Genomic DNA, 72,089 nt, shown 5'->3' on the forward strand with positions numbered 1-72,089 from the left:
AAGGCTCAGTGGAAGCACTAGGAGACATTTCCCGGTAAGAGAGGCTACCAAGGATAAACAACTAGATAGTCAGATCCCACACATACCAAGCATTTCAATAACATACACACAATATGCTCGATATGTGCAAATACAACATGGCATCACAACATGACTCTACAACTCAAGTATTTATTTATTAGGCTCCAAGGAACGAGATATTACAAACATGGGTCTGAAGACACAACATTCAGAGCATACAAGTCAAAGCACAAGGAAGCTTAACATGTCTGAGGACAGACATCTACAAATGAAAAAGGCTGAGAAGCCTGACTATCTACAAGATCATGCCGAGGGCACAAGATCATAGCTGGGGTAACAAACTAAACGTCGAAGTCCACGTGGAACTACTAGTGAGACAGAAGTCTCTCTGTAAAACATAAAATAGGCAAATGTGAGTACAAATGTACCCAGCAAGACTTTCATCAGAATTATCTACATATGCATCGTTATCAACAAAGGGGGTGGTAGGGTTTAACTGCAGCAAGCCATCTTTGACTCAATGGCTATCCTAAACTACGACTGCAAGTAACTCTTTTGAGGTGGCACACACGAGTCCACATATTCACCATATCAATACACCACTATGGATCCGCTCCCGTCTCCCTATGAGAACGCCATCCATAGCACTCACGCTTATCTTGCGTATTTTAGAGTATCCACTTTCACTTGTCTATGAACTGTATAGGCAACCCAGAGGTCCTTTACCATGGACGCGGCTATTCGAATAGATGATGTTAACCCTATAGGGGTGTACTTCTTCATACATGTTTCCACCACTTAGCGTCTGCACGCGACATGTGCTCGGCAGACTTCAAGCGAAAGCCGACGTGAGTGTAGACCATGACCTACCTAAACACTCAAGTCTCTAGTCCAGGTATATTGCCTATTCAGGTTCCATCCGCAGGGAGTCCGGCCGAGGTTTCCACATACGGCCCCGAACAATGTGTAAAGGGTTCCGCGACACCGAACGGGCGCCCGGCATACCCGGCCACGTGCCTACCGCATCACAGCCCACCCCTCGGGTCAGCGCTGCCCACGGCCTCCAGCATACTACAAACACCAGAAACTACTTGCAACTCCTGGACAGAGGACAAGGGTGATTAAGAAGTCGAGCACGGTCATATTTCAGGGCCCAATGCATGGTAGTAGCTGTTTCATGGATCACAAACACAGAACTCTTCCTCAGGACGGCTTCAATGAGACAACCCACCATGTACTCCTACATGGCCTCTCACCGCTACCTTTACCAAATCGTGTTCACACACTTAGCTCACACACAGTAGGACATGTTCACAACCTTCCAATTCATCCTCGATGAATCAGACCAGACTCAACTCTAAGCAGTGGCAGGCATGACAAACAAGCATGAATGAGTAGGCACATCAGGGCTCAAACAACTCCGACTCATGCTAGTGGGTTTCATCTATTTACTATGGCAATGACAGGTCATGCAGAGGAAAAGGGGTTCAGCTACCGCAGCAAGTAACAGATGAATCGTTGTTGTCCTAATGTAGTAAAAGAGAGCAGGAGCGAGAGAGTGGGATTTTATCGGAATGAACAAGGCGGTTTTTGCTTGCCTGGCACTTCTGAAGATAGTATAGTTCTTCATCGGTGTCATCGAACTCGTCGTCAAAACATCGTCTAGTGAGAGGGGACAAATACCGACAAATAAGGAAGAACACAATCAATGCAATGCACAATATGATGCATGATCATGATATGGCAATATGTTGTGGTTTGAGCTAATGCAACTAGCAGCAAGTTAAATGGAGTTAGTTTGAATATAAGATTCAAATTCAGACTCCATATATGACATTTCAAATGCCATTAATTCAAATTGTTGTATACAGCAGCTTTAAGTTGTTCAAACATGCATGATAATGCCGTAAACAGACTCTTTGGATTTATTCTAATCATTTTTCATATATAAATTATTTCATTTGGAGTTACGGTTGAATTTATATGATTTTTTGAAGATTTAAATATTTTCTGAAATTTTCTGGATTTAATACCAAAGCTGTCAGGACCCTGACTCAATGCCACACCGATCTAGCATGTAACACCTCATATCACTTTGCGGCCTCACGCACGGTATTCCCACGGGTGTCGCCTTACTAGGCCCGGGACCGTTTGCGCCTTTTGGCACACGTATATGATAGTGTCGCTAGCATCCGTATGACAAGGAGCCCGGGCTGACATGGCTAGTCGTGAACCCAAAGTGGCACTAACTTATAGGGACAGGCATACATGACCCAGCAATGAACGTGTCGGTCATCAGTGAGTGAATCCGGGCTATAGCAACTGGGCTAGCAGGACTCCGGTAAACCGGGCTGTAGGAGGCTAACAAGACTCCGGTAGACACCGCGTGACATTTCCCCGAAGGGACACACATAGGAACGAAGAAGGACACATGCCGGCCAGCCTAAGTGTTCTGGAGCAGTAGGAAGCTACCAAGGCTCACTAGAAGCACTAGGAGACATTTCCCGGAAAGAGAGGCTACCAAGGATAAACAACTAGATAGTTAGATCCCACACATACCAAGCATTTCAATAACATACACACAATATGCTCGATATGTGCAAATACAACATGGTATCACAACATGACTCTACAACTCAAGTATTTATTCATTAGGCTCTAAGGAGTGAGATATTACAAACATGGGTCTGAAGACCCAACATTCAGAGCATACAAGTCAAAGCAAAAGGGGAAGCATAACATGTCTGAGTACAGACATCTACAAATGAAAAAGGCTGAGAAGCCTGACTATCCACAAGATCCTGCCGAGGGCACAAGATCGTAGTTGAGGTAACAAACTAAACGTCGAAGTCCACGCGGAACTATTAGTGAGATGGAAGTCTCTCTGTAAAACATAAAATAGGCAAACGTGAGTACAAATGTACCCAACAAGACTTACATCAGAACTATCTACATATGCATCATTATCAACAAAGGGGATGGTGGGGTTTAACTGCAGCAAGCTAGCTTTGACTCAGTGGCTATCCTAAACTACGACTGCAAGTAACTCTTTTGAGGTGGCGCACACGAGTCCACATATTCACCATATCAATACACCACTATGGATCCGCTCCCGTCTCCCTATGAGAATGCCATCCATAGCACTCAGGCTTATCTTGCGTATTTTAGAGTATCCACTTTCACTTGTCTATGAACTGTATAGGCAACCCAGAGGTCCTTTACCGTGGACGCGGCTATTCGAATAGATGATGTTAACCCTGCAGGGGTGTACTTCTTCATACATGTTTCCACCACTTAGCGTCTGCACACGACATGTGCTCGACAGACTTCAAGCGAAAACCGACGTGGGTGTAGACCACGACCTACCTAAACACTCAAGTCTCTAGTCCAGGTTTATCGCCTATTCAGGTTCCATCCGCGGGGAGTCCGGTCGAGGTTTCCACATACGGCCCCGAACGATGTGTACAGGGTTCCGCGACACCAAACGGGCGCCCGGCATACCCGGCCACGTGCCTACCGCATCACAGCCCACCCCTAGGGTCAGCGCTGCCCACGGCCTCCAGCATACTACAAACACCAGAAACTACTTGCAACTCCTCGACAGAGGACAAGGGTGATTAAGAAGTCGAGCGGGGTCATATTTCAGGGCCCAATGCATGGTAGTAGCTGTTTCATGGATCACAAACACAAAACTTAGTTCCTGAGAATGGCTTCAATGAGACAACCCACCATGTACTCCTACATGGCCTCTTACCGCTACCTTTACCAAATTGTGTGCACACACTTAGCTCACACACAGTAGGACATGTTCACAACCTTCCAATTCATCCCTGATGAATTAGACCAGACTCAACTCTAAGCAGTAGCAGGCATGACAAACAAGCATGAATGAGTAGGCACATCAGGGCTCAAACAACTCCTACTCATGCTAGTGGGTTTCATCTATTTACTGTGGCAATGACAGGTCATGCAGAGGAAAAGGGGTTCAGCTACCGCAACAAGTAACAAATGAATCGTTGTTGTCCTAATGCAGTAAAAGAGCGCAGGAGCGAGAGAGTGGGATTTTATCGGAATGAACAAGGGGTTTTTGCTTGCCTGGCACTTCTGGAGATAGTATAGTTCTTCATCGCTCTCATCGAACTCATCGTCGAAACATCGTCTAGTGAGAGGGGACAAATACCGGCAAATAAGGAAGAACACAATCAATGCAATGCACAATATGATGCATGATCATGATATGGCAATATGTTGTGGTTTGAGCTAATGCAGCTAGCAGCAAGTTAAATGGAGTTGGTTTGTATCTAAGATTCAAATTCAAACTCCATATATAACATTTCAAATGCCATTAATTCAAATTGTTGTATACAACAGCTTCAAGTTGTTCAAACATGCATGATAATTCCATAAACAGATTCTTTGGGTTTTTCTGATTATTTTTCATATATAAATTATTTCATTTGGAGTTACGGTTGAATTTATATGATTTTTTGAAGATTTAAACATTTTCTGAAATTTCCTGGATTTATTTTAAATCCAGGAAATTGTTAACTGCGTTAGCATTGCGTCAGGGTGACATCAGCAGAGTCAATAGGGCTGCCCCGGGTCAAACCTGACCAGTGGGGTCCACTGGTCAGTGACCCCAGTGTTGCTTAGTGTCACTGACAAGTGGGGTCGGGTCAACACGTGATGTGGCCAGGTCAAACTGACCTGTGGGACCAGCGGGGTTAGTTTAATCTAAACAAAAACTAAACCATGTTTAGTCAGACGGTGGGGCCCGGCTGTCAGTGGCACGGGGTGGTGATTAGTGGCTAATTAAGCCAGCCACGTCAGCGCGGCCGTGGAATAGCCGCCAGCGACCTCAACAAACAGCGGAGGCACGCCGGAATCGCTACTCCGGCGACGGTTTGGTGCCCGGTAGGGCTCTACGGTTTCCTAGCGTTGTGGCGCTTCTAGTGGTGGTGCCGGGTGGTGACGTGGTGGCCGGAAAGTGGCCGGCGATGAGCTTTAGCGGCGGTGGGGCTCGGTGAGGTGCGGCGTTGCGGTTAGAGCTCACGGGCGAGGGGTCTGAGCAAGGCAGCGACGAGGGGAGGCGCTCTGGAGCACGCCTGTTTCACGGGGGCAACGAGCGGGGCTCAGGGAGCGCGGGGGCTGCGGCCATGGCGGAGTAGAGCTTCGGCCGGAGGTGGAGCCGCGGCTAGGGAGCGTGGAGAGGCCGGGGAAGAGGGGTAGTCGATGGAGGAGCTCACATTGAACATGAGGAGGGGCTCAGCTTGCTCGTGGACGACCTGAGACAGACGAATCAGCCGGCGGCATCTCGGATGCCTGAGGTTGAAGAAGATGGCAGTGACGGCGGAGCAGGCCTCCCGGCGAAGTGTAGCTCGATGGATAGGGCGAGGGCATCGAGGCGGAGCCTTTGGTCACTCTGGTGGGGCGGAACAACGCTGGTGACTACGACTGCGACGAGCGGCGGCGACGGCGGTTCTCGTGTGTGCTGCAGGGAGGGAGCTAGAGGAGAGGGAGAGAGCCCTAGAGTAAGGGGAGAGGCAGCGAGGGTCAAGGGGGAAGTGCGTGGCGCGTGCAGGGCTTTGAGGGCGCACGCAGGCAGCCAAGGAGCAGGTGGTGGCACGGCTGCGGCATGCCGGGCACGCAGTTGCTTTGGGGCAAAGGGGAGAAGACGACAGAGGAGGCTAGTGGGCTAGGCTGCTGCTGGGCTGGCTCTGGTGGCCGCATAGGTAAGTCGGCCCAGGTGAGTTTCCTTTCTTTTATTTCCTGTTTTCTATTTTTCTGCAACTTTGTGGCTTTATTTAAAATACCTAGACATGCTCAAAAATCATGAAACTGCTCATGCCCACTGTTTGAAATATATCCAACAGTAAACATTTCAGCTTATGATTATTTGGACATTTTAAATATTTTATAGCATTTAAATGTCCAAATTCAAATAACATATGATTTAATTCAAAAATCCAGAATGGCCTAGAAAAATGTGCACCATTTTTGGGAGAGGTTCTAAACCAATTAAAAAATGATGAAATTTTGTGAAGGGCATTTTGGGTTCATTGAAATGTTTTTCAGTTGAACCTGGTATTTTCAAGGGGGGTGCTGGGGTTTGTTGATCCCCATTTCAGGTTTAAGAGAAATTTAAACATGATGCAACACCAGATACTAGCACTAGACATTACCAGAACTAGGGATGTGACATGAGGAGTCTCGAAATGGTCGAGAGGTAAAGATTGATATATTGGAAGGTTATATACGGACACCGGGATGGTTCCGAAGAGGTTCAGGGATTTTCTGGAGTACCGGGAGGTTACCGAAACCCCCCAGGAAATAAATACACAACAACCTGCAACACAGAGTATGCTGTGCCAACGTGTAGTGCAGTGTTTTCTAAAGATATGTCTACATCATATTAGTTATTTTAGGATTAAAGTTGGAATTATTAACCGGTATATATGCACTATTCATCTACCGGAAACAGGCTAAAAGTTCTGCGTTCACCTACGTAGAGGGTTCTGACATGGAAACAGACGACACAATCAGATTCGTCTCGTCGTTCTAAGCAACTTTCATGTACAAAGTTTTTTGATCCGAGCTACGGTTTAATTTCTACGGATTTTCAAAGATTTAAAGATTTTTCAGAATTTTATTTATTTAATAGAAAAAGGATTATGACGTCAGCACTACATGGATATGACGTCAGCAGTCAACCGGTCGGTTGACCAGGTCAAACCTGACCTGTGGGGCTAGTGGGACCCACATGTCAGTGACAGAGGTTAAATTTGGATTAATTCCTACAAAACAAAGTTATTTAACAACTGGGCCCCAATGGCTAACTAGTTTAACTAATTAGTTTTATTTATTAAAATGTTTAGTTAGTCTAATTAACAGCGGGGCCCACACGTCATGCACAGCGGGTGAACAATGATCCATGTTGACCATGTCAACATGATCAACCGGGGCGCTGGGGCCTACTGTAAGCCTCACAAGGTGGGCCCCATGCACTGCCAGGTCAGCACGGACGCCGGAGTTGCGCCGACGACCTCATTTGCGGCTGCAGTTCGTTGGAGTGCGTTAGAAAAGCACCTTAGAGGGCCGTTTGGCGCGCGGCTGCCTGCGTTCAAACGGGCACACGCTCGCACATTGAATGGTGAGATCGGAATGGGCAGGGGAGGCTGGTAGGGCCACCGGCATCGAGCTGTGGTGGCGGTGCGGCTCGGATTCGAGCGAATTCGCGGCTACGGAGCATCTCGCGCATGCAAACTAGCTAGGGGGGAGCTGCGGCTCACCATGAGTGCGTTGGCGCCGCTGGTTCGAGCTGCAGGAGCTCGGGAGCACGGTAATGACAGATACAGCGTCGGGCGGAGCACGGCCACAGCGGCAGCTCAATGGAGGCACGCAAGCGAGCAGAGAAAGAAGCAGGGGAAAGCGGAGCTCACCTAGCGGCACGCTGAAGGCCCTTGGTAGCTTAGGAGCAGCAGAGTCGACGACGTTTGTCGGAGATGTGCCGGCAATCCGAGGAAGAAGAAGGGCTCGATCCCGATGTTGCAGTACCCCCTGCTCGCGCTCGTGGTCATGGACGGGGTAGTTGAGGCTAGCGGAGACGATGAACACGTCGGTGAGGGCAATGTGGTGGCTGTGACTGCGGGGACGAGTGAGGCATGACGGCGGCCGCGTCGATCACCGATGGAAACAAGAGGAGGAGAGTGGGGGGAGAGGGAAGGAGAGGGGAACTGGTGGGCACTAGGGTTGCAGGAGAGGGAGAGTGGGCTCGGGCAGGTCTTAACCGCGGCGGGGAACTGTCGGATGGCCGACAATGAGGTGGCTGCCGCCGTGTCGGCACGTGCGCGGGAGGTGGGGGATGACCGCCAGACGAGCTGGGCCCAGACCTGTAGATGCCAGGCCTAAGTGCAAAGTATGCACTAGGTCCTCTTCCATTTTCTCTTTTTCTGTTTTTCCAATTTTTGTCTCTGTTTTGCATTTTCTTTTAGTACCCAATGAGTTTTGTTTTGAACAAAACTTGGCACATAAATCTAACACAATACCTTGAGATGGAACAAAAAAGATTGGGGTCAAAAGGAGTTGTCTAATCAATTTTAGAAATTGAAAAGGCCAATTTAAATGCTGCTGGACCACTAAATTAATTTCCATGGGCATTTTGGGAATTCAGAAGAGGTTGGTTTAAACATTATAGTGATCGGGGAAATTTATAGGATAATATGAACATTTTAGTTTTACTGCTCGAAGAAATAATTTATTTGACTTATTTTAAATTTGAAAAATGCTTTAATTTTTGGACAAGTGGGAAGCTGCATAGTGATGAGGACATCAATACCATTGTTACACCCACAGCCCCTGCTGCTATACATACTAGACCAATTACTAGAGCTCACGCACGCCAATTAAATTACCAGGTACTTTTGTTTCTTGGTAATGATTCTAATGTTCATGAGAATATGATGTTGCCTAAATTGGATACATTTGTTTTGCTTACAAATGAAGAGCCTAGCTTGGAGAAGGATGAACATTGGAGCAAGAACAAGCATGGAGATGATGGCATGCGCAAGGAGAACAAGAATAGAGTTACAAGTGATGATTTCAGGATGTTGAAGCCACCATAATGAGTGGATGAAGCCTTGGACGAAATATACAAGATGCTACTTCATAACTTTCGTCTAGAGGCTATTCTAGGTGCCGCGTCACCTTATTATTGGGCCAGGCCCATGTATTTTCGAAATACTTGAGTATATGCTATTTTTAGCGTCCGTATGTGTGGGGAAACAAGAGATAGGGTTGGTTTCGGACCCCTTCCCCAAGGGCCACGAAATTCCCCCCTCTTCCTCCATATATACAGCCCTTAGGGCGTCGTTTAGGCTTTGGGTTTTGTTTAGATTAAAGTTCGCCATAGCTGCAACTTCACGTACTTCGTTTGTGTTCAACGACCAAACAAAGACGTCTTAGAACCCCACCTTGATCAATAAAGCTTTCATCTTATATTCGCAATATCCAGATTGCAATCTTAGTTTCTTGCTTGTTCTTCGTTTGCTCGCAGGAAACAGACCCTCGTGGTCAGGTTGATCGTGCTCCGGCATGGTCAATAACCTCTTGAAGTTGGTTTAGCAATTGCTAAGGTGCGACGTCCTCGCACGTTCGTAGTCGGATCGTCAAAGTCGACTTCCACCAAAGCGATATCCATCATCTCATCGAAAGACGGGATACCTTTGCCTCTATCAAGTGGTATCAGATTTCCAGGTTGCTCGATGAGATTTTACAGTTTTTCGTAGTTTAGATCGAGTCTGTTCTTCATACCTATAGTCCATGAAAAAGCCAAAAAAAATTTAGGGTTAGTTCATCCTATCCGAACCAGTCTGAGCCTTTGCATAGTCTTTTCAGTATTTTGCTTTGTTGAATTTGCGGTTGCATTGTCGCGTCAAGTTGCTGGTCTTAGCGTCTAGTCTTTTAGAGTTTCGAGTTCTGGTCATAAGTTGTCACGCTACCACCGCACCATCATCATCGCCCCTGCCACCTACCACCACCGCTCTGAATCCGTATCCATATACCATCCCCAAACCGTATCCATATACCATCACCGATCCATATCCATATACTACCACCGCTGCCGTATACCACCACCGCTGCCGTATACCACCACCAATCCGAGGTCCTTGCATATTAGGTTTGTTTTTGAGATCCATCTAATTTCCGATTCGTGTTTCCTTGCCTGAGTAGGTTTCGAAAAAAAAGAGTCTGAAGACCCCCGGGCAGATTTTAGGCCAAAATTTCGGCGACCGAAAATATTTTTTCCCTATCCTATTTTTAGGTCCCAGGGAGTGTTTTGAGACACTCGCCATCATAGTGATTTTTTGTCGCACTTTTTCGTCGTTGCTGCCCTGATTTCCAAAAAAAATTGTCAAAAAAATTTCGTGCCCATCCTGTCAGTTTGACCTGGGAAGAGTTTTGAGACACTCGCCATTATAGTGATTTTTCGCAAAAAAAAAGAGGAGCGCAAAAAAAAGCAGAGCATAAAAAAAAGAGCGAAAAAAATTCCCAGAGTGTGCTTCTCCCTTGTTTACGTGTAGCGTCGTGATTTTGTTAGTGTTTTAGGCTCGCGTCTCTAGCACGGTCTAGCCTAGGACCAGCACAGTACCGTCGTTGAGCGTTTATTCAACTTTGCATCTCTGAATAGATTATTGTTGATCTTTTTTGCTACCATATTATAAGCATTCCCAGCTCCACTACGTCGTGCGTTTGACTCTCCCTGGTAATCGCTCTATCCAAGCTTTGAGAGTTTTGACTACAACGGTTGCCGATCACCACCTGCTGCTGGGTAAGAATTGGTAAGAATTTGAGATTAGCTTGACGGATTTGTGACACCCCACCACCACTATATTCCAGTAGTCTGTAGGATCATATTCTTGTTTGTTTCTATTGCTGCTAACTATGGTAGGAACACAAGTCAACGAGATTGACTGGGAGAACATGACGAACAAGGAGCTTCATGATAAGTTTCATCAAATGTTGGGTCAACAGGTGGAAGACGTGATGGCCAACTTTGGAAAGGCAATGGAGAAGATGGATGACACTGAGAAGTCAATTGACACCAAGTTGGACGCCAAGTTTGAAGAATTACTCAAACGTCTCCCACAACCAGCTCTACGCCGCGATACAGTAGGGCGAGCACAGCGTGTTCCTATTGAGCCAGGACAAAATTCTGGTGCCGCTGCTACTGCTGTTGGTGCTTCTGTAGCTCCTGCTGTTACTGCAGAGGTGGATGACTATTACGAGGATGAGGTTGATCAAAATCAGAACTACGTGCAGCCACCAGCACCACCACCAGCAGGTCGACCTCAGGTATATATTCGCAACGGTAGGCCTGCACCACCAACTCAGGTACGAGATAATGACCATATTCCGAAACTGAAATTGAATATTCCACCATTTGAGGGTAGATATGTTCCTGATATATATCTTACTTGGGAGTTAGAAACTGAACAACGTTTTACATGTTTACAATATCCCGAGGAGAGACGGGTTGCTGCTGCTGTTTGTGCTTTCACTAGTTTTGCATGTGTATGGTGGTCTGAACATTGTAGATTATATCCTATTCCAACTACTTGGGCTGCTTTGAAAACTGCTATGCGTACTCGTTGGGTTCCACCATATTATCAACGTGAATTGCTTCAAAAATTGCAGCGTTTAAGACAAGGAAAAAATTCTGTAGAAGAATATTATCAGGAATTACAAACTGGCATGATTAGATGTGGTATTGTTGAGGAGAATGAAGCTATGCTTGCACGTTTTATGGGTGGATTAAATAGAGAGATTCAGACCATTCTAGAGTATAAGGAGTATACTAATATCACTCGTTTATTCCATCTTGCTTGTAAAGCTGAACGTGAAGTGCAGGATCGACAAGCATTGGCGCGAACTAACTTTTCTGCAGGTCGACTTTCATCATGGACACCGCGTGCATCCTCTACTTCCACTGCACCAGCACCTCCATCAGCTGCTACCTCCAGCCGTGATACAAGAAAGCAGGCACAACCACCACTATCTGCCAAGAGCGCACCTGCCGGGCCTGCACAGAGCTCTTCTTCGTCCATGGCATCAACAGGGCACACAAGTGATATTATTTGTCGTCGTTGTAAGGGAAGAGGACATTATGCGCGAGAATGCAAATCTCAGCGTGTGATGATTGCTACTGAGGATGGTGGGTATGAGTCTGCTAGTGACTATGATGAGGAGACTTTAGCCCTTATTACAAGTGAAGAACACGGTGGAGATGATTCTGATCATGAGACGCAATACATGGCTCCTGAAGATGCTGACAGGTATGAATGTTTAGTTGCTCAACGTGTTTTGAGTGTGCAGGTTACACAAGCTGAGCAAAATCAGAGGCATAATTTGTTCCATACAAAGGGAGTTGTGAAGGAACGTTCTGTGCGCGTCATCATAGATGGAGGGAGCTGCAACAACTTGGCTAGCATGGAGATGGTGGAGAAGCTATCTCTCACCACAAGACCACATCCACATCCTTACTACATCCAATGGTTCAACAACAGCGGCAAGGTTAAGGTAACACGTACTGTTCGTGTGCATTTTAGTATCTCTACATATGCTGATTATGTTGATTGTGATGTGGTACCTATGCAAGCATGTTCCTTATTACTTGGTCGACCATGGCAATTTGATAAAAATTCTGTACACCATGGTAGAAACAATCAGTATACTCTTGTTCATAAGGATAAAAATATTACTTTGCTTCCTATGACTCCTGAGTCCATTTTGAAAGATGATATTAATAGAGCTAATAAAGCAAAACAGGAGAAAAATAAGAGTGAAAATCAGATTGTGGCAAAAGAATTTGAGCAACAAATGAAGCCTAATAGTAAACCATCTAGTGTTGCTTCTGAAATTAAATTGAAAAGTGCATGTTTACTTGCCACTAAATCTGATATTGATGAGCTAGATTTTAGCAAATCTGTTTGCTATGCTTTTGTGTGCAAAGAGGCATTATTTTCATTCGAGGACGTGCCTTCCTCTTTGCCTCCTGCTGTCACTAACATTTTGCAGGAGTTCGCTGACGTCTTTCCACAAGACGTGCCACCGGGATTACCGCCTATTCGAGGGATTGAGCATCAGATTGACTTAATTCCCGGTGCTTCACTGCCAAACCGTGCGCCATACCGTACCAATCCAGAGGAGACGAAGGAGATTATGCGTCAAGTACAAGAGCTTCTCGACAAAGGTTATATACGCGAATCCCTTAGTCCTTGTGCTGTTCCTATTATTCTAGTGCCGAAAAAGGATGGTACATCGCGTATGTGTGTTGATTGTAGAGGCATTAATAATATTACTATTCGTTATCGTCATCCTATTCCTAGGCTAGATGATATGCTTGATGAATTGAGTGGCTCTACAATATTCTCCAAAGTTGATTTGCGTAGTGGATACCATCAAATTCGTATGAAATTGGGGGATGAATGGAAAACAACATTTAAAACTAAGTTTGGATTATATGAGTGGTTAGTCATGCCTTTTGGGTTAACTAATGCACCTAGTACTTTCATGAGATTAATGAACGAAGTTTTACGTGCTTTCATTGGATGATTTGTGGTAGTTTACTTTGATGACATATTGATTTATAGCAGATCTTTGGAGGAACATTTGGAACATTTACGTGCTGTTTTTATTGCTCTACGTGATGCACGTTTGTTTGGTAACCTTGGGAAGTGCACCTTTTGCACCGACCGAGTGTCTTTTCTTGGCTATGTTGTTACTCCACAGGGAATTGAAGTTGATAAAGCCAAGATTGAAGCTATTGAGAGTTGGCCGCAGCCCAAAACGGTCACACAAGTGAGGAGTTTTCTTGGCCTCGCTGGATTCTATAGGCGTTTTGTGAGAGATTTCAGCACCATTGCTGCACCTCTCAATGAGCTTACAAAGAAGGATGTGCCTTTTGTTTGGGGTACCGCACAGGAAGAAGCCTTCACGGTGTTGAAAGATAAGTTGACACATGCTCCTTTACTCCAACTTCCTGATTTTAATAAGACTTTTGAGCTTGAATGTGATGCTAGCGGAATTGGATTAGGAGGTGTGTTATTACAAGATGGCAAACCTGTTGCATACTTTTCTGAAAAATTGAGTGGGCCTAGTCTGAATTATTCTACTTATGATAAAGAATTATATGCTCTTGTTCGGACTTTAGAAACATGGCAACATTATTTATGGCCCAAAGAATTTGTTATACATTCTGATCATGAATCTTTGAAACATATTAAAAGTCAAGCTAAACTGAATCGTAGACATGCTAAATGGGTTGAATTCATTGAGACTTTCCCTTATGTCATTAAACACAAGAAGGGTAAAGAAAATGTTATTGCTGATGCATTGTCTCGTCGCTATACTATGCTTTCACAACTTGACTTCAAAATATTTGGTTTGGAGACCATCAAAGATCAATATGTGCATGATGCTGATTTTAAAGATGTATTGCAGAATTGTAAAGAAGGAAGAACATGGAACAAGTTCGTCGTTAATGATGGATTTGTGTTCCGTGCTAACAAGCTATGCATTCCAGCTAGCTCCGTTCGTCTTTTTTTGTTGCAGGAGGCGCATGGAGGAGGACTAATGGGACACTTTGGCGTGAAGAAGACGGAGGACGTACTTGCTACACATTTCTTTTGGCCAAAGATGAGACGGGATGTTGAGCGCTTTGTTGCTCGCTGCACTACATGTCAAAAAGCTAAGTCACGACTCAATCCTCATGGTTTATATATGCCTTTGCCTGTACCTAGTGTTCCTTGGGAGGATATATCTATGGACTTTGTTTTAGGTTTACCTCGAACAAAGAAGGGGAGGGATAGCATATTTGTTGTCGTGGATAGATTCTCGAAAATGGCACACTTTATACCATGTCATAAAAGCGATGATGCTGTTAATGTTGCTGATTTGTTCTTCCGTGAAATTATTCGCTTGCATGGTGTGCCAAATACTATTGTTTCAGATCGTGATACTAAATTTCTTAGCCACTTTTGGAGATGTTTATGGGCTAAGTTGGGGACTAAACTGCTTTTTAGTACTACTTGTCACCCCCAAACTGATGGACAAACTGAAGTAGTCAATAGAACATTGTCTACTATGCTTAGGGCTGTTTTGAAGAATAATAAGAAAATGTGGGAAGAATGCTTGCCTCATATTGAATTTGCTTATAATCGTTCATTGCATTCTACTACTAAGATGTGCCCTTTTGAAATTGTGTATGGTTTCCTACCTCGTGCACCTATTGATTTGTTGCCTCTTCCATCTTCGGAGAAGGTTAATTTTGATGCTAAACAACGTGCTGAATTGATTTTAAAAATGCATGAGTTAACTAAGGAAAACATTGAGCGTATGAATGCTAAATATAAACTTGCTGGAGATAAGGGTAGAAAACATGTTGTGTTTGCACCTGGAGATCTTGTTTGGTTACATTTGCGTAAGGATAGATTTCCTGATTTGCGCAAATCAAAGCTAATGCCACGTGCTGATGGTCCTTTTAAGGTGTTAGAGAAAATAAATGATAATGCATATAAACTTGAGCTGCCTGCAGATTTTGGGGTTAGTCCCACTTTTAACATTGCAGATTTGAAGCCTTATTTGGGTGAGGAAGATGAGCTTCCGTCGAGGACGACTTCATTTCAAGAAGGGGAGGATGATGAGGACATCAATACCATTGTTACACCCACAGCCCCTGCTGCTATACATACTGGACCAATTACTAGAGCTCGCGCACGCCAATTAAATTACCAGGTACTTTCGTTTCTTGGTAATGATTCTAATGTTCATGAGAATATGATGCTGCCTAAATTGGATACATTTGTTTTGCTTACAAATGAAGGGCCTAGCTTGGAGAAGGATGAACATTGGAGCAAGAACAAGCATGGAGATGATGGCATGCGCAAGGGGAACAAGAATGGAGTTACAAGTGATGATTTCAGGACGTTGAAGCCACCATAATGAGTGGATGAAGCCTTGGACGAAATATACAAGATGCTACTTCATAACTTTCGTCCAGAGGCTATTCTAGGTGTTGCGTCACCTTATTATTGGGCCAGGCCCATGTATTTTCGAAATACTTGAGTATAGGCTGTTTTTAGAGTCCGTATGTGTGGGGAAACAAGAGATAGGGTTGGTTTCGGACCCCTTCCCCAAGGGCCACAAAATTCCCCCCTCTTCCTCCATATATACAGCCCTTAGGGCGTCGTTTAGACTTTGGGTTTTGTTTAGATTAAATTTTGCCATAGCTGCAACTTTGCATACTTTGTTTGTGTTCAACGACCAAACAAAGACATCTCAGAACCCCACCTTGATCAATAAAGCTTTCATCTTATATTCGCAATATCCAGATTGCAATCTCAGTTTCTTGCTTGTTCTTCGTTTGCTCGCAGGAAACAAACCCTCGTGGTCAGGTTGATCGTGCTCCGGCGTGGTCAATAACCTCTCGGAGTTGGTTTAGCGATTGCTAAGGCGCAACGTCCTCGCACGTTCGTAGTCGGATCGTCAAAGTCAACTTCCACCAAAACGATATCCATCATCTCATCGAAAGACGGGACACCTTTGCCTCTATCACATAGTAATCACGATGACATGGCCCCCATTAGGGGGAGATTACTATAGCATGATTCCCGGGGTGTCACATCGATAGAACTTGAGGGAATATTTGTTCTCCCTTTAGCTCCTCGTTGGGTTCGACACTCTTACTTATCGAAAAAGGTACAAATGACCCCCTATACTTGTGAGTTATCACTGTGCTACATCATCCCCTCCTGCTCAGGGAATTTACCAACGCAAATCATAAGTAGCAGCCCTCCTTCCGCATCCAACGACGGCGCATCACCCCCATCCGTGGCACTCTGTGCCCATCCGCCGGCGGCACATCCTCCCCATCGAACGACGGTGCATCCTCCCCATTCGACGGCGGTGACCGGCAGGTATGACCTTTTGTCCTCCTCTCTCTGTTGGTATGTTTATTGTTCCATTTAGGATGTTTTTTTGCATAGTAGATCAATATTTGTGCTACTCTATGTGTTCTATTTTGTGGTTGGCATGGCTAGTTTCTGTAGTCTAAGTGATGAAGTCCATGAAGAGGAAGAGGAGGATTATGATCCCAATGTTGAACAGGAGAATGCTGCCATAAGTGCAAGGTTGGACCAGATCGTTGTGGCTGATCCTGCTCGTCGTCATGCTGCCCCATCAGCTACTGCTACAAGACCACCTCGTAGCAAGCGTACAAGGTTGAGCCAAGAGGCTTCAGTTGGACGACGTGCAAGAACTAATGAGCCAGCTGATGGACATGAAGCAAGTTAGCCACCATCGCCACCGGCACCGCCAGGACCAAAGGTTACTACTGCTCCTAAATTAAGGTCAAAAGCATGGAATAACTTCACTAGGACTGACTGAACAACCTAATCCGTATGAAGTAGTGGCAGAGTGCAATATTTGTCATACCATACTTAGAGCTCCCTCGTAAAATGGACCATCTAGTTTGTTAAGGCATACTGCTCAAGTGCACCCACATAATACAAATGAAGTGAGGAATTATTTTCTAAAAACTGAAAAGAATGCGGATGGCTCATCACATTCAGTTAGGAACACAAAATTGGACATGGAAACTATTACGACTACAGTCTCTATGTTCCTAGTTGGGGGGTCGCATGCATTTACTATGATAGAAGAACAAGGGTTAAAAAAATGATAGCTGCAGCTTGTCCTCAATTTAAGATTGTTAATCGGAACACAATTAGAAGGGATATCACGTCGTTGTTTGATAGAGAGAGGGATGAACTAAGAGGAATTATCACCAATAGCCTTGGTAGAGTTAGCTTCACCATGGACAGTTGGAAATCAGATGTGACAAAGTTTAGTTATATCTGCATTACTTGTCATTATGTTGATGATGTTTGGAGTTTGAACAAGAGGATAACATGGTTTAAAAAGCTGGATCCACCATATGATGGCGCTACAATTGCTGATGAAGTCCATTTATGTTTTCGTGAGTGGAAGGTTGACACCAAAACAATGTGCTTGACTCTTGATAATGCTTCATGCAATTATTCATTGATCAACACTTTGAGATGTACATACTTAACACCATAGTTAGTCACATATTCATCGAGTAACCTGTATTTGTTTTGTAGAAATGAGCACTACATGAGGTGGACCTTCAAGTTCTCATGCGGAGGAGTTATCTTCAGATTCAGTTCGTGTACATTGGTGTCATTTTTATCTTCCTTACTAATTGGTTGATATCATTTCCACCTTCCTTACTATATCTTGCTAGTTTGTATCATTTCTATCTTCCTTACTTTGAACTTTGAACTCATGCTTTGTTCCAGGAAAACAATTACGCTGAGATAGCTTGACGGAACATGGAAGAGATGGGGGTCAAAAGAGTCATCAACTTGTGTCTTTGGACTTGCTATTTGATATGCTGCAATGGACTTGTTATTTGATATGCGTTATGTAATGGACTGTCCAACTATGTTATGTATCTTGCAGCAGACTTTCTATTTGTTATCTTGAACTATGCTATGAACAAGAACAATGCTGCCGTTATGTAATGATGAAGTGACAGACTTGCTATTTGCTCTCTTGTGAAGAATTATGTTGCTATTTTGTGATGATTACATATGTGTGTGTATATATATATATATCACCCAAGATGCAGAATAAGTTATTCTTCACCTAAGGTAATCTTACGATCGCTTCCCAAATAAATTACGTTAATAATATAAATAGTTATATGCATATTTATGCAATATGTAAAATTTGGTATAAAAAAATAAAAATATAGATTATAAGATCAGGAAAATCACATTTTATGTACGTTTTACACTACATCGTAATTTTACGTAACATAAAATATTTTTTACGACGAGTACATACTTTCTTACGTTCTCTTTTTATGTATGAAAAATAAAACAAAATTTACGAAACGTAAAATTACAGTGCATTGATGTCAAAAAAGGTGAAGAATAACTATTCCTCACTCAGGTGACGAATAGCGCGACCCATATATATGTTGTTGTAATTTGCCGGAATTAGCTAATGTTTTGTGAAGATTATGTATGTTCAAATATATATGCTGTTGTTTTGTGAGATATAATGGTGTTGTTTATACAAGCTTACATTCTACATGATGCTGATTGTGAAGATTACACATATATATATAGTGTTGTTTGCTGAAAAATGCTGAAGGTGTAACTTTTGTAATGTGTTGTATATCAAGCGTGGTTGGGCTTCGGCCGGATATCAGGCTTCAGGCTTTTCAGCCGGGCTAGGCTCGGGCTTGGAAACAAGGAAAATGTCGAGCTTTTGTCAGGGGAAATTCTTATTCGCCGCTCGTTGCGGCAAGTAGTCGACCGGACACACAGGGGAGATCGACCAGTGTTCTTGTTGGGCCGGCCCGTTCTAACGTTTGTGCGACTCCGGTGTTGGGAATTTTCTAGGTGGTTCCCAGCTGGTTTTTCCTAGTTTTGGGAACCTTCTAGGAGGTTCCTGAACCATTTTTTCTATTTCCCATTTTTTCCCTTTTTCTTTTTTTCTTTTTCTATTTCTTTTTCTTTTAGTTTAAATTTTTTATTTAATTTTTCTGTTTTCTTGTCTTTTTTTGCTCTTTCATTTTTTTCATTTTCTTTTGTTTGATAATATCCAATAACTATTCAGAATTTTATAACATGTTCTTCTTTTCAAAATTTGTTCTCAATTTCAAAAGAAATTCCCATTTTCAAATTTTGTTCACAATTTTAAAAAATGTCCGTGTTTCAAAAAGTCTTTCAAGAATCTCAAAAATTGTTCTTGTTTTAAATTTTGTTCACAATTTCCAAAAATGTTCAGTCAATTCAAAAAAAGTTATCCTTTTCAAATTTTTTCTTATGTTCATGTTTTCAAAAAATGTTCGTGAATTTTATAAAATGTTCCCGTTTTCAAATTTTGTTCACAATTTCAAAAAATGTTCTTGTTTTAAAATTTGTTCACAATTTCGAGAAATGTTTGTGTTTTTAAAAAAATGTTCAGTAATTCCAAAAAATGTTCTCATTTTCAAATATTTGTTATGTTCATGTTTTGAAAAAAATATTCTCTTTATAAAATCTATTCAGAATGACATTCATCCAAATTTATGTTTCAGAATGTACAAGAATTTCAAAATATGTTCTCATTTCCAAAATTTGCTCACAACTTTAGAAAAAAAATTGTGTTTAAAAAATGTTCATGTTTTCATTTTTTCTGGAGGTTCAAAAAATGTCCCACTTTCATAAATTGTTTGCAAGTTTCAAAAAATGTTCGTGGTGCCAAATTTTGCTTACGAATTTCAATGTTCACGTCGCCAAATTTTGTTCTGGAATTTGGAAAGTGTTCCCGTTCCAAGAAATCTTCATGATTTTCAAAAAAGGTTCCTGTTTTTTTAAAAATAGTTTAAAAAATTGTTTAGAAATTTGGAAAGACTTGGTGTTTCGTAGAACATTCCGTGTTTTGACTTAAAATGTTTGGAACGTTAAATTTTGTTTATTCATTTGAAATACGTTTATGGTTTCAAAGTTAATTACTTTTGTTTATTTTTTTTAAGTGTGCTCTAATATTTTGAAAAGTTGTTCCAAAGTAAAAATAACTGCTGCACAAATTTTGTTCTTATTTTACTATTTTTGTCAAAATCTGTTTGAAAAAGTTCCAAATTTTGTGCTTGTTTTTCAAAGACTATTTTGGAATTTCAAATTTTGTTTACATTTCTTCAAAAATTCTTTCTTGTGTTTTTGAAATGTGTTCAAATTTTAAAAAATATATATGCTACTGTACATGTACAGAAAATAACATCCAACTGGGAATATCCCGCAAAGGTAAGTTGCTAAATATGTTTGCGATGCGTTTTTGTTCACGTGTGGCCATTTAGTCTAGTGGTAAGCAGCGCTCTGGAGCGGAGCGACGTCCCGTGCTTGAATTCTGGCGGCATCTTTTTCTAGTTTTCGATTTTTACTGCTGTTAACTACTGGCCATGTGTCTTAGTGGGCCGGCCCAGCCAGACGGCTCATGTGTGCGTCGCGCTCGCCGCATGTCAGGCTCGGGCTTCACATCTATGCCTCGGGTTTTTGAGAGCCCGGCCCGTAACCCAACCCGGCCCGAGAGATGATTAAGTTTAGGTCCTCCTACCGATCCGATCCGCTCGCGTGGCCGCGACTCGTCCCTCCCCCTCCTCGACCCCCTCGTGTCGTCGCAACCCTAGCCGCCAGCGACGGCCACATTCCCCGCCGCCTCCACACGCCCAGCCATGACTCGCCCTCCCATCGTGAACATCGTCGTCTGCCGATAGTCGCCGTCGTCCACCGCTGACCATCTCCTCTGCCGTGACGGGCCCTGGTCCTCCCCCTCCTCGACCCCCTCGTGTCCTCGCAACCCTAGCCGCCCGCGACGGCCACACTCCCCGCCGCCTCCACACGCCCAGCCATGACTCGCCCTCCCATCGTGAACATCGTCGTCTGCCGATAGTCGCCGTCGTCCACCGCCGACCATTTCCTCTGCCGCGTCTCCCCGTCCTCTGCCGTGACGGGCCCTGGTCCGCCGCCGTCGACGAGCACCACGTCCGACGTGCTCGTGACCTCGTTCCCCGACTTCCCGAGAACTTTGTCCATTTACCAAAGGTGAGCTCAGATTCTTTCATGTGCTTCACTGATGCTATTTGTCGGTTGATTTTCCTCATAGATGTGCTGTGATGTGGGTTGTTCATTTGTTGCAATTTTTACAGAGGATAATTATACTGCTAGTACCGTGAATGATGCCACCTTCCTTGATTTGTACATGTGTGCGTGTGTCACAGTGTGTTATGCGAGCTGCCCATTGATATATTCCTAATTTACTAGTAGTTGATTGACAGCAACAAGTGCTTATTTGTGTCTGCATGTTCTGCTAGTAGATATCCCCGATGCATTTTCCTAGTAGATAATAACAGCAACTAGTATTGCTACTACTAATGACAGCAGCAAGACAATCCTCACGAGCCAGGGTCCAGGCCATGTTTATACAAACCGAAAATATCGAACGCTCGGGCTTAAGCCCGCCCAACTATTTCTTTGTAGATCCGCCAGTGGCAAAGAGTGCTCCACTTGTAGCTGGGTTCTAGTTGTAATTCATGGAGTAGCTTCTATAGATTATATTCTTATTTCTTTTATACTTGCTAATAGTCACTTCTAGATGCACTTATCTCTTGTATCACTAATAAACTGCTACTTTCTGAAAGATGCCACCGCTGTTTGCGGATTGAAGCATCAAATGTGTATAGATTATCATTTATGTCTTTGGTTGTAGATCATGGCAAAGCAAAAGAAGAAGCCTGCTCCCAAGGATCCTGCACAGTTTCAGAAGCAGCTGAAAATGAAGCTATCTAATGAATGCAGAAAATATGAAATTTATCTGAACCGTCAGGATATGGATGATCTCAAGAAAATAGCAGATAAACTGGACGAGGGATATTTCTGTTCGGAAGCAGATAAAACAGTGGAATTGGAATTCTATTCACAAGTTGAGCAGGATATTCGGAAGGTATGCAATGCATATTGTTTGCTTACGTTGTCAGTTATTATTTATATCTTTCCTGCTTCTAAATATTTGAGTTGGTGGTAAGTTCACCCACCTTCTTTCTCCACTTACATGTGGAGCTTACTGCAACAACGCAAATAAAAAATGAACCCAATGGAATCACAACCTGGCATGTCCTACTACTCCTTGTCATCTACCAGACCTGCAGCAGACTTCTTTTTAGGGCGCAGCAGATTTGAATGCTACTGTTCACTACTACTGTCCAGGCATGTGGCTGCAGCAGACTTGAATGCTACTGTTCATACCATTGATAAAAAGTCAAACTACAGCTTGACGGTACATGTATGTAAATATTGATGCGTCTAGCTAGAAAAAAAGGCTGAAAAATTATATTGCAGGGAAAAGTCCTTGAATCCGAAATTTGTAGAATGTGATAATTAACATTGGACTATTATAATTTTGTGGCGCTGGTGTATGGACATGATAAACCAAAAATATTTCACCGCTATGTTGTGACAAAAACTAAGGCCTATTTCGTCCAAAGTCAAGTTATGTGTCATCGGATGACGCGATGTATCATGCCAATTAGCTGGCTATAGCATTTCCTACTTGTGTTATTTGTAGTACCTACTAAGGACATGATCATGCACCACTCCTTGTTACCCACACAAAAATAAAAGAATAAGGAGAAACGTATGAGCATTGAGCAACTAGCACGGTGAAGAATGCTAGGAGCATTTGTATGTTTTTTTGAATCAAGTACAGGAAATCTGAAATTAAGCTCAGTAAATCTTAATTAAATGTTTTCGTTTTGTCTACAGCCTTACATCGAATTATTATGTTGTAGTCTAGGTTACCGAAGACATTGCACATAACTGATGATTGATATACAAAGCAAATGTACTTATTTGGGAAGTTATATTCTTTGTTTAGTTGTTTGACAGTAACGCATGAACATGTTATGGTTTTATTTTATTTTTGTGGTTCTGTAGCAACGCACTGGCACTATGCTAGTTCTGAACAAATTTTGAATGCAGACCATGAGGAAAGTTTATGCACGTTCATCGAATTGGTCTAAGACTGAAAAGTTAGTTAAGGAGCTTGATGCTACACTGAAAATACTTACCGGGGATGAGCAGAAGAGCCTTTATGTAGCTGACACGAAGAAACAGGTTTGCCCATCTTCCTCGCACCCTATCGCTGTTGTCACTGTTGTTTTACATATTGTTGTCTGTACTTATCATTCTGTAGTCTCACTTTTAATCTGCTTGAGTTTATGTAAATGAAAGGACCTTGAAGCAGATGTCGTGTTTTTGCTATATTTAACTCCCAATGTGTTGCCTGATAAACACTTTTGAGTTGGCACTATATTTCTGATGTTGACATCTTGAAGGTCTGATATGATGTAATTATCTCGTTACTTAGTTGTGAGAAAATAAACCACTGCTATGATATCATGTAATATGACATTTTAAGATTCTGGTGTAATTTGTATATGAACTTCTTTTTCACTCTCCATTTTTAGTTGTATATGAACTCTTTTGCTCAACATCTCTAGAATAGTCTGCTTAGGCTCCATTAGTATGTTACACACCTAGAAGCAACTACACAAATTTTCACTCCATGTTTAGGTATGTGGACGTGTACTAACTTATTCGTTTTTCTCACGCAGCAACAATTTGTACTTGCACGTAGCTGGCTGGAGAGCATGCAGCAGAAGCAAAGCAGTTGTAAAAGATGTGAAGATCCTGAGCCAGAATGTGATGAAGAAACGCAGTATTGGATTAATACTCTCAATACTGGAATTATCCTTGACAAAACATTAGTAGAACTTGAAGTTGAGAGGTAGTTCTAGGACACATCCTTGTCTATGAATTTAAATTTTGAAGTAGTGTCTTGAGTAGCAGTTACTCCTTCCATTACATAATATATTTCATTGTTTAGTGCATTACACCCTTTAGTTTAGCTCTAATTTGGAAGAGAACTCTGCTTAAACCTTTTTTACTTGAAAGATAACTCTGCTTGAGCTAATGCATTATGCACATGAGCAGGTCTACGTTGGATTTATTTAAAGATACAGACATTGAGCAAGTTTTCTTCAATCCTCGTACAGCTTCTTTAGCTAATCTCATAAATTATATGAGGGATCGCTTGTGTGAAAATTCTCAACATCAAATATTTGCATCAGGAGAAGATTCATGCCATCTACTTCCTTTTAAGACAGCCCCTCATCAACCACCAAAGTGGATGTTGGTTGAACTGAGAGATCAAAGTGCAAAATGTGGTGTCTACATGAGAGGCGATAATCTGTATATCACTGCTTTTCGCAACCAAAAGAATATGATATATGAGCTCGTAGAGTCTGATAATTTGCGAATAATTGAAGGTTCCTTTGTATTTGGTTGCAATGCTGATTACCCTGCACTTGTAAAATATGATAGAGAAGTTGAGGATCTTCCAAAAGAAGAAGCTGATAGGCGATTACTGGAAATTATCTTCAATCTGGAGGAAAATGCAGCTGATGTTCATCTGTTGGCTAATTATGACCACACACAAAAGATGGATGATGCTGAGCGACGTCAAGCCATTGAAAATGTGCAGAAGGCGCTAATTCGGAAAATGGTGGTTTTATCTGAGGTCTCACGTTTTGTGAACCTTTTTATAGCTGTGAATGCAGATTGGAATAACAGCATTGCATCTCTGACAAAATTGCTGTTAACATTTATGAGGCGATGGGGTCCAATGTCGAAGAAAGTCCGTAACAGTAACAGCTCTGATGTGCTTCCTAAAAGCTTGCAGGATAATCTTGGCTTGAAATTTGTGTCTGACCTAATCAAGGTTATGCATCTTGTGCTTAATACAAAGCATCCTGAACTTAATAAAATAGGACGCAGTACACCTGCTGAACCTTCTGGTGGCATCCCTGAAGCGTCTGGATCATCTTATGGTGATTGCAAAGAAGCTAAGAGCAAAGCTCGACCATCTAATGGCAACCCTGATCCATCTGGATCTTCTGATAGCAGCCTTGGGCAATCTTGTGGCAGCCATGCACCATCCAGGCCATCTGATTGCGGCCTTGGACAATCTTGGCTATCTGACAGCAGCCCCGGACCATCCGATGGCAGTCCTGGACAACCTAGACTGTCTGATGGCAGCCATGCAGATGGTAGCCCTGAACAAACTGGAGCATCTGGCATCTGCCCTGTACAATCTGGTCTGTATGTCTTCGCTGATCCATCTGGTCTGTATGTCTTCCCTGATCCATCTGGATCTTCTGATAGCAGCCTTGGGCAATTTGGTGGCAGCCATGCATCATCCAGGCCATCTGGTTGCAGCCTTCGACAATCTTGGCTATCTGACGTCAGCCCCGGACCATCTGATGGCAGTCCTGGACAACCTAGACCGTCTGATGGCAGCCATGCAGATGGTAGCCCTGAACAAACTGGAGCATCTGGCATCTGCCCTGTACAATCTGGTCTGTATGTCTTCCCTGAACAATCTGGGCTATCTGCCGTCAGCTATATATCAAGTGTGATTAGCAGCGCAATTGAATCTCTCAGGATGGCGATCCTATTTGCACGATCTGGCAGCATCCATCCTTTGAGTCATCATCCACTTGGACCTGTGCGCATACATGCTCCTTTGGTTCCTCTACTTAGACCATCTGATGGTAGCCCTGAACAAACTGGAAAATCTGGCATCTGCCCTGTACAATCTGGTCATCCTTTGAGTCATCATCTACTTGGACCTGTGCGCGTACATTCTCCTTTCGGTTCCTCCACTTAGACCTTGCAGATATGGTCCTTTGCGTCCTCCACTTGGACCTGGGCGCATGTATGTACATGGGCCTCACTTGTGTGCTGGTTTATGTGAAATCCCAGAACTTCTCAGAGAGAGTGCAAGTGGCAGGGTGATTGATCGGTGTAGGCTTTTGATCAGCAGCAACCCTATTCCCCTAGAATCAGTTGGGGCGTCTGTATCAACTTTGAGCGGCCAGCCACTCCTGGAAATATTGGCGCTCCACACCAATTTATGCAAGATCAATAGCATTGGAATTTATGATGATCGAGGTGGTGTTTATATCTACAAATACAAGAACGGGGAGAAGGAACGGTTTATTGACAAAAGGGATCTTTGGCTGTCTAAGCATACAGAGGGAGGACCTTATGATCTCGTGGTATGTTTTTTCTTCATGAAATGAATTTCCTTTCTCTTTTTAATGATTGTGGAGATAATTTCATTGATCCTTTTACAATATATATGCAGTACAAACTTGTTCCCATTGGCCCGAGCCGTGCCATGACGGCTAATGCAGAGTGCTGGCTACTTGAGGCTGATGTGCCGATAGAGTCTTCTTTGCTGCCTAAAACCTGTGCAACAAAGGAAATGGCAGGTGGAGTGTTCAAAATGATATTAGATCATAACGAGGAAACAGTTGATGAAGCTAAGACCGGTATCATCTTAGCCAGGGGAGGATTTATACATATTAGCTACGTGGTATTCAGAAATGCAGTGAGAGCTTCAGTCAGATTCCTAGTGCATGATTATCACTTGTTTCGTCCTTATTATGTGAATGGCGAGCTGGCTTTACATGTGGGAGACCTTCCTATTGGGTTAACTATTTTCTCAAGTCAAATTGAGGATGGTAACTGTTTCACGCCATGTGATGCTGCTGGACAGGATTTCATGCTTCCTTTAACTCGGAGAGTTATTGCTTTACCTGTTGATTCGCCTGTCCGCCTCAAGGGAACTTTGGAGATTGGAGGTAAATCCATGGCTGTAGACCAGTCTCTTGTTCTCAAAAGTGGTAGCACCCAGGTTAAGTGGTTGATGCATGCGTCTCTTGATGCTACCATATGTATCACAGCAACTTCTGCGTTCTAGTCCGCAGTGCCCAGCAGGTCAGGTTAATGTTTCTTGTATTTTTAAGCGTTCATAGTTCTTCATTACTGAATCTGTTGAATTCAATTTCAATGCCAACTAACCAATAATAGATCTTGATTGACCAAATCTAGTCATGTAACAAAATGACCACGCTTATTCCCGTGTGAAGTTCCGTTAGATCTTAATATCTTAGCCGGTTTCCATGCAGTCTGGTGTTCTTCTATTCTGGTGGACAATTGTCCTCAAGTCAGTATATTGTTTCTCTTGCAGTTTAATTTTTAATGGAGAATTGTGCTATTCTGCTTAAATATGTTCTCAACATATATATCAGCGGATCAGTCTAACTCTAGCATATGTACTTGGTCATTTGGCCATTAGCCCATTATATAGTTTGTGTGATCCAAAGTAGATATTGCAATTGTGTGCTCTCCGATTTCTTCTCTTTTTGATATCATATATCCTTAATAATTTGTTATTCACAAGAAAAACTGCTTTCTGCACAGTTGCAGTTCTTTATAGTTCATATCTTGCATTATCATTAGAAGTACTTGAAGTTCTGTGGTGCAGAGGTTCTAAGATTGATTTCTATTTTGGACCAAGGATGTATCAATATATAACATAATATATGGCCATGAGCTAGAAACCTGGTATTTTTGTTTTCTTCTCCATGAAGCCCTGATATATCCATGATAACAAATAATATTTCAGATGATCTGATAAGCTAAGATTGCAGGGAGTTATTTAAACCACTGATCATGTAGCTTCTACTGAGATCACAGAGCACGAAAATTCAGAATGCATTAACAATATAACTTGAAAGGCATGCCGTAACACATTGACTCTTCATATGGATGTGCTCTGTTGGTTTTTTTCCAATAACACTGAGATGGGTCAGCTTTGAGCTTTTGGCACAACTTCAACAATGGTGAAACTTATGTCTATTGTTTGAATCTTACAATATTTTGAGATAAATTTAGTGGCTTTGATAATACAAATTGGTTTAACTGATGACATCGGTTGTTCTGCAGGTATTAGCTGAGATGCAGAAGCGACTTGACTACTGTAGGTTCTTCCATGTTCTCAGTTTGGCGCAAAGCGTGCACCGGTGGACTTGTAGTTAGCAATCGCTTATTTTGTTAACTCACGCCTATTATGTACTCCCTCCGTCCCATAATATAAGACCTTACATTTTGGGACAAAGGGAGTAATTTCTGTAACAATTGGCCAGAAAAGCATGCACAAAGATGTACTCCCTCCGGTTCGAAATACTCGTCGCGCTGGTCAATTTGCAAAAACACCCACCCCTTTATTCCGACATAACCCGCGATCCTCGCCGCTGCTCTTGCCCCCTCCCGTGACTCTGCTTGCTCCGCCGCGCCATCGCCGGCCTCCGTGTAGCTCGCCCGCGCCTTCCTCCCGCTCCCTCCTCCCTGCGTAGCTCCTCCGCCCCCTTCTCTACGCAGCTCGCCCGCTCCCTCCTCCGGCTTACTCCTCTGCGTAGCTCCCCCTCTCACTCCATTGGGAAAAATGGCATCTTTCTCCTTTGCAGAACACAGCGCCGCCTAGCACTTCGCCATGGACGCGCTCAGCTTCGTGGTACCGCGGATCCTCCTCTTCGCTGTCACCCACGGCTCCGGGGTGTTCATAGTGCCCTGCCGCATCCCGCAAGGGCTCCGGGGTGGCTGGAGATCTGTGGCGGTGGAGGGGATCGTGTTGTCACCTCGCCGGACAGCTACAAGAAGGTCACCATATGAAGACCGCCTTCTTCATCACCGCTCTAGGTACTGCCAATTTTCATCATGGAAAAGTTTTTCTGCAATTTCTGCAATTTTGTACGGAGTAGTGGGGTACAGTAGCTCTTTTTTTGCCTGAAAGAGCATCAACCATGGCTGCAATTTTGTCTGTACTGTGTAGATTGCTACAGCGAACATGTGTAGATTTTCTGCAATTTAAATCTATGTGCAGATTGACCTCCAGCTGACATCACTATGGTTAATGTTCAGTTCATCTGGATGAATTGGGTCTAACTTTGTGGTTTCACATCTGGGTATTGGAGCATATGCAACCTTGAATTTTTGGGCATTACCAACGCAATCATATGATGTTCTGATCATTACATCACTGTGTAGATTTTGACTCAAAATTTCTGCAATTTTCCATGGAGTAGTACTGCAGAGAACTGGACTAATTTTCTGTAATTTTCCACGGAGTAGTTCTACAGAGAACAGGAATAATTTTCCATGGTGCTATGGTGCTTTGGTGCAAAATGAACAGTACAATTAACCTTACTCCTTCAAATATTTTCTACTCTGTAAACAACAACATAATGTTGGAGTATGTAAAGAAAAATGAAACAGAGGGAGTTGTGTTTGCAACACACTTGTAGTACTCCATTTATTTAACTCCACTAGAGGGCAATTAAGGCCAACAAGCATGTAAGGAGTAATTCTTGTCCAAACATGTTATTGGAGTAATTCTTGTCCAAATTTTTCTTTTTTCTTTTTCTGCTCCTCCTTTATCTTCAATTAATCCAAATTATTCCACTTAATCCAAATTAACAATTAACAACACTCCTACTCTTAATAAAAGAGAGAAAGAGAATTCAGTAAGCTTTTTTACTCCATTAACATACAAATTAACAAAATATGATTATACATGAATATATTCTGTGGTTACATGCAATTAACAGCACATTAACAAATAATCATTAACAATTACTCCCTCTTTCATCTTTCATGTGTTTGCTTCTCCTTTAGTGACCCTCTATAATGTCCAAAGTTTTCCAATATAGCTCAGCATCGAATCTTAGATTGATATGTAGCATCCCCTCCCTCTCCATCCTATCTTTGTTCATGTGCGGGATCTTGTATCCTGTACCTCCCTCAACTCTCATAACCTCAATCAGGACTGACTGTAAGGTTATAAACACTCTCGCCAGTTTGTGCACTTCATACCTATCATATGCTTCTTCAACTGATTCTATCAGTTCCTTGATGTTGTTTGGTGCACTTTCAAGCGTCAAGGACTGAATTGAGCTAAAGAAGCAAAGATCCAGGACATTCATATCAGGTGAATTTGCAGGCTGCTGCATCAACCTGATATCCAGTTCTGATTCTGCTACGGCAGCTAGAAAATCTGAATCATCTGGAGGAACATGTGTTCTTGCGTTATCTTGCTGGATGTAGATGGTTCGATTGTCTTCGGGCCACTGTGCTTCAATGGCTGGAATGACCTTTTCACATAGGTATTCCCTCATCACATTCCTAGTAACTGTGACCGACTTTAGTTCCTTAGTCCCTTTGAGTCTGTTCTTGGAATCCTTTTTTGCTGGAGTTTCTTTGATGAAGGACCATACTCCTATCTTGCCATCAAATGTTACATTTCCTTGATCATCAAATCGTGGCCTCGCAACTGCTGTTAAGAACATGACCTTGCTGATACTATTCTTGTTTTGAACAGTGCGCACCGGATCTGGTTCTTCTTCATGGAGGTAATAGGTTCTGTTCCTTTTCGTCATATCAAACCATTTCTCGTCGATGTGAACTATGTTCTGCATATCAATGAAAGAGGGCATTGCATCTGCTATTGTTGTTTGATCAATCATTGAAATGCAAAACTTGAGCCTTGATAGCTTGTTTTCTGGTTTCAGAGTGGGCTTCAGACTGTTTGTGTGTTTCCTTATCTTTCCCCATTTGAACCTTCTCCGCAAGGTAGAATATGGTACATCCAGAGACCTAGCGAGTGCCCTCAGTGTAGACCTTTTGTTGAGGGGAATTGAAGGTATCCTCGAGAGATCAAGGTCTGCCCTCTTTCTACCACATCTCCGCTTCCTTTTATTAGACACATTGATCTCTTCTCCTCTTGCAAGCTGGGCATTTGCCTCCTTCCATATTCTTTCAACGGTTCTGACACTTGTGTTCAGCAGACCAGCTACACGTTCTTTGTCTCTCTTGTCAATTTCTCCATCCCTGCTAAGTGCTTTTAGTGCAATATATGCTGCAAATTTGTGAGTGTCTGGTAGATCTGGTTTTGCCCGTGGTATACGTACATCTTCCTCTCCTTCAGGCATATGTACATCTTCCTCTTCTTCAGACATATGTACATCTTCCTCTCCTCCAGGTGGAGTGCTATTCAGATCTGGGAGCACCATAGTGTTGTACCTCTGCTCTCTGTTCTGATTCAGGTCCTCAACATGTTCTCACCTGATCATGACAATAAGCATTCATTTAAAAAAGCATGACAGTAAGCATGAAAATAAGCAAGTTACTCTTGTATCTGTACTGCTTTATTTTGTTTTGGCAGTAGATCATCAACCATATATTCCTTTTGTATGCTTTATGTTTTAGTCAGGGGTATTGCTTTATTCACTGTCTAACTAATTACTGTTTCACTGTTATAGGAACTCAGTTAACAACATGTTATTGGAACTACTCCAAGAACAGAACAGAATGGCATGTTAATGTCAGTTAACAACATGTTATTACTTCCAAGAACAAAACAGCAAAACAAAAGGTACTCCTACTGTTGACACTTTGACAACAATACTCCTTAGCATCTTATTACTTCTTGGTGAAATTTACTGTTATTTTTTGCTGTCAATACAGTGACACCAGTATAATAAACAAAAATCAGCCAAAAAGAGAAGCCTACATTGTTTTTACTTTCTCCTATTGTCTACTGTCTATGCTTACTCCTACTGTCTACACTGAATTTTTGGGTGTGCTCTACTTTGATGTACACTATTCAACAATATATACAGTAGAGTAATTACTGTCTACTGAAAATGGAGTAAGTGTGATCTTCAGAGTGTGCTAACCTAGTATCTGTAGGTTTTGATTTGCTTGCAGATTTGTGAGTGTGATCTTCAGAGTGATTTGACAGTCTTCAGAGTGTGATCACCATTTCCTTGATGAACACAACAGAGAGGAACCAGTTGACAGGAACATCAAAGGATCAAGAGGACAGTAGCCGCTGCCCGCTGCGTCGAGAGGATCAATAGGAGCAGCAGATTACTCACAGGTATCGAGCAACAGAACCAAGCTGTAGTACTTACTCTCTTTTTGTGATTGCTTATGGGGGATGTGAGTACTTACTCTCTTTTTGTGATTGCTTATGGGGGACGTGAAAATTTCAGTTCAAATCGCTCCAGCCTTGTGGTATTTAGAGCACAAATTCACGCCAAGAGGAGCAGATGATCAATTTGAGTTGTCGGAGCTATGAACGCCGGAGCAGCGGCGAAGGGTAAGGGAGCTGCGGACGCGGAGCAGCGGCAGAGGGTTAAGGAGCTGCGGACGGCGGAGCAGCGGCGGACCTTGGGCTCTCGATTGGAGCGGAGGGTGGCGCCGGCGAGGGACCTGCGGCCGACGGGGAAGGATGTCGAAGTTGCGGCGGAGGGTGAGGGAGCTGCGGACGGCGGAGCAGCGCAGCAACGGCAGACCTCAGTGACGGAGCTCTCAATTGGAGTGGAGGCAGGCAGCCGGCGGGGAAGGACAACGGCGCTGCGGCGGAGGGAGACAGAGCTGCGGATGGCGGAGCAGCGCAGCAACAGCCGAAATCAGGCTCTTGATTGGGGCGGAGGTAGGCGGCCGGCGGGGAAGGACGGCGGAGCAGCGAAGGAGCTTCCAAGCCACGGGACGAGGGCCAGGATGGAGAAGATTCAAAACTGGGAGGACCTTTTTGCAAAATGTTATTTCTATAGCGCTCGCGACAAGTAATTGGAACCGGAGGGAGTACTGACTTGCTTTGATTAGCTGTAATACCTAGTGCTACATTTTACTTTGTCACGTTACTCAAAGAGTGCCCTCGTCAGATCTTACCTAGCGCTGGAAAAGTGCGGCGTACACTGCCCCTGTGGCACACCGCTTAGTTTATGACCTGATTGTCGTTTTTATCTTTATTGCATGCAGGCCCGCCTCTGTATTGGGTTTGTCGTTATTTTTATTGTATGGGAAACGCTTAAAATTGGCCGGCTGGCAGAAAGCTAAGCTGATCTCGTGCGTTTCGCGTGACGAGTGGATCCTACGTGCCGCTCAGCTCATCCTCTTTTTTTCACTGTCCAGAACCTTATAATAAATCACCCACTCATGAACAATTTACGGGCCGCCCATCCAAATCGCCTACTCCATGGGAGAGAGAAGAGGGCACGCATGGGACACAGTTTTTGCTCGCGAGCGCATTTGCTTATTCATGAACAGTATTTTTTTTAAAAAATGGTTGACAAAATAATAAATATTTTTTTTGGACAGAAACATTGATGAAATCTCAACATGTGTGTTAGGTATTAATTAGTAGATTATTTAGCACATGCTAATTAATGAATAGTCATTAGCAAAGGGGTGTGTCCAACCCGGAATGGTCGTGTCTCTGTTCGAGTGAAAAATGATCAACTGTTTTGATTGATAGACAGAGTACAACTTATATATGTGTTGAAGAGATGGGTCGCATAGGTCGGCGACGGTTTGTACAGGCGCATCCTAGAGGGAACAAGATTCTCTAACATTGAAAAGGGAAGTCACGGTGCTATAGTGTTAGTCTAGTGTAAAATGAAGAAGGGAAGTTAGAGACTGTTAGTAGGTATTCCCTCCGTCCGAAAATATTTGTCATCAAAATGAATAAAAAAGGATATATCTAGAACTAAAATACGTTAGATACATCTCATCTTATCCATTTTGATGACAAATATTTCTGGACGGAGGGAGTAGTTGACAGGCTGTTTATTGTTGGTATTTACTGCAGATATAAATAATTTAAAATTAATTTTATTTCACCATCAATTTATTTGTGTGTAATTACGATAAATGTACGCAGTATATCATCAATTTGCAAATTAATTTAAATCATTTTAGCCATAATCATATGGATAGAAAGAAGGGAAGTTAGGGTATTATAGCTTCTCTAACTTTCCTTCCAATGTTAGAGGATCCCCTTTGATCCTAGAGAGGCGTCGGTTGACGCTAAGTAACTGCCGTGCAGTTAGACAAGAAGAGATTTTCCCTAATTAATATATGTGCTAATTAATCACAACACTCCCCCTAATCTACGCTTGTCCATATAGAATCGTCATAGGATCATCAGGTAGAATCGTCATCTTGCAAGACCGTCTAGGTTGCATCATCATCTCAAAAGGATTCTTCTCCAGCAATTCTTCATTAATATTCTTGATGAGAACCTGAAACATAAAACTCACATAGAGAAAGAAATGTAATATGATACTTCAAATAGGTACAGTTCAGAAAGATACTCCCTTGACTCTTGCAAGTCCCCGAAGTCGTCGCGTACCAATTCCATGTACATATTTCTGGAATGTAGAATTTGGTAGAGACTTGGTAAAAAAATCAGCAAGATTTTCACATGATCTAATTTGCAAGATGTTTATTTCCCAACTTTTCTGAAGATCATGAAAAAAACACTTAGGAGAAATATGCTTAGTGATATTACTCTTAATGTATCCTGTTTGCATCTGCGCAACACAAGCCGCATTAACTTCGTAGATAATGGTAGGTGATTCAATAGAACCAATTCCACATGACTGTTGTATGTGGTTTATCATTCCGTGAAGCCACACACATTCGCATGATGCCTCAAATAGTTGAATTATTTCAGAATGATTGGTAGATGTTGCCACCAGAGTCTGTTTAGAAGACTTCCATGATATGGCAGTTCCACCATGTAGGAACACAAAGCCGGATTGTGATCTGGCATTGTGGGGATCAGATAGATAGCCAGCATCTGCATATCAAATCGTATTAGAGTCCCGATTTCTTTGGAACTGAAGAAATAGGCCAAGATCCTTTGTGCCTTGGAGGTATCGAAAGATATTCTTCACTCCAGACCAATGTTGTTTGGTGGGAGCTGCACTATGTCTAGCAAGTAGATTCACTTCAAATGCGAGGTCAGGTCTCATGCAATTTGCAAGATACATGAGCGCTCCAACGACACTGAGATATGGAACCTCGGATCCCAATATTTCTTCTCCTTCATCCCTAGGCCTGAACAGATCTTTCTCTACGTCTAGAGAGTGACCACCATGGGAGTTTTTGATGGGTAGGATTTTTCCATATCGAATTTCTCCAATATTTTTTGGATACAGGCAGCTTGGTGTACCATGATTCCTGAGGGAAGGTGCTCAAATTGAAAGGATCGATATGGTTGACTAGAGGGGGTGGGGGGGAGGGGGTTGAATAGGCAACTACCAATTTTTAGCTTTTCTTAACAAATTAAGTTTAGTAACAAATATGTTCTCTAGATGTGCAACTAGGTGAGCAACCTATATGATGCTAACAAAAACAATAACACGAGCAAGCAAAGCATGTGACACAATAATAGCTTGAGCAAAGTAAAGGTAAGAGATAACCACAAGTGGAGCCGATGGGGATGAGGATGTGTTACTGAAGTTCCTTCCCTTTGAGAGGAAGTACGTCCCCGTTGGAGCGGTGTGGAGGCACAATGCTCCCCAAGAAGCCACTAGGGCCACCGTATTCTCCTCATGTCCTCACACAATGCGAGATGCAGTGATTCCACTAGTGATGCCCTTGAAGGCAGCGACCGGACCTTTACAAACAAGGTTGGTGCAATCTCCACAACAAAATTGGAGGCTCCCAACAACACCGCTAAGATTCACCACAATGGAATGTGGCTTCGAGGTGACCTCAACCGTCTAGGGTGCTCAAACACACAAGAGTAACAAGATCCGCAAGGGATTACCGGGGGGAATCAAATTTCTCTTGGTGGAAGTGTAGATTGGGGCCTTCTCAACCAATCCCTAGAAAATCAACAAGTTTGATTGGCTAGGGAGATAGATGGGCAAAAATGAGCTTCTGGAGCAACAATGGAGTTAGGGTAGGAAGAGGAGGTCTTCTTGAAGAAGAAGACCCCCTATATATAGTGGGAAATAAAACCAACCGTTATCCTGCGCTCAGCCTGCACAACATGGTACTACCACTCATAGGAGCGGTACTACCGCCCGGGCGGTAGTGCAATGCAAAAGGAGCGGATCTTTGGGCCGGTAGTGCCACCGGAGCGGTACTACCGCTGGGGTTGCATTACACACAGAAAACAGGGGAGAGCCCAGAGAGCAGAGACGCAAGAGGCAATGGCAGCGGTAGTAGGCACGTTACTACCGCTTATAAGCGGTACTATCGCTCCTACTGCCTCTGCTACTGCCTCTTCCTCAACTAGGTCAAATTGGGGTCAGTGGTAGTATGCAGTGGGACCACTGCTAGACTACCACTGAACCTGACACGAGAAAACTGAGACCCAAATCGAGGCGGTAGTACAAGTGGTACTGGGAGCGGTAGTACCGCTCGATACTACCGCTGGCAGCAAACCAAGACACTCCAAAATAACAAGCGGAGAAACTCGAAGGAGGCAGAAAGATACATGGGGTGCAAAAGGAGACGTGTACGCGTTGATCCCACCCGAACCTTTCCGAAGCGGACACACTCTTGATAGTATGGTAATTCCTACGACTCAAGTCCACTAAAAATGAACGAAGGAAAATAAAACGTCTTCTGCTTAAAGCTCCAAGGGGAAGTAATCATCTTGTGCCTTATGATGGAATATCTGAAATGCTCAATGCACACGATTAGTCCGCAAAGGTACTGTCATCAATCACCAAAACCAATAAGGAAGAAATATGCCCAAAAAATCTCCCCCTTTTTGGTGGATTGATGACAACACGAGATTTGCACAAAGAAAATACTTAGATAATAAGCAAACCCCACATCTACAAAATATAGACGCCCCCTAGATGTGTGCACTAAATAGATATGCTTATGGAATGCAAAGCACACACACTAGGATCACCACTCCCCCTATATTTTATAGATCGACAATACTTGCAACAACATGATATGAGACATAAATAAGGTTGCAAGGAAATAGCATGTGAGCATAAGAGATAGGGCACAAGATACACATAATATCTCACAAGCTAACATACAAACTAGACAAAGAGATTAATAAGGATAGCATATGTCTCACACCATATGTCTAGGTTCCAATTTTCCCAAACACAAACCAAAGCAACACGATAAAAGAGTTCACGAGAGAGAAATACAAGCAAATAAGACACACTCGTGACTCGGCAAATCCCTAAACTCTCTCCCCCTTTGGCATCGAGACACCAAAAGGGCAAAGAGTGCTACAAGGGAACACAGATGATAGCAGTGCCAGAGATCCTCAACAACGCTACTCCTCGTGGTCACGCGAGCCCTCAGCAGTAGAAGCAGTCTGACCCACCTTTGAGTCTGACCAGTGGCAATGTTGAGAGGTCCACTCCTCCTCATCAGTGATCCTCTCCTCAGACCCATCGGCAATCTCGAGCCCAAGCTTCCTCATGATAAGCTTGTCACGATAGCGGGACTTCTTCTCCGCCACATGAACCATATACTGCTGATGAGCCTCCATGCAAAACAGCTTCTTCATCTTCAACTTGAGCTTCTTAGCCCAAGATGGCTCCACTCCAGTAGGCTCATAGTCAGGCTCGACATCATCGTCATCCTCATCCTCATCCATAGGGACCTCCATCGCAGGAATGGGAGTACCCCAATTATCCTTCTTCCTCAGGTGAACCATCTCATGGGAGGTCAATTCACCAAGCACCAACAACTCCCCCGGATAAGTGAACGCACAAGCTTTCTCGATGAGAAGCATCAAGTAAGGTCCATAAATGGGACACTTATGCTCCGTGATGGCCCATAGGAGCTCCGACCACATGACATGCAAACATCCAAAGTTTACCCTGTAGGCTCCTCCTTTTCCTTCTAACAGAAGAGCAGCATGTCCACAAAATACGAATGAACCTGATCCAAGTTCCCAATGCGTGGGAAGAGCATGTGCCTCGAAATGCGATGCATGATATCCAGGAAAGGGCACAACTCATATGACTTCTTCTTGGTGATTGGCGAGATCTTCAAGGTGCTATAGGGCCACAGAGCAGACTTGTGAGTAGAAGTAGTTTCCTTGCGAGAACGCATCTAGAGAGGGTTCTCAATCCCTTTATGCTCATATCCCAAAAGCTCCATGAACGCCTTCCACTTGACCGAGAGTAATTTTATATTGGTCATCCATGTCAAGGTCCTCTCCTCATCAGTGCCAAGGTGAACAATGGCATAGAATTGGGCCACGACCTCTGCATCAAAGTCCTTGTTGAACTATATCAATTTGACAATGTTCAGTTGCTCACACAACTCAAGAGCTTCACCAAAGTACCACGAATTCTTCTTCACATGCCAATGGTCCCTTTCTCCACAAATAGGTTCTTATTTGCTTTGAGCACATCAAAATAGATAGAGCACTGCTGCTTGGTCCAGAAGGGACGATTGATAAGAGCAGGATCTTGGTCATTGCGATATGGATTGGTAAGACGAAAGGTACAAAACTCCTGACTATTCATGTGAGACGCTGGCTTGACCTTGGGCTTGGGCTTGCTGGCAACCTGTTTAGAACACTGCACCAGTTGAGCTGGCGGAGCCCTTGACGGAGCACTGACATCCTCAGAAGTGTGGTAGAGCTTGTAACCCCTTGGACGATCTAGGTTCTTGCGACGAGCCTGACACCCTGTACTACTATGACAACATCCATGGCAAGAGGAAAGGGTGGGGATCGATCCCACCAGACGGAATCGCGGAAGACAACATGGAATCGGCGGCCTGGCAGTGGCCCCCCGGAGCTTGTTTGTTGCTTGTGTGTGTGAGAGAGAGAGGACGAGGAGGGAAGAAGAACGGGTATGGGAGAGTAGGAACTCCCCCTGCCCCGACCCATAAATCCCTTCTCCCACCCGAGAGCGGTAGTACCGCTCGAAGAAGGGGTAGTACTGCCCCGGTACTACTGCGCGGCACGAGGCTAGGTAGTACCGCTCGAGTGGTAGTACCATGGAGCTCAACGGTAGTACCGCTTACAAGCGGTAGTACCGCCCAGACCCCAGCGGTAATACCACGCAGGCAAAAACAAACAAGATCAAGATAAAAGGGGTGACTTATGCAAACTAAAGAGAAGTTGAAGATGGAATGGCTTGGGATGGAGACTCAAAAACACCAGCAAAAGAAAACAGGCACTCCAAGATCAAAACGACAAGCAAAGAGGGAGCAAGCTTGGAGTGACTCGAATCACACAAAAAGCCCTAAAGATAAAACTAGATAAAACAAAGTAGAACCACACGAGATCCACCTCTCAAAGAGAGGGCGGTGGCCGAAGCTACCTATGTTTGAGTCAATTGGTATGGCACCGCTACGATTTTAACCTTTGGCCCATGACCAGAACTCACCTTTGAAGCACAAGTACCATAAAAAATGGCTAATTTGAAAGACTTGATCGATTTATGCATAAAGGGGGGGGGGGGAGTTCATTGAGAGAACAACTCTCCCCCTATGTCCATGCCTACATCTAGAACAAGATAGGATGATGAGTGCGGTGGGGTGTGCTGATGTCTACTACGCAACCTTCTTCTTGTAGACGTTGTTGGGCCTCCAAGTGCAGAGGTTTGTAGGACAGTAGCAAATTTCCCTCAAGTGGATAACCTAAGGTTTATCAATCCGTGGGAGGCATAGGATGAAGATGGTCTCTCTCAAACAACCCTGCAACCAAATAACAAAGAGTCTCTTGTGTCCCCAACACACCCAATACAATGGTAAATTGTATAGGTGCACTAGTTCGGCGAAGAGATGGTGATACGAGTGCAATATGGATGGTAGATATAGGTTTTTCTAATCTGAAATTAAAAAACAGCAAGGTAACTAATGATAAAAGTGAGCACAAACGGTATTGCAATGCTAGGAAACAAGGCCTAAGGTTCATACTTTCACTAGTGCAAGTTCTCTCAACAATAATAACATAACTGGATCATATAACTATCCCTCAACATGCAACAAAGAATCACTCCAAAGTCACTAATAGCAGAGAAGAAACGAAGAGATTATGGTAGGGTACGAAACCACCTCAAAGTTATCCTTTCCGATCGATCTATTCAAGAGTCCGTAGTAAAATAACAAGAAGATATTCTTTCCGTTCGATCTATCATAGAGTTCGTACTAGAATAACACCTTAAGACACAAATCAACCAAAACCCTAATGTCACCTAGATACTCCAATGTCACCTCAAGTATCCGTAGGCATGATTATACGATATGCATCACACAATCTCAGATTCATCTATTCAACCAACACAAAGTACTTCAAAGAGTGCCCCAAAGTTTCTACCGGAGAGTCAAGACGAAAATGTGTGCCAACCCCTATGCATAAGTTCACAAGGTCACTGAACCCGCAAGTTGATCACCAAAACATACATCAAGTAGATCACGTGAATATCCATTGTCACCACAGATAAGCACGGCAAGACATACATCAAGTGTTCTCAAATCCTTAAAGACTCAATCCGACAAGATAACTTCAAGGGGAAAACTCAATTCATCGAAAGAGACTAGAGGGGGAGAAACATCATAAGATCCAACTATAATAGCAAAGCTCGCGATACATCAAGATCGTAGCACCTCAAGAACACGAGAGAGAGAGAGAGAGGTCTCAAACACATAGGTACTGGTACATACCATCAGCCCGGAGGGTGAACTACTCCCTCCTCGTCATGGAGAGCGCCGGGATGATGAAGATGGCCACCGGTGATGGATTCCCCCTCCGGTAGGGTGCCGAAACGGGCTCCCGAGAGGTTTTTGGTGGCTACAGAGGCTTGCACCGGCGGAACTCTCGATCTATTGTGCTCCTCAATGTTTTTAGGGTATATGGATATATATAGGCGAAATAAGTCAGTCAGGGGAGCCACGAGGGGCCCACGAGGGTGGGGGGCGCGCCCAGGGGGGTAGGGCGCGCCTTCCTGCCTCGTGGCCACCTCGAAGCTTCCGTGACGTCTACTCCAAGTCTCCTGGATTGCTTCCATTCCAAAAATAACTCTCCCGAAGGTTGTTGGTGAACGTAGTAATTTCAAAATTTTTCCTACGCACACGCAAGATCATGGTGATGCATAGCAACAAGAGGGGAGAGTGTTGTCCACGTACCCTCGTAGACCGTAGGCGGAAGCGTTATGACAATGCGGTTGATGTAGTCGTACGTCTTCACGATCCGACCGATCCAAGTACCGAACGTACGGCACCTCCGTGTTCTGCACACGTTCAGCTCGATGACGATCCCCGGACTCCGATCCAGCAGGGTGTCGGGGATGAGTTCCGTCAGCACAACAGCGTGGTGACGGTGATGATGTTCTACCGACGCAGGGCTTCGCCTAATCACCGCAACGATATGACCGAGGTGGAATATGGTGGAGAGGGGCACCGCACACGGCTGAGGAACGATCACGATGATCAACTTGTGTGTACTAGGGTGCCCCCCTGCCCCCGTATATAAAGGAGCAAGAGGGGAGGCCGACCGACCTTTGTGGGCGTGCCAGGGAGGAGGAGTCCTCCTCCTAGTAGGAGTAGGACTCCCTCTTTCCTACTCCTACTAGGAGGGGGAAAGGAAGGGGGAGAGGGAGAGGGAAAGAGGGGGGCGCCGCCCCCTCTCTCCTAGTCCAATTCAGACCAGAGGGGGAGGGGGCGCGCGGCCCATGCTGGCTGCCCCTCTCTCTCTCCAGTAAAGCCCATAAGGCCCATTACTTCTCCCGGGGGGGGGGGGGTCCGGTAACCCTCCGGCACTCCGATTTTCTCCGAAATCACCCGAAACACTTCCGGTGTCCGAATATAGTTGTCCAATATATCGATCTTTATGTCTCGACCATTTAGAGACTCCTCCTCATGTCCGTGATCACATCCGGGACTCCGAACAACCTTCGGTACATCAAAACTTATAAACTCATAATAAAACTGTCATCGTAACATTAAGCGTGCGGACCCTACGGGTTCGAGAACTATGTAGACATGACCGGGAACTGTTTCTGGTCAATAACCAATAGTGGAACCTGGATGTTCATATTGGCTCCTACATATTCTACGAAGATCTTTATCGGTCAAACCGCATAACAACATACGTTGTTCCCTTTGTCATCGGTATGTTACTTGCCCGAGATTTGATCATCGGTATCCAATACCTAGTTCAATCTCATTACCGGCAAGTCTCTTTACTCGTTCCTGTAATACATCATCCCGTAACTAACTCATTAGTTACAATGCTTGCAAGGCTTAAGTGATGTGTATTACCGACAGGGCCCAGAGATACCTCTCCGACAATCGGAGTGACAAAACCTAATCTCGAAATACGCCAACCCAACATGTACCTTCGGTGACACCTATAGAGCACCCTTATAATCACCCAGTTACGTTGTGACGTTTGGTAGCACACAAAGTGTTCCTCCTGTAAACGGGAGTTGCATAATCTCATAGTTGTAGGAAGTTTGTATAAGTCATGAAGAAAGCAATAGCAACATACTAAACGATCAAGTGCTAGGCTAACTGAATGGGTCAAGTCAATCACATCATTCTTCTAATGATGTGATCCCGTTAATCAAATGACAACACATGTCTATGGTTAGGAAACATAACCATCTTTGATTAATGAGCTAGTCAAGTAGAGGCATACTAGTGACACTTAGTTTGTCTATGTATTCACACATGTATCATGTTTCTGGTTAATACAATTCTAGCATGAATAATAAACATTTATCATGATATGAGGAAATAAATAATAACTTTATTATTGCCTCTAGGGCATATTTCCTTCAGTCTCCCACTTGCACTAGAGTCAATAATCTAGATTACACAATAATGATTCTAACACCCATGGAGTCTTGGTGCTAATCATGTTTTGCTCGTGGAAGAGGCTTAGTCAACGGGTCTGCAACATTCAGATCCGTATGTATCTTGCAAATCTCTATCTCTCCCACCTGGACTTGGTCCCGGATGGAATTGAAGCGTCTCTTGATGTGCTTGGTCCTCTTGTGAAATCTGGATTCCTTTGCTAAGGCAATTGCACCAGTATTGTCACAGAAGATCTTCATTGGTCCCGATGCACTAGGTATGACACCTAGATCGGAAATGAACTCCTTCATCCAGACTCCTTCATTTGCTGCTTCTGAAGCAGCTATGTACTCCGCTTCGCATGTAGATCCTGCTACGATGCTTTGTTTAGAACTGCACCAACTGACAGCTCCACCGTTTAATATAAATACGTATCCGGTTTGCGATTTAGAATTGTCCAGATCAGTGTCAAAGCTTGCATCGATGTAACCCTTTACGACAAGCTCTTTGTCACCTCCATAAACGAGAAACATATCCTTAGTCCTTTTCAGGTATTTCAGGATGTTCTTGACCGCTGTCCAGTGATCCACTCCTGGATTACTTTGGTACCTCCCTGCTAAACTAATAGCAAGGCACACATCAGGTCTGGTACACAGCATTGCATACATGATAGAGCCTATGGCTGAAGCATAGGGAACTCCTTTCATTTTCTCTCTATCTTCTGCAGTTGTTGGGCATTGAGTCTGACTCAACTTCACACCTTGTAATACAGGCAAGAACCCTTTCTTTGCCTGATCCATATTGAACTTTTTCAAAACTTTATCAAGGTATGTGCATTGTGAAAGTCCAATCAAGCGTCTTGATCTATCTCTATAGATCTTGATGCCCAATATGTAGCAGCTTCATCGAGGTCTTTCATTGAAAAACTTTTATTCAAGTATCCTTTTATGCTATCCAGAAATTCTATATCATTTCCAATCAACAATATGTCGTCCACATATAATATCAGAAATGCTACAGAGCTCCCACTCACTTTCTTGTAAATACAGGCTTCTCCAAAAGTCTGTATAAAACCATATGCTTTGATCAAACTATCAAAGCGTTTATTCCAACTCCGAGAGGCTTGCACCAGACCATAAATTGATCGCTGGAGCTTGCACACTTTGTTAGATCCCTTAGGATCGACAAAACCTTCCGGTTGCATCATATACAACTCTTCTTCCAGAAATCCATTCAGGAATGCAGTTTTGACATCCATCTGCCATATTTCATAATCACAAAATGCGGCAATTGCTAACATGATTCGGGCAAACTTAAGCATCGCTACGGGTGAGAAGGTCTCATCGTAGTCAACCCCTTGAACTTGTCGAAAACCTTTTGCAACAAGTCGAGCTTTGTAAACAGTAACATTACCGCTTCTTCTTGAAGATCCATTTATTCTCTATTGCTTGCCGACCATCGGGCAAGTCAACCAAAGTCCACACTTTGTTCTCATACATGGATCCCATCTCAGATTTCATGGCTTCAAGCCATTTTGCGGAATCTGGGCTCACCATCGCTTCTTCATAGTTCGTAGGTTCACCATGATCTAGTAGCATGACTTCCAGAATAGGATTACCATACCACTCTGGTGCGGATCTTACTCTGGTTGATCTACGAGGTTCAGTAACAACTTGATCTGAAGTTTCATGATCATCATCATTAACTTCCTCACTAATTGGTGTAGGTATCACAGGAACTGATTTCTGTGATGAACTACTTTCCAATAAGGGAGCTGGTACTATTACCTCATCAAGTTCTACTTTCCTCCCACTCACTTCTTTCGAGAGAAACTCCTTCTCTAGAAAGGATCCATTCTTAGCAACGAATGTCTTTCCTTCGGATCTGTGATAGAAGGTGTACCCAACTGTCTCCTTTGGGTATCCTATGAAAACACATTTTTCTGATTTGGGTTCGAGCTTATCAGGTTGAAGCTTTTTCACATAAGCATCGCAGCCCCAAACTTTCAGAAACGACAACTTTGGTTTCTTGCCAAACCATAGTTCATAAGGAGTCATCTCAACGGATTTTGATGGTGCCCTATTTAACGTGAATGCGGCCGTCTCTAAAGCATAACCCCAAAATGATAGCGGTAAATCGGTAAGAGACATCATAGATCGCACCATATCTAGTAAAGTACGATTACGACGTTCGGACACACCATTACATTGTGGTGTTCCGGGTGGCGTGAGTTGCGAAACTATTCCACAATTTTTCAAATGTAGACCAAACTCGTAACTCAAATATTATCCTCCACGATCAGATCGTAGAAACTTTATTTTCTTGTTACGATGATTTTCAACTTCACTCTGAAATTCTTTGAACTTTTCAAATGTTTCAGATTTATGCTTCATTAAGTAGATATACCCATATCTGCTTAAATCATCTGTGAAGGTGAGAAAATAACGATATCCGCCACGAGCCTCAATATTCATCGAACCACATACATCTGTATGTATGATTTCCATCAAATCTGTTGCTCTCTCCATGTACCGGAGAACGACGTTTTAGTCATCTTGCCCATGAGGCACGGTTCGCAAGTACCAAGTGATTCATAATCAAGTGGTTCCAAAAGTCCATCAGTATGGAGTTTCTTCATGCGTTTTACACCGATATGACCTAAACGGCAGTACCACAAATAAGTTGCACTATCATTATCAACTCTGCATCTTTTGGCCTCAACATTATGAATATGTGTATCACTACTATCGAGATTCATCAAAAATAGACCACTCTTTAAGGGTGCATGACCATAAAAGATATTACTCATATAAATAGAACAACCATTATTCTCTGATTTAAATGAATAACCGTCTTGCATCAAACAAGATCCAGATATAATGTTCATGCTCAACGCTGGCACCAAATAACAATTATTCAGGTCTAAAACTAATCCCGAAGGTAGATGTAGAGGTAGCATGCCGACCGCGATCACATCGACTTTGGAACCATTTCCCACGCGCATCGTCACCTCGTCCTTGGCCAGTGTTCGCTTATTCCATAGTCCCCATTTCGAGTTGCAAATATTAGCAACAAAACCAGTATCAAATACCCAGGTGCTACTACGAGCTCTAGTAAGGTACACATCAATAACATGTATATCACATATACCTTTGTTCACCTTGCCATCCTTCTTATCCGCCAAATACTTTGGACAGTTCCGCTTCCAGTGACCAGTTTGCTTGCAGTAGAAGCACTCAGTTTCAGGCTTAGGTCCAGACTTGGGTTTCTTCTCTTGAGCAGCAACTTGCTTGCTGTTCTTCTTGAAGTTCCCCTTCTTCTTCCCTTTGCCCTTTTTCTTGAAACTAGTGGTCTTGTTGACCATCTACACTTGATGCTCCTTCTTGATTTCTACCTCCGCAGCTTTGAACATTGCGAAGAGCTCGGGAATTGTCTTGTTCATCCCTTGCATATTATAGTTCATCACGAAGCTCTTGTAGCTTGGTGGCAGTGATTGGAGAATTCTGTCAATGACGCTATCATCCGGAAGATTAACTCCCAGTTGAATCAAGTGATTATTATACCCAGACATTTTGAGTATATGCTCACTGACAGAACTATTCTCCTCCATCTTGCAGCTATAGAACTTATTGGAGACTTCATATCTCTCAATTCGGGCATTTGCTTGAAATATTAACTTCAACTCCTAGAACATCTCATATGCTCCATGACGTTCAAAACGTCGTTGAAGACCTGGTTCTAAGCCGTAAAGCATGGCACACTGAACTATTGAGTAGTCATCAGCTTTGCTCTGCCAGACGTTCATAACATCTGGCGTTGCTCCTATAGCAGGCCTGGCACCTAGCGGTGCTTCCAGGACGTAATTCTTCTGTGCAGCAATGAGGATAATCCTCAAGTTACGGACCCAGTCCGTGTAATTGCTACCATCATCTTTCAACTTTGCTTTCTCAAGGAACGCATTAAAATTCAACGGAACAACAACACGAGCCATCTATCTACAACAAACATAGATAAGCAAAATACTATCAGGTACTAAGTTCATGATAAATTTAAGTTCAATTAATCATATTACTTAAAAACTCCCACTTAGACAGACATATCTCTAGTCATCTAAGTGATCGCGTGATCCAAATCAACTAAACCATAACCGATCATCACGTGAGATGGAGTAGTTTTCAATGGTGAACATCATTATGTTGATCATATCTACTATATGATTCACGCTCGACCTTTTGGTCTCCGTGTTCCGAGGCCATATCTGCATATGCTAGGCTCGTCAAGTTTAACCTGAGTATTCCGCGTGTGCAAAACTGGCTTGCACCCGTTGTAGATGGACATTGAGCTTATGACACCCGATCATCACGTGGTGTCTGGGCACGACAAACTTTGGCAACGGTGCATACTCAGGGAGAACACTTCTTGATAATTTTAGTGAGAGATCATCTTAAAATGCTACCGTCAATCAAAGCAAGATAGGATGCATAAAGGATAAACATCACATGCAATCAATATAAGTGATATGATATGGCCATCATCATCTTGTGCTTGTGATCTCCATCTCCGAAGCACCGTCATGATCACCATCGTCACCGGCGCGACAACTTGATGTCCATCGTAGCATCGTTGTCGTCTCGCCAACTATTGCTTCTACGACTATCGCTACCGCTTAGTGATAAAGTAAAGCAATTACAGGGCGTTTGCATTTCATACAATAAAGCGACAACATTATGGCTCCTGCCAGTTGTCGATAACTCGGTTACAAAACATGATCATCTCATACAATAAAATATAGCATCACGTCTTGACCATATCACATCACAACATGCCCTGCAAAAACAAGTTAGACGTCCTCTACTTTGTTGTTGCAAGTTTTACGTGGCTGCTACGGGCTGAGCAAGAACCGTTCTTACCTATGCATCAAAACCACAACGATAGTTCGTCAAGTTAGTGTTGTTTTAACCTTCGCAAGGACCGGGCGTAGCCACACTCGGTTCAACTAAAGTTGGAGAAACTGACATCCGCCAGCCACCTGTGTGCAAAGCACGTCGGTAGAACCAGTCTCGCGTAAGCGTACGCGTAATGTCAGTCCGGGCCACTTCATCCAACAATACCGCCGAACCAAAGTATGACATGCTGGTAAGCAGTATGACTTGTGTCGCCCACAACTCACTTGTGTTCTACTCGTGCATATGACATCAACGCATAAAACCTGGCTCAGATGCCACTGTTGGTGAACATAGTAATTTCAAAAATTTTCCTACGCACACGCAAGATCATGGTGATGCATAGCAATGAGAGGGGAGAGTGTTGTCCACGTACCCTTGTAGACCGTAAGCGGAAGCGTTATGACAACGCGGTTGATGTAGTCGTATGTCTTCACGATCCGACCGATCCAAGTACCGAATGTACGCCACCTCCATGTTCTGCACATGTTTAGCTCGATGACGATCCCCGGACTCCGATCCAGCAGGGTGTCGGGGATGAGTTCCATCAGCACGACGGCGTGGTGACAGTGATGATGTTCTACCGACGCAGGGCTTCACCTAAGCACCGCAACAATATGACCGGGGTGGAATATGGTGGAGGGGGGCACCGCACACGGCTGAGGAACGATCACGATGATCAACTTGTGTGTCCTAGGGTGCCCCCCTGCCCCCGTATACAAAGGAGCAAGGGGGGAGGCCGGCCGGCCCTTGTGGGTGCGCCAGGGAGGAGGAGTCCTCCTCCTAGTAGGAGTAGGACTCCCTCTTTCCTACTCCTACTATGAGGGGGAAAGGAAGGGGGAGAGGGAGAGGGAAAGAGGGGGGCGCCGCCCCCCCTCTCCTAGTCCAATTCGGACCAGAGGGGGAGGGGGCGCGCGGCCCATGCTGGCTGCCCCTCTCTCTCTCCACTAAAGCCCATAAGGAGCATTACTTCTCCCGGGGGGGGGGGGTCCGGTAACCCTCCAGCACTCCGGTTTTCTCCGAAATCACCCGGAACACTTCTGGTGTCCGAATATAGTCGTCCAATATATCGATCTTTATGTCTCGACCATTTCGAGACTCCTCGTCATGTCCGTGATCACATTCAGGACTCCGAACAACCTTTAGTACATCAAAACTTATAAACTCATAATAAAACTGTCATCGTAACGTTAAGCGTGCGGACCCTACGGGTTCGAGAACTATGTAGACATGACCAAGAACTGTTTCCGGTCAATAACCAATAGTTGAACCTGGATGTTCATATTGGCTCCTACATATTCTACGAAGATCTTTATCGGTCAAACCGCATAACAACATACATTGTTCCCTTTGTCATCGGTATGTTACTTGCCCGAGATTCGATCGTCAGTATCCAATACCTAGTTCAATCTCGTTACCGGCAAGTCTCTTTACTCGTTCCTATAATACATCATCCCGTAACTAACTCATTAGTTACAAAGCTTGCAAGGCTTAAGTGATGTGTATTACCGAGAGGGCCCAGAGATACCTCTCCGACAATCGGAGTGACAAAACCTAATATCAAAATACGCCAACCCAACATGTACCTTCAGAGACACCTGTAGAGCACCTTTATAATCACCCAGTTACATTGTGACGTTTGGTAGCACACAAAGTGTTGCTCCGATAAACGGGAGTTGCATAATCTCATAGTTGTAGGAACTTTGTATAAGTCATGAAGAAAGCAATAGCAACATACTAAACGATCAAGTGCTAGGCTAACTGAATGGGTCAAGTCAATCACATCATTCTTCTAATGATGTGATCCCGTTAATCAAATGACAACACATGTCTATGGTTAGGAAACATAACCATCTTTGATTAATGAGCTAGTCAAGTAGAGGCATACTAGTGACACTTAGTTTGTCTATGTATTCACACATGTATCATGTTTCCGGTTAATACAATTCTAGCATGAATAATAAACATTTATCATGATATGAGGAAATAAATAATAACTTTATTATTGCCTCTAGGGCATATTTCCTTCAAAGGTTTCATTCCATTTGGACTCCGTTTGATATTCCTTTCTTCGAAACACTAAAATAGGCAAGAAAACAACAATTTGGGCTGGGCCTTCGGTTAATAGGTTAGTCCCAAAAATAATATAAAAGTGTATAATAAAGCCCATAAACATCCAAAACAGATAATATAAGAGCATGAATACTTCATAAATTATAGATACATTGGAGACGTATCAGCATCCCCAAGCTTAATTCCTGCTCGTCCTCGAGTAGGCAAATGATAAAAGAAATAATTTATGAAGTGTGAATGCTAGCAGGTGCACAAGTTTGATCAATGATAATTTCAATCACCTTTTCTAGCATCATTATATGTCATAACAGTAGCTCATCTCATAAAACTTCTCACGATCAAGTAACAAGCTATTCACATGTTAAAGCATAGACCATAAACTTTCTTGAAAACTAACAAACTATATTCTCAGTCATCAAACAATTGCAATTCATCTTATTTTCAGGAAGGGTCTATGTAAGAGATTTGATTTAGCAAATCCCACATAGTCAACTATCATATAGTCTTCCATGATTGCTACCACTCAAAGCATATTTTTAATACAAATAGCATCCATCGAACATAGAGAAAGATAGGGGCTTAATGTTTCGCCTCCCAACTTACTTATCATATAGATAACTGTCAACAATAATAATTCATGATCAAATATATTTGAATGGTCATAAATGCTTAGATCTTTCCCCATCACATGATGCTTGCCAACTAAAGAGTAGGTTGGAATGAGAAGGAATACTACTAACTCTTGCATAAAAGTAAAAGATAGGACTTCACAGAGGGAAGCAGGGATTTGCAGAGGTGCTAGAGCTCGAAGCTTTTAAACAGCGATGAAAATAATTTTGAGAGGTATGCTTTCATTGTCAACATAACAACGAAGAGTTCCCAATATCTTCCATACTAGATACATTATAGGCGGTTCCCAAACAGAAAGGTAAAGATTTTACTTCCCCTCCACCAACAATCACACTCCATGGCTTGTCCGAAACAACTGGTGTTGTCCAACTATCAACAATCCTGGGGTAGTTTTGTTTAAATTATTTGTGATTTTGTTTTTGATCTTTTTATCATAGGACTGGGCATCCCAGTTACCAGTCACTTTCTCGTGAATGATGAGCGGAGTCCACTCATCGTGATAATAACCCACCTAGCATGGAAGATACTGACAGCCCCTAGTCGCCACATGAGCGATTTGGGCATACAAAACAGATTATTATTTGAGGGTTTAGAGTTTGGCACATGCAAATTTACTTGGAACGACAGGTAAATACCACATATAGGTAGATATGGCGGACACTCATGGAAGAAACTTGGTTCAAGAAATTTGGATGCACAAGCAGTATTCCCGCTTAGTACAGATATTTTGGCTAGCAAAGGATTCTAAACAACAAGCACCACATGTTGGAGGATCTATAACAATATAACTTGTATACAAATATACCCAAGCATAACTTATTATGTTGTCTTCCTTGTCCAACTTCAACTAATTTGCTCAGGTTTGAAAATAATTAATGGGGCCCACAATCATAGAAGATGTCCAAGATAGTATATTTATATGTGAAATCTCTCTTCCTTCAATATTCTTTCATGAATTGTTCAAGTGACCAATACTATGTTTGCTAACTTTCAATAAATTTACCACTTCTACTTCTTATATGTGAAGTCATTACTCCCCATGGGATAAGCATATGAAACATATATAATTTCAGATTTATGATATTCAAATCATTCAACCATTTACTCATAGGATATAAGTGAAGCACACGAGTAAATGACAAACTACTCCAAAAAGATATAAGTGAAGATCAATGGGTAGCTAAATAATTATGTAGCTATGTGAAGACTCTCTCTCATTTAAGAATTTTAGATCTTAGTATTTTATTCAAACAGCAAGCAAAACAAAATAAAACAAAATGATGCTCCAAGAAAAACACATATCATGTGGTGAATAAAAGTGTAGCTCCAAGTAAAGTTACCGATGAACGAAGATGAAAGAGGGGATGCCTTCTGGGGCATCCCCAAGCTTAGGCCCTTGGTTGTCCTTGAATATTACCTTGGGGTGCCTTGGGAATCCCCGAGCTTAGGCTCTTGCCACTCCTTATTCCATAGTCCATCGAATCTTTACCCAAAACTTGAAAACTTCACAACACAAAACTCAACAGAAAACTCGTAAGCTCCGTTAGTATAAGAAAATAAATCACCACTTTTGGTACTGTTGTGAACTCATTCATATTGGTGTAATATCTACTGTATTCCAACTTCTCTATGGTTCATACCCTCCAATACTACTCATAGATTCATCAAAATAAGCAAACAACACATAGAAAACAAAATATGTCAAAAACAGAACAGTCTGTAGAATCTATATCAAACGTATACTTATGGAACTCCAAAAATCCTACCAAATTAGGAAAACCTGAGAAATTTGTGTACAAATCCATATCAAAAACAATCAAATCACAATCACGTTTATGTGAATTATCAAAACTAATTTACTGGGCGCAAAAGTTTCTGATTTTCAGCAGGATCAACACAAATATCACCGTAAGCTATCTTAAAGGTCTTACTTGGCACTTTGTTGAAACAAAAGCTATAAAACATGATTACTACAGTATCATTATCATGTGGAGACACAAAAACAGTAAGGATAAATATTGGGTTGTCTCCCAACAAGCACTTTTCTTTAATGCCTTTCTAGCTAGGCATGATGATGACAATGATGCTCACATAAAAGATAAGAATTGAAACATAACGGGAGCATCATGAAGCATATGGCTAGCACATTTAAGCCTAGCCCACTTCCTATGCATAAGGATTTTGTGAGTAAACAACTTATGGGAACAATAATCAACTAGCATAGGAAGGCAAAACAAGCATAACTTCAAGATTTTAAGCACATAGAGAGGAAACTTGATATTATTGCAATTCCTACAAGCATATGTTCCTCCCTCATAATAATTTTCAGTAGCATCATGAATGAATTCAACAATATAACCATCACATAAAGCATTCTTTTCATGATCTACAAGCATATAATTTTTATTACTCTCCACATAAGCAAAATTCTTCTCATTCGGAATAGTGGGAGTATAATAAGAGACTCGAATACTATAAATTGTTTCCATATTAAAAGAGTAATGTTCAGAAAAAGGGTAATCATAATCATGACAAGTTTTATAAATATAATCATATCTACTTTTTATAGCATAAGTTTCATCACAATAATCATCATAAGTAGCAACTTTGTTCTCATCATAATCAATTGAAACCTTTTCCAAAATAGTGGATTCATCACTAAATAAAGTCATGACCTCTCCAAATCCACTTTCATAAATATTATAAGATTCAACACCCTCCAAAATAGTGGGATCATTAGTTCCTGAAGTGGACACTCTTCCAAACCCACTTTCATCAATATAACCATCATAAATAGGAGGCATGCTATCATCATAATAAATTTGCTCATCAAAACTTGGGAGGCTAAAAATATCATCTTCATTAAACATAGCATCCCCAAGCTTAGGACAAACATTAATTGCAGCAAATGTATTCTCAAACATGTCATTCTCATCAAGCATAACATCCCCAAGCTTGGGCCTTTTTATATCATAAGCATAATCACTCTCATCATTAATAGTACGGATAGCACCAATAGTATAGCAATTATCATCATCACAATGAGTAATAGGAGAAACATCATTTGGGAGGGATACCTTTCTACCTTTTCTCCTCCGTCTTTTCTTTTTCTTCTTCACATCATGTGTGGGTTTAACCCTCTTTTTTGAGCTCCTTATTAATGAGATTGGTTGAACAGAAAGCTCCTCCTCGTTACCTGATTCATCATAAGAAATAATAGGAGGATATTGGGAAGTCCCTTCCCTTTCACTAGTATTCTCTTCATCTTCTATTTGCTTTCTTTCCTTTATGTAATTGGAAATATAAGGATTTTCAATGCAATTCACCACACAATACATATAAATTTCCTCTAGATCAATACGAAGGAATTTCTCAAGGTTATATTCTGGAATATGCTTAGTTAAACGTTTCATTTCTTCATAACCCACTAGCAAACTATGTTCATTATGATGTGCAAGGGAAATCAAGTCATCACAATTTTTGGACACGATACGATCATGAAACAATTTGCATTGGGGATTTAAATGATCACGTTCATTGCAAAGTTCACAAGGATGGCAAAGAAATTTTAAATTTTCAGCACAAACATCTAGCCTTTCTTGCAACCATTTAGTTTCTAAATACTTATGCCTCTTGCAAAATCTATCTTCCCTATTTGGTGTGTACTTGCAAACTCTATGCACTCCACAAAAATTGACATGCTTATAAGAGACATTTCCATCATGACTAGTGCAATCATCATTAGTACTATGGATATTCAAAGAGTTCATACTGACAACATTGCAATCATGCTCATCATTCAAAGATTTAGTGCCAAATATTTTATAGACTTCTACTTCTAGCACTTGAACATAATTTTCATTTCCATCATTCTTACGAAAGATATTAAAAATATGAAGCGTATGAGGCAAACTCAATTCCATTTCTTTTCTAGTTTTCTTTTATAAACTAAACTAGTGATAAAACAAGAAACAAAAAGATTCGATTGCAAGATCTAAAGATATACCTCCAAGCACTAACCTCCCCAGCAACGGCGCCAGAAAAGAGCTTGATGTCTACTACGCAACCTTCTTATTGTAGACGTTGTTGGGCCTCCAAGTGCAGACGTTTGTAGGACAGTAGAAAATTTCCCTCAAGTGGATGGCCTAAGGTTTATCAATCCGTGGGAGGCGTAGGATGAAGATGGTCTCTCTCAAACAACCCTGCAACCAAATAACAAAGAGTCTCTTGTGTCCCCAACACACCCAATACAATGGTAAATTGTATAGGTGCACTAGTTCGGCGAAGAGATGGTGAGACAAGTGCAATATGGATGGTAGATATAAGTTTTTGTAATCTGAAATTAGAAAACAGCAAGGTAACTAATGATAAAAGTGAGCACAAACGGTATTGCAATGCTAGGAAACAAGTCCTAAGGTTCATACTTTCACTAGTGAAAGTTCTCTCAACAATAATAACATAATTGGATCATATAACTATCCTTCAACATGCAACAAAGAGTCACTCCAAAGTCACCAATAGCGGAGAACAAACGAAGAGATTATGGTAGGGTACGAAACCACCTCAAAGTTATCCTTTCTAATCGATCTATTCAAGAGTTCGTAGTAAAATAACACGAAGCTATTTCTTTCCGTTCGATCTATCATAGAGTTCGTACTAGAATAACACCTTAAGACACAAATCAACCAAAACCCTAATGTCACCTAGATACTCCAATGTCACCTCAAGTATCCATAGGCATGATTATACGATATGCATCACACAATCTCAGGTTCATCTATTCAACCAACACAAAGTACTTCAAAGAGTGCCCCAAAGTTTCTACCGGAGAGTCAAGACGAAAATGTGTGCCAACCCCTATGCATAAGTTCAGAAGGTCACTGAACCCGCAAGTTGATCACCAAAACATACATCAAGTAGATCACGTGAATATCCCATTGTCACCATAGATAAGCACGGCAAGACATACATCAAGTGTTCTCAAATCCTTAAAGTCTCAATCCGACAAGATAACTTCAAGGGAAAAACTCAATTCATCACAAGAGAGTAGAGGGGGAGAAACATCATAAGATCCAACTATATTTGCAAAGCTCGCGATACATCAAGATCGTATCACCTCAAGAACACGAGAGAGAGAGAGAGACAGAGAGAGAGATCAAACACATAGCTACTAGTACACACCCTCAGCCCCGAGGGTGAACTACTCCCTCCTCGTCATGGAGAGTGCCCGGATGATGAAGATGGCCACCGGTGATGGATTCCCCCTCTGGCAGGGTGCCGGAACGGGCTCGTGAGAGGTTTTTGGTGGCTACAGAGGCTTGCGGCGGCGGAACTCCTGATCTATTGTGCTCCTCGATGTTTTTAGGGTATATGGATATATATATAAGGGAAAGAATTCGGTCAGGGGAGCCACGAGGGGCCCACGAGGGTGGGGGGCGCTCCCAGGGGGGTAGGGCGCGCCTCCCTGCATTGTGGCCACCTCGAAGCTTCCTTGACGTCTACTCCAAGTCTCCTGGATTGCTTCCGTTCCAAAAATAACTCTCCCAAAGGTTTCATTCTGTTTGGACTCCATTTGATATTCCTTTTCTTCGAAACACTGAAATAGGCAAGACAATAGCAATTTGGGCTGGGCCTCCGGTTAATAGGTTAGTCCCACAAATAATATAAAAGTGTATAATAAAGCCCATAAACATCCAAAACGGATAATATAATAGCATGAATACTTCATAAATTATAGATACGTTGGAGACGTATCATGTGCCTAGGTTCAAGCCAGATTGCTCGAATCAATGATATTTTGCTCATGCCTTAACTCACAAAATCTAGCTTCATCCAAAGGCTTCGTGAAGATATCTTCTAGTTGCTCTTGAGTGTTGATGTAAATAATCTCAATCTCCCCATTCTTGATGTGACCCCGAATGAAATGATGACGAATCTCAATATGCTTCGTCTTGCTATGTTGCACCGGGTTGCGGGAAATCTTGATTGCACTTTCATTGTCACATAGAAGAGGCACTTTGTCATAAGTGACACCATAATCCTTTAAAGTTTGCCTCATCCATAGCAATTGTGTGCAACAACTTGCGGCGGCTACATACTCGACCTTGCTGGATGAGAGGACACACAATTTTGCTTCTTAGAAGACCAACTCAGCAAAGAGCGACCAAGGAACTGGCACCCTCCGGAAGTGGACTTCCTATCCACAACATATCCCGCCCAATCCGAGTCCGAATAACCAATGATCTCAAAGCTTGCTCCTTTGGGGTACCTAGGCCAAAGTTTGGGTACCTCAGGTGCGGCTTGGAACCTTGCACACATTCCCACACTCAACATAATATCCAGTCTAGATGCACAAAGGTAAAGCAAGGATCCAATCATGGAGCGATATACCTTTTGGTCCACCGCTTTACCATTGGGATCAATGTCGAGCTTGCACTTGGCGGGCATAGGAAACTTGACCGGCTTGACATCATTGAGCTTGAATCTCTTGAGCATGTCTTGGCTATATTTCGCTTGGTTTATGAACGTTCCTTCTCTTGTTTGCTTGACTTCGAATCCAAGGAAGAACTTCAACTCTCCCATCATAGACATCTCAAACTTCTCGGTCATTAGTGCGGCAAACTCATCATTGAAAGATTTGTTAGGAGAACCAAAAATAATGTCATCAACATATAGTTGGCATACTGTCAAAAAAAATTTAGTTGGCATATGAAAAAAATCCCCTTTAACCCTCTTAGTAAAAAGAGTGGGATCTAGTTTCCCAATTTCGAACCCACGATCTTGCAAAAACTCGGTAATGTGCTCATACCACGCACGTGGGGCTTGCTTAAGGCCATAGAGTGCCTTATTGAGCTTGTATACATGATTGGGGAGCTTGGGATCCTCGAATCTTGGAGGTTGTTTGACATATGCGAACTCATTTAAAGGCCATCACTACAAAAAAATACACTTCCGTGATGATACGTGTTTGTCACAGTTGGTCACGTTTTTTGTCATGCATGTACATCCATGACGATTTTATGAAAGAATCAAGATAGTCATACCTGTGCTGTCGTACAAGTGTGCCATGACATTACCAAAATTATCATCACAGAAGTGTCCACTTCCATGACGGTAAATCACGCGTCATATAAGTGTTTTTGTCAAGGGTAACTCACACGTGGCATCCACCGTAACGGGTCGCTGTTAAGCTATCAGGTTCCGGTTTGGATTCGATAACCCGTTAAGAACCCGGACCAATGGGGATTTTCAACATGTAAAATTCTCATTCACCGGTAGATCCATGTGTCGGCCCAACGTTCAGGCAGTTGTCATTGAGGGAATGGACGAGATGCGCCTATGATACGTCGACATGTGTCTCGGCCCAACAGTGGCCCATTAGGTTAAAAGGCCGGGCCTGTCAAAATAAACGGGCTGGCCCATTAGTGGCCTACTTGAGTCAGGCCCATTCACAAGCATGACCCATACGAGTTACATAGAATCGGCCTATCAAAGGCCCATTCTAGATTTGACAATTCCCAGCCCATCATCAGTTCTAGCTTGTTAACGGCCCACTACGTCTTTGGGCCCAATTACGGCCCGAGCTTCTTTTGGCCTGTTAGCAGCCCATCGTTAGTTCCATCCATTAACGGCCCAAAACGTCTTTCGGCCTTTTCTTGGCCCATTTTGCAGTGGGCCAACATCTAGCCCGTTGTGACTTTAGGCCTGTCCTCGTCCCATTCGACAAATGGGACAATTCCTAGCCCATTTTGTCTTTGGGCCTGTTAACGGCCTGCGCAACAGTTGGGCCTATGACTGTGCAACCTAATTTTGGGTCCATTAGCGGCCCACATTCCGCAGGGCAAAATTTCAGCCTGACGCGACTTTCGGCCTGTTAAAAGCCTCGTTTGCAAATTGGGCCGCCTCTGGCCCAAAACACTTTCGGCCTGTTAGTGGCCCGTAAAGTAAAAGGGCCGAGACAAAATTGACATTTATTTCGGCCTACTAGAGGCCTGTGGGCCATTTCCATTTATACGGGCCTATCGAGCTTTCAGCCTGTTAATGGCCTACTAAGAATCGTTGTTACGGTGGGCCACATCATTTGGGATCCATTAAATATTAATTTTGCCAACCCAATTAAGGCCCTCTTTAACTACACATGTTTGTTCGTTCGGATGGCGTCCAGGAAATGTTTGGGCGTGCTGGGCCCCATTTCAACGATATATCATATTCAAAGAATTATCCTACTCTATACTATCGCCTCTAAAAACATACACTATACAATAATGAGACCAAGGCATAGAAACGTAGAATACTCCTAGACTATACAATAAAGAAATTATAGCCAATTATACCCACTTGGCATTATAGTTCGACACCAGTGATAATAAAGCATACACAAACAACAAATTACATACACTGGGCAAATAAAGCTCATACATCATGGACGCGCATCAACAGAACTTTACCATTTGAACTATAATCTCTTCAGAAAATAGGATTGGCCGGATTCAGATAGCACAATTTTCAGTCTGCAAAATCTCCAATTCCTTCGTGGTTACCTTAGTGTCTCGTTTTTTGACTCCTGCATCTAATACCTGCAAGTCCAGTCTCAACTTGTTGATTGCACGTTGAGAATCATGTACACGTTGTCTTGCCACCTCTAGTTGATGCTCGTGAACATCAACACATTCCAATTCCAATCCATAATCATTTGGTAACGGCCATGCCGCACTGCTCGCAGATCTTTGTGTTGATGTCACTCCATCCTGAAATGTTTCTGTAAGTACACATGACTAGGGCAAAAATATAGTTACAACAGTGAAGCGAGCAAGACAGACTATTTTGTACATGGCAAAACAGGACTAACAATAATTTTACACGTCATGAAGCATAAGCAGGTGATATTTTAAAAATTATAAAAATGGTAGTCTGTGCAGCCCGCATACATAAATCTCTCTTAGCTCACCAGCGGAGCATGATGTTGGGGCCAAATCCAAAACACAGACATGTTTCAAATTTAGAGATCACATTGTGTATAAGCAAGCAGTTGGCCATTCTGTAGCTCAACTAAAGTCTTAGGTAGCATAATGAACAGTAGAGGGATTCATACAAACCTACTACAACAAGAAAAACTATGCAATCATTAGCCTAGTATAAACTACTCCCCCCGTTCCTAAATATAGATCTTTCTAGAGATTTCAACAAGTGACTACTGACGGAGCAAAATGAGTGTACATTCTAAAATATGTCTATATACATCCGTGTGTGGTAGTCCATTTGAAATCACTAAAAAGACTTATATTTAGGAATAGAGGGAGTAGATTGTGAGCCTCATGCAATAATAGTTGGTTAATAGATTCAAAGCTTCATGCACACTTTCCCAGAGTAATTAAATGGTAAGGCCTTTAATTATGTAAACTAATAGTTATAAAAGTACCCAACATCAGGCATCATTGTTTGGGCATCTCACTAACTGAGGACAAAGAAAGAAATTGAAAAGAGCAATTTAACTATGCCTGAAACAAACAAGCAATTGAACTATTGAGTTGGCAGCATGCATACATGCACGCCTCAATAACATCCATGGCCTAGCTACATTTACTATATAAAGGAACAAGTAATGTAATATTGTTTGCCCCCTATGAAGTATCTCGACTAGTATGTAATTAATATCCTAGTAATGATAGGGAGTCTAATGATGTGAATATGTGTTTGGTTATGACATTTATGATATCGATAACTCTACCACGGCAGGAAGCAGTTTCACACCGTTCACTACTATAAGATGTTTTAGATATTTAAAAGTAGACTACATCCATAATGAGTGAACATACACATTAAAATGTGTTTACATACATCTGATTTACAAAAAAGTTAGAACATCATATAGTAGTGAGTGGAGGGTTTTTTAATCAATGGCCCAATGACTGGGTTACAGGTGAAGAACCCTACGCAAGCACAATGTCAGACAAATAGGTTGTCTTGGTAATTGTAATATAGTGTGACTTACCTTAACTGGTTGAACAGGTTCATCGTTGCTCCTCCTTCTCTTGCAAGGCTCCTTCCTAACATCTTGTACATGGAAATCCTCAATCTTATCTTCATTGCACCCCCTTTGCAAGGTGACACAAACTAGTTACTGGTCTCCTTGGAAGATAAATATGCATACTTTCTAGTCTGTTAACAACACAAAAGGATGATATTATAACAAAACAACAACACATAATGAAACATGCCACATCTCTTGCACACAATGAAATGAGCATTTACTATGTGTGTACTATGTAAAAACTAGGCATACCTTCGAACTGGATCTCCAGGTACTCTTGGAGAGCCTACTTTAGTGTACAGCCAAACCTTTATGTAACCTATGAGTTATACAAGCCCCACTACAACAGCCCTTAGTGGTTAAATCATTGACAAGCTCTGTTAGGTCAATAACATCAAGTAATCAAAGCAAACAGTCCTAGTATGGCTGGTTGATACAAAAAAGCAATTGAATAGATGTGTGAGCAAATCTTACATATCAAGAATAGGAGCATAGAAGGAGGCTTAAATACCATCACTTGACTGACCAGATTTAAGGGGAATTTAAACACTACAAAAAAAACGACACATCCATGACATTTTTGGCCGAATGAAATTTTTTCTGTCATACTTATGAGACTTCTATGACGATAATTGTGACAAAACCCGGTATCATAGTAGATGTGGTGGGATCCTACTTCTATGACAAAAAATCATGACAGAAAATGGGCTTTTCATCCTGGGCGGGCCGGAGACGCAGCTGCATGACATTCTTTGGGCCGTCCATGACGGAAAAAACCGTTGTAGAAGCGAGGGCGAGGAAAATATTTTGGAGTTCCCGGTTACGGTGGGTGGTCGAGGGCCGAGCGATGCGCGTTTCTCTCGTACCGTACGCGCGTGGGTGCGAGGAGTTGGGCTCTAACTGAACCCGAGCGAGGCGTTGGGCTCTAACTGCACCCGAACGATTACACTAGCTACGTGACTGAACCCGAGTGATTCCTTCGCTAATGCTGCTAACTGAAGCCGATTGAACCCTGCTGCCTCCTTCCCTTGATGAACAGTGAGTGTTGCTGGGGGGTTTGGATGAACAGTTCCCGGTGGGGGTGGATGAACAAGACCCCGTGGTTGCCTCTGGATGAACAGGACCACGATCGATCGAGTCGGTTGGGGCTGGATGAACAGGACCCTTTGAGGGCAGGATGAAAAGGACGACCCCATGGAGGGCTGGTTGAACAGTAGTCGGTGGAGGGCTGGATGAACAGTAGCCCGTGGAGGGGTGGTTGAACAGGAACCCGTGGAGAGGGTTGGTTGAATAATAGCCGATGGAGTAGCGCGTGGTGGAGGATGGATGAACAGGAGCCCGTGGATGAACAGTCACAGGTGGAGGCTGGAGGAGGTCGACGGTGGATGAACAGTAGCCCGTGGAGGCTAGAGGAGGTCGACGGTGGAGATGAATAGTATCCCGTGGAGTCCCGTTTTGCGGTACACCACACCCCTCCCGATGAATAGGACCCCCGTCTCGACCGTAGTGCTCCAACACAAGTCCTTTTCTTCCATTTTGCGGTACGCCACACCCCTCCCGATCAACAGGACCCCAGTTCGACCGTAGGAGGTCCAACAGAAGTCCGTTTCCTCTGTTTTACGGTACGCCAGACCCCTCCCGATGAACAAGATCCCGTTTCGAACGTGGCCGGTCGAACACAAGGCCGTTTCCTCCGTTCTGCGGTACGCCAGGCCTTGTTTCCATCGGCTGTTCCGTCCAAGCCGGTTGGCTCCCACGCGTTCCGTTGCCTCCCGATGAACATGATGCATTCAGTTGCCTCCCCATGAACACGAGACGATGTAGTTTCTCCGTTCCGACCCATCCATGTACACGAGCCTTGGCCGTACATATGCGCGAGTAGGCGTTTGAGACCCCACCCGTATGTACGTACGTGGCCATATTTACTTTCTTGCACCCTGGCCATTGTACGTATGTGTATATGCTACGTGCGCGCCTCTACTACGACACGTGCGCGCCTCTACTACGACACGTGCGCGCCTCTACATCGACCAGCATGTACATACACATTCGCGACTAGAATGACAACGCTACATACGCTTCGACCAGATGGGTCCCGAATGTCAGGCACTTCCTTGCATGCGAATATGTAGCTGGTGGGTCCCAGCAGTCAGGGGGTGAATCGTTTTTTTGCCCGAACGCACTTCCTTGCGTGCGAAGATGTAGCTGGTGTGTCCCAGCAGTCAGGGGGGAAACGTTTTTTCACGAAATACGGTTGCCCGCCCGGTGGGTCCCTGCTGTCAGGTGGAGGAATCATTATTTTCTGCGTAATAAGGAAGCACTTCCTTGCTGCGGTCATGGACCCAGCTGTCAGCCTCTCCACGTACAGTACTCTTCTGATGGAAGTCGGTCGTTGACCACATTGACCATGCCGCGCCGAGAGCACCAAGGCGGTGGACGACGGCGAGGCCTAGGAAGGGGACGACATGGAGCCGGGGAAGACGCGACAGTGGACGCCCATGCGGACAAGAGTACGAGGGTTCACTGGTTCGGCTACGGTGTGAGGCTACCATCGCCGCACAATAACAGGGGGTGTGGGTGAGTAGAGGGATGGCCTGGCCAGCGGTGGGAGTAGTAGGGGGCGATGAGGCCTCCGCGACATCACAGCCAGCCACAGGAGGCAGGAGCACGCGACACGACCGACACTGGTTTGGGCGGCTGGAGCAAGAAGACCAGAGGTTGAAGAAGCACTACGACCGTTGGATGAACATCGTACGGTAACTGGAGCTAGAATCATTCATATTGACTAAGTTGACAAACCCTTCGCCCCCATCAACTTGGTAGGCCCACAAGTCAGCCTCCCACTATCCTGGGTTCCATCTGGCAGGGGGAGTATTCATTTTTTTGTGCGTAATAAGGAGGCACTTCCTTGCATGCAAAGATAGCTGGTGGGTCCGACCTGTCAGCGGGGGGCACGTTTTTTTCGTGAGATACAAAGGCCCTTCTGGTGGGTCCCAGATGTCAGGTGGAGGAATCATTATTTTGCATGTAATAAGGAGGTATTTCCTTTTGTGCGGCCGTGGACCCAGCTGTCGGCCTCTCCACGCATAGTCCACGTCTGATGGATGTCGTTCGTTGACCATGTTGACCAGGCCATGTCGAGAGCACCATGGAGGTGGACGACGGCGAGGCCTAGGAAGGGAGTGACATGGAGCCGGGGAAGACTCGGCAATGGTTGCCTACACGATGGGGAGTACGAGGGTTTGCTGGTCCGGCTGCCGTCGCCAGAAAATAACAGGAGGTGTGGGTGAGTAGAGGAATGGCCTGGCTAGCAATGGAGTAGGGTGGGCGGTGCCGCATGTGCGGCAGCACAGCCGGCCATGGGAGGCGGGAGCAGGCAGTCGCACCGGCGCTGGTTTGGGCGGCTGGAGCAAGAAGATCAGATATTGAAGAAGCAACACGGTCGTTGGATTAACATCCAACGGTCACTACTGCTGGAATTGTTTGTGGACTAAGTTGACAAAGCCTTTCATACAGGTTAACCTAGTAGACCAACAAGTCAGCCTCCAATTCTATCCCAAACAGCATACAACCTGAAATTTCTAGCCAGAGTCAAATTAATTTTAAAACTAAATATACCTTAATTTAAATTCACCCGCACAAAAACAATGAAATTTAAAATATCAAAATCCAAAAGAAAAAAGTATTTTGGAACTAATTGCTTGTTTGCTTTAGTTTTTCATTTTACAGCCCATTTATTATTACTTATAGCCCATTTCTTACTACTTATAGCCCATTTTCTGGGCAAAATGCATCCTTCCTCGTCTTGAATGATTTCCGGCCCAGAAGGGCGTAGAAAAGCAAGTAGGCCTACGTTGGTTATTTTAAAAAAAACAAAATAGCTCGCTAGCCATTTTCAAAAAGGAAAAAAACAAACTGGGTTCGTCATGTGCTAAACATATGAAATAAAAGCTCCCGCACAACCCAGTTGATACCCTTTGAGGGAGTCCTAGATTAGGGGGTCCTCGGACAGTCGGACTATGTACTTGTGCCGGACTGTTGGACTATGAAGTTACAAGATTGAAGACTTCGTCCTGTGTCTGGGTGGGACTCTCCTTTGCGTGGAAGGCAAGCTTGGCAATTCAGATATGTATATCTCCTTCTCTGTAACCAAATCTGTGTAACCCTAGCCCCCTCCGATGTGTATATAAACCGAAGGGTTTAGTCCGTAGGACCATAACAATCATAATCATAGGCTAGCTTCTAGGGTTTAGCCTCTATGATCTCGTGGTAGATCAACTCTTGTAATACTCATATCATCAAGATCAATCAAGCAGCAAGTAGGGTATTACCTCCATTGAGAGGGCCCGAACCTGGGTAAACATTGTGTCCCCCGCCTCCTGTTACCATTAGCCTTAGATGCACAGTTCGGGACCCCCTACCCGAGATCCGCTGGTTTTGACACCGACATTGGCGCTTTCATTGAGAGTTCCACTGTGTCGTCACGTTAAGGCTTGATGGCTCCTTCAATCATCCACAGCCAGGCGATCCAGGGTGAGTTTTTCTCCCCGGCAAATCTTCATATTTGGCGGCTTCGCACTGCGGGCCAACTCGCTTGGCCATCTGGAGCAGATCGATAGCTACGCCCCTAGCCAACAGGTCAGGTTTGGAAGCCTGAACTACACCACCAACATCCGCAGAGACTTGATCTTCGACGGATTCGAGCCCATGTCAGGTGCGCCGAACAGTCACGATGAGCATGACTTAGATCTGCCAACGGATGGTGTTCGGGAGATCATACCTGCAGCTGCCCCGGCTCTTAATCCAGAGTAGATCATGCCGTCCGAGGACGGGTGGATGGACCCCGCCATGGAGGCTGCATGCTCATTGGTGACAGAGCCGAACACAGACTTCGCCTCCAATGAGGTCAGTGTCACCGAACCCTCGGACTCGTATCCGACCATAGGCTCCGAACCGCGCACATCCATGCCTATCGAATCTGATTGGGCACCGATCATGGAGTTTACCTCCGCGGATATCTTTCAGCACTCGCCCTTGGGCGACGTACTAAATTCACTGAAATCTCTCTCCCTGTCAGGAGACTCTTGGCTGAACTATGTCCGGCTTGAGTCGGAAGCGGACGACGAAGGAATTCGTTCCCCACCCACCACCCACTTAATAGCCACTGTCAACGACTTAACCGACATGCTTGATTTCGACTCCGAAGACATCGACGGTATGGACAACGATGCTGGAGAGGAACAGGAACCACCGTCCACAGGGCGCTGGACAACCACCTCATCATATGATATATATGGTGGACACACCCAAAGAAAACGATGGGGATGAGGCAACGGAGGATAATCCCCTTGACAAGCAATCTAAGCATCAACATCATCGGCGCTGCTCTAAGCCTTGTCACAGCAAAAATAGCAATACCCGCACAACAGACAATAACGCACCGGATAATGCCGAGGACGAAAACAATCCCGCCCAGCCATGCTTCGAGCAGGCCGAATGGGAGGACGGTTAAGCTAGCCCTAAGGAACAAGCAATGGATGGAGAATCAGAGGATGACAATTACATGCCCCTCTTCAAGGACGAGGTGAGCCTCGGCGACGAAGAATTCATCGTGCCTGAGGATCCCGTCGAGCAGGAGCGCTTCAAGCGCCGGCTTATAGCCACTGCAAAAAGCCTGAAGAGAAAGCAACATCAGCTTTAAGCTGATCAAGATCTGCTAATTGATAGATGGACTGAGGTCCTGGCAGCCGAAGAATATGGACTCGAGCACCCTACCAAAAGTTACCCAAAGCGCAGGTTGCTACCTCAACTCGAGGAGGAGACATTAAAGTCTACACTACCAGCGCAGGATGCGGCTGACCGACCACCTCATGGACGAGACAAAGCGGCGTATCAGCCCGAAGTCCAGCCCGCGCCCCATCGCCAAACAAGCAAAAACACGAAGGCCTGGGGATACACGCATGACCTGTGAGACAAATTGGAAAACAAAGCAGGTCAATCAAGATCAATCTACGGATCACGGGGGCGCGTCTCAACGCGCGATGATGACCGTCACGCTGGATATACTAAAAACAAATCCGGTCGGGCCGAATACAACACACCAGACTCATCTAAACTGCGTTGTGATGTAGCCCGGCATAGAGGCGCCGCACATCCCCTATGCTTCACTGATGAAGTAATGGATCATGAATTCCAGAAGGGTTTAAACCCGTGAATATTAAATCATACGATGGTACAACAGACCCCGCGGTTTGGATTGAAGATTTCCTTCTCCACATTCACATGGCCCGCGACGATGATCTACATGCCATCAAGTACCTCCCACTAAAACTCAAGGGACCTACTCGGCATTGGCCGAATAGCCTGCAGGCAAACTCCGTTGGCAGTTGGGAGAACCTGGAAGACGCATTCCTTGACAACTTCCAGGGCACTTATGTGCGACCACCGAATGCTGATGACTTAGGTCACATAACCCAATAGCCCAGAGAGTCAACCAGGAAATTCTGGACTCGGTTCCTAACTAAAAAGAACCAAATTGTCGACTGTCCGAATGCCGAAGCCCTATCAGCCTTTAAGCATAACATCCGCGACGAGTGACTCGCCCGAAACCTCGGCCAAGAGAAGCCGAAGTCCATGGCAGCCCTCACGACACTCATGACCCGCTTTTGTGCGGGCGAGGACAATTGGCTGGCTTGTAGCAACAACACATCAAGAAATCCTGGCACTTCAGATGCCATAGATAGCAACGGCAAGCCCCGACGCAACAGACACAAGCGTTGCAACAATGGTGATAACGCTGAAGACACGGCAGTCAATGCAGGATTCAGTGGCTCTAAGTCCGGTCAGCGGAAAAAGCCATTCAAAAGAAACAATCCGGGCCCGTCCAGTCTGGACCGCATACTCGATCACTCGTGTCAAATCCACGTCACCCCCGATAAACCAGCCAACCACACCAACATAGAATGTTGGGTGTTTAAATAGGCCGACAAGTTGAATGCCAAAAACAAGGAAAAGGGGCCGCATAGTGATGATGATGAGGAGCCCTGGCTGCCGAACACAGGAGGACAGAAGAAATTCCCCCTCCCCCCCCCAAGTGAAAATGGTAAATATGATACACTCCACCCATATTCCCAAGCGTGAACGGAAGCGCGTACTAAGGGACGTCTACGCGATGGAGCCAGTCGCCCCAAAATTTAACCCATGGTCTTCTTGTCCGATCACTTTCGATCGCAGGGACCATCCTACAAGTATCCGTCATGGCAGTTCGGCCGCCTTGGTCCTCGACCCCATCATTGACGGATTCCAGCTCACACGAGTCCTTATGGACGGTGGCAGCAGCCTGAACCTGCTCTATCAGGATATAGTGCACAAAATGGGTATCGATCCCTCAAGGATCAAACCCACAAAAACCACCTTTAAAGGTGTCATACCAGGCGTAGAGGCCTGTTGCACAGGCTCAATCCCACTGGAAGTGGTCTTCGGATCCCCGGACAACTTCCAAAGCGAGGAGTTAATCTTCGATATCGTACCCTTCCGTAGTGGTTATCATGCACTACTAGGACGAACCGCATTCGCTAGATTCAACGCGGTGCCACACTACACCTATCTCAAGCTCAAAATGCTAGGACCTCGCGGGGTTATAACAGTTAATGGAAACATAGAGCGCTCGCTTTGTACGGAGGAGCACACTGCGGCCCTCGCAGCAGAAGTACAGAGCAGCCTTCTTAGGCAGACCTCCAATTCAGCAATAAAGCCCCCGGACAACGTCAAGCGAGTCCGAAGTACCCTACAACCGGATCGTCCGGCATGTCCAGAGCTCGCCTAGCAATTCGGCCTCCGTCCTAGTCCCAGTCAAGCGGTGAAATTTGTGTCGCGCGTACATAATTACGCACTTAAAATACCATGGGCATAGGCGGAGGCACGGCTACATACGGTCCACAATGCGGCTCAACCGTCCTAGGATCCATATATCTTCACACCTTTTCTTTCAGGTCCCTATTTTTAGGAGGCTCTTCCGATAGCCCGACTATCGGACCCATAACGGGACAGAAACACCAAGGAGGCAAGGAGCTTTGGCGTACAAGGGAATCCCCAGGTGGTCTCTGATAACGATCACTATACCTATTTTACATACCCGCACGCAGCTCGCTCTTGGTCAGGACGTGTCAAATAGTCCTATTTCGCTTATCACACTACTTGTATACATATGCCTTGACGTATTATTCAAATGACAATGAAAAATAATGTACATCGTCAGCTTATTGTTACATTTCTTTATCTTTTTCCTTGACTGTTTATTTATTACAAATTGCACCCATACATTCTGGTACGTTCAGTCCACCAAGGGCTTCAGTGTACCCCATAACACGGCAAGAAAAGTCCGAACACTTTCGACAGTGCGGCACCCAGAACTTATAGCATTATATGCATCAGCTCCGAATCTTGTCTTGGGTCAATAGTTGGGTTTGCCCGGCTCCCATGATTTGCTGCCTTACATTCCGCTACATCGGCTAAGGTGGCACAGGGAGAACTACTGCGATTGTGTCCCGGTTCTTCCGGACGAGCACCTCAGTAGAAAAAGCCGAAAACTGACTGTCATGATGCGGTGAGAGCTGGTCGCTGTTTGAGAGGTCTCAAATCCTTAAAGATTTTTTCTGCTTCGGGCGAGGAATCGGCCTTGTCCGATTTAGGCGTGTATAGTGCCCCAAATTCGGCCTTTCGAATACCAGGGGCTACGCCAACATTTAAAATTATAGACTTCTATGGTTAAGTGAGAGTGATAAAGCTGTATAGTCCGATTACCATGTTTGTTGCGCTAAACACCTCCCTAAAGGACCAAAAATTTGGATAAAGAGTGTTTAGATTTATCTCGAACACCAAGGTACTAGTTACATGGGGGTAGAAGCCGACGACTGGCCAACTCTCAGATTTTATAAACGGCCGCACATAAGGTAAAATTTTAAATCAACAAGCATTGTATAGCGCAAATGAACTTGTTTTCATAGTACAGGATCAAATGAGTACATTCATTCAAATATTACATCCTTAACACATTCCTCCGCCACAAGGCGGGCGCCCTTCAGGACACTGTCATAATACTTTTCGGGGTGGCGATGCTCCTTGCCCTTTAGCGCCCCCTCCGTTACCAGCTTCTCGGCATCCATCTTTGCTAGTGCACTTTCACGTGGGCGAAGGCCCTGCGCGCACCTTCAATACAGACTGACCGCTTTATGACTTAAAGCCGCGGGCAGGCATTTACAAGCCGCTTCACGAGGCCGAAATAGCTGCTGGGCAGGGGCTCAGCAGGCCACAACCGGACTATAAGGTCTTTCATGGCCAGTTTGGCCGCCTTGTGCAGTTCGACCAGTTGCTTCAGCTGGTCGCTCAAGGGCATCGGATGTTCGGTCCCAATATATTGAGACCAGAACAACTTCTCTGTCGAGCTCCCTTCTTCGGCCCCGTAGAACTCCACGGCATCCGATATGCTACGCGGCAGATCTACGAACGCTCCTCAAGAGCTCCGAATTCGGGTAAGTAAAAGGAAAGTCTCCTTCAGATGCTTGCTTTGCATAATGAATGCCTTACCGCCGCTATCTTCTTGGCCGCCTGAATCTCTTGGAGGGCCCTGTGGTCTTCGGCTTTGGCATCTCGCACGCTCTGGAGGGCCTCAGCAAGCTCGGACTCTCGCGTCTTAGAGTCACGCTCTAAGGACTCGTATTTTTTAATGAAATCCTGGAGCTCTTGCTGGACCTCGTCGACACGGGCCTCTTGCTTCTCGCGCTCGGCGTGTTTCTTGGACGCTTTGTCTTCGGCCTTGGTCAGCGCCTTCTTAAGGGCCGCCACTTTGGTCGAGGCCCCTATTAAAATTCATGACGCTCCTGTTAGCGTCAACAATTTTTTCATTATAAATATATAGATGGGGTATTGTGTACCTTTGTTTTCCTCGAGATGCCTCTTCACGAGGCCGAGCTCTTCCTCGGTCCGCTCCAGGTCCCGCTTCAGTCCAGAGACCTCCACAGTACGAGTGGCAGCGGCCAGCAGCAACGCCTGCTTATTCACATAGACATATTCTGATTAGACTCCTGCGGATGTTATTTGATCCTCTGTTCGGCCTTTCTTTCCGAACACCAAACATAACATCATGGGCTACTGTCTATACTGTGATATTTTCTTACAATTTTATTACTTACCTCAAAGCCCGTTAGGAGGCTGGCACATGTTTCGGTCAATCCACTTTTGGCGGACCGAACCTTCTCAATCACCATACTCATAAGAGTACGATGTTCTTCATCAATGGAAGCACCTCCAAGCGCTTCCAGCAAGTTGTCCGATGCCTCTAGATGGACAAAGGTCATCGGCACGGGCGGCTCGCCCCCCTTAGGGAGGGGCTGCCTGCCTGTATCCGGAACCACTGGGGGTTCCGGAGCAGTATCCGGCTGGGGGCCAAACTTGCTGCAGCCCCCGTCATCCGAATCCATGGGGGTCTTCCCTCCCATGTGCCTGGTGTCTGGGATTTCGCCTTGGGGCGTCTCCAGAACTGTCTCTCCCAGGTCCGGCATCCTATGAGACAACACCTCGGTGTCGTCCACGGGCTTTGGGGAGGAGGCTGTCGGGAGTGAATCAATATTCATCGCCTATAGGCCCAAAGACCCATCCGAAGAGGATACGTCGATGTGGGCTTTGGCCAGACTGCAGAAGCATGTTTGGCATGATAAGAAGCAATAAAGCAAAACATACCGGAAGTATTATAGTGTCTAGATACTTACGACTTAGCCAGGGGCTTGGCCCTGGGTAACCACTCCTTGCCACTGTAGGTGGCTGCGGTGGAGTTGTGCGGAAGGAAGGTCTTCCCTTCTTGGACGCTTCGGTCTCCCCATGCAGGGTAGCCTTTCTCTTCTTTTCCCCCTTGATTGGGGGAGGGATTTCCTTTCCTCCTCCTCGTTTCGTTGGAGGAGCGTGCCTCGGTGTCTTCGGACGATGAGTTCGATACAACCTTACGCAGGAGACCTTTCCTGGTCCCCACGGCCTTCTTCTTGTCCTTCTTCTCTGGCACCTCATAGGGTGCCGGAAACATCATCTTCGTCAAGAGGGGCGATGCTGGATCTTCGGGTAGTGGAGCCGGACAGTCAATCCGCTCCACTAACGCTACCCAGTCCTGTTAAATGGGCATGGAGGCTTAGATTCCACCCGCGAACATGCTGGGAAAAGGCCCATCTTGCAAAATATAAAAACTTACCGAATTGGCGGGGCGCTTTGCGCTGAGTCTACGATCCTCGGTTATGGGCGGAGGTACCTCGGTGGCCTTGAACAACACCTTCCAGACGTCTTCATGCGTCGTGTCGAAGAGCTCTCGTAGCGTCTGGTGTTCGGCCGGGTCGAACTCCCACCTATTGAAAGCCCGTCTCTGACACGGAAGGATCCGGCGGAAGAGCATGACCTGGACCACGTTGACAAGCTTGATTTTCTTGCTTATCATATTTTTGACGCAGGTCTGAAGTCCGGTCAGCTCCACCGATGAACCCTAGGCTAAGCCCTTCTCTTGCCAGGAGGTGAGCCGCATGGGGATGCCGGATCGATACTCGGGGTTCGCCGCCCAGTTGGTGTCGCGCGGCTCGATGATGTAGAACCACCCCGATTGCCACGTTGATGGAGCGGTTGGGTTACCCACACCCGTATTGACGAGAATCCCGTGATAAGGGGACACGATCTCTGCATTGACAAGACATGCCAATAGAACCGCCTCGCAATTTGTGCGGTAGCAGG

The 72,089-nt window shown here is 44.1% G+C and overlaps 3 protein-coding genes across 10 annotated transcripts; 2 read left to right on the plus strand and 1 right to left on the minus strand.

The window, feature by feature from the left end:
- Positions 1 to 20,721: 20,721 nt before the first annotated feature.
- On the plus strand, positions 20,722 to 28,290 carry LOC123136970 (uncharacterized). Of its 6 annotated transcripts, XM_044556500.1 has the most exons (8): positions 20,722 to 21,194; positions 21,859 to 22,092; positions 23,127 to 23,261; positions 23,762 to 23,934; positions 24,141 to 26,266; positions 26,356 to 26,990; positions 27,707 to 27,898; positions 28,002 to 28,290. In XM_044556500.1, exons 2-5 carry the CDS (start codon positions 21,862 to 21,864, stop codon positions 25,873 to 25,875), a joined length of 2,274 nt encoding a protein of 757 aa, XP_044412435.1. In that variant the 5' UTR covers positions 20,722 to 21,194; positions 21,859 to 21,861; the 3' UTR covers positions 25,876 to 26,266; positions 26,356 to 26,990; positions 27,707 to 27,898; positions 28,002 to 28,290. The 6 variants fall into 6 exon arrangements, with proteins under 6 accessions (XP_044412435.1, XP_044412432.1, XP_044412434.1 ...); XM_044556497.1 differs by having other exon boundaries at positions 26,356 to 27,898; XM_044556499.1 differs by having other exon boundaries at positions 27,707 to 28,290.
- Positions 28,291 to 29,308: 1,018 nt separating this feature from the next.
- Positions 29,309 to 31,841, minus strand: LOC123136972 (uncharacterized). The gene is made up of 2 exons (XM_044556503.1): positions 31,790 to 31,841; positions 29,309 to 31,175 (listed from the first exon to the last, which is right to left on the minus strand). The coding sequence occupies exon 2, from the start codon at positions 31,121 to 31,123 to the stop codon at positions 29,726 to 29,728; it is 1,398 nt and encodes a 465-aa protein (XP_044412438.1). The 5' UTR covers positions 31,124 to 31,175; positions 31,790 to 31,841; the 3' UTR covers positions 29,309 to 29,725.
- LOC123136973 (uncharacterized) lies at positions 30,104 to 32,972 on the plus strand. 3 transcript variants are annotated; one of them, XR_006467549.1, is made up of 6 exons: positions 30,104 to 30,217; positions 30,433 to 30,463; positions 30,623 to 30,772; positions 31,373 to 31,485; positions 31,803 to 31,992; positions 32,108 to 32,972. XR_006467549.1 is itself a non-coding variant. In XM_044556504.1 (2 exons), the coding sequence occupies exon 2, from the start codon at positions 32,190 to 32,192 to the stop codon at positions 32,685 to 32,687; it is 498 nt and encodes a 165-aa protein (XP_044412439.1). In that variant the 5' UTR covers positions 31,803 to 31,992; positions 32,108 to 32,189; the 3' UTR covers positions 32,688 to 32,967. The 3 variants fall into 3 exon arrangements, 1 of the variants encoding a protein (XP_044412439.1); XR_006467548.1 differs by lacking the exon at positions 30,623 to 30,772 and having other exon boundaries at positions 32,108 to 32,971; XM_044556504.1 differs by lacking the exons at positions 30,104 to 30,217; positions 30,433 to 30,463; positions 30,623 to 30,772; positions 31,373 to 31,485 and having other exon boundaries at positions 32,108 to 32,967.
- The last annotated feature ends 39,117 nt before the right edge of the window (positions 32,973 to 72,089 follow it).

This window comes from Triticum aestivum, chromosome 6B, assembly GCF_018294505.1.
Source record: "Triticum aestivum cultivar Chinese Spring chromosome 6B, IWGSC CS RefSeq v2.1, whole genome shotgun sequence".
Classification (NCBI taxonomy): Eukaryota; Viridiplantae; Streptophyta; class Magnoliopsida; order Poales; family Poaceae; genus Triticum; species Triticum aestivum.

Bases quoted from the DNA above. Each gene is read 5' to 3' on its own strand.
- LOC123136973 (XM_044556504.1), top strand. From the start codon at position 32,190: ATGAACGCCGGAGCAGCGGCGAAGGGTAAGGGAGCTGCGGACGCGGAG.
- LOC123136972 (XM_044556503.1), bottom strand. From the start codon at position 31,123: ATGGTGCTCCCAGATCTGAATAGCACTCCACCTGGAGGAGAGGAAGAT.
- LOC123136970 (XM_044556496.1), top strand. From the start codon at position 21,862: ATGGCAAAGCAAAAGAAGAAGCCTGCTCCCAAGGATCCTGCACAGTTT. The intron at 22,093-23,126 runs GTATGCAATGCA...TTTTGAATGCAG, and splicing joins TTGAGCAGGATATTCGGAAG to ACCATGAGGAAAGTTTATGC. The intron at 23,262-23,761 runs GTTTGCCCATCT...TTTCTCACGCAG, and splicing joins TAGCTGACACGAAGAAACAG to CAACAATTTGTACTTGCACG.